A 72,089-nucleotide genomic window follows, 5' to 3' on the forward strand; every position below is an offset into this window, starting at 1 on the left:
CGACTTGACACACGGAACATCAACACAAAAGAATTATGGATCAGTGTATGTACGACGACTTGTTGGTGTAGATGGTCCAGTTGATGAAGAGCTCTGACAGCATGGCTCCGGGCAGCCCAAAAAGCGCACTGGAGGCGCAACTCCACCAAGAACAACACTTGACTGAAATAGCAAGAAATCGTCAGCATCTACCCTCTAGTCTGGTACCACATCCCCAGAAAATCATGAAGGCCAAAGTCACAAGCACGAAAACAGGTTACAACCAAGATCTATGATGATTTTCTACTATGCACTAGTATTGCTGGATAACTCGTCGAGCAAGACAAAATACAGACACAGGATCTAATGATGATACAGCACGAGCGACCACAATGATGAAAGGAGCAACCATTCCTTAGCAGCAAGCATAACTGGAAAAGATATTAAGGATTTTCCAGCAGCAAACATTGATAGATTGCTGCTAGTGCATACTAGTATAATTCACACCAAAGCAACCATCCAATTCGATGAGCACATAAAAGTAATTTAAGTGGGCAAAGATCTCCCCTCCCCCACCCCAAATCTATTGGAATAGAAGAGCTACACTACGTCAACGGACGCAGACGAGCTCACATGCAGTAAGACCAAAGCACAAGCATACATGCATGCCAGCAAGAGGATTGCTCCTGCTAGCTGCTGCTGCCACAAAACGCATGACACATTGGTTGCAGTACAAGCTATGGATATGGATTCTAGACGGAGATCCAACACGATGTACGTACAGTGAAGTGCAGATATGCAACTAGCAGGAAATATACAATACTTAAGATATAGGTATGCAGCAAGAACAGCAGCCAATGCAATGATAGTATGAGAGCACTGTATCTCTGGAAGTAAAAACAACATAATGTAGCGATGTGCAACTCACTGAAGTTCATAGCAATAACCTGCCATAGCTCAGCGCTTATGTACTTCAAGCTGTCAAAAGCATAGATGCAATATTAATCCTTGTACTCTGCAACAATAGGGGGTAAAACTGCATAAGCTTTGAATTTTCACCGAATAAGTTGGACAGAAAGTATAGTAGTGGGTAAGCTCAGGTTACCTGGGTTGTCGACCAGAGGTGCCTTCCACTTTGCCCTTGCTGTTTAGGTTCTTGATATTCTGAATACATAGAAATCTCAGCTCAGAACTTGTAATACACACCGCTGCTTGTCTAAGCAAATAAACTACCTAGTCATATTTCCATGAGAGATTTCATGGTATAACTTTTGTTTCTATGGCCCCTTGAACTGGTTTGGAATGGTTGGAGTTTTCCATTTCCCATCTTATACAATCTGCACCTTCAAATAGAACAAGTATATGCCAAACATAGATGAGTAGAAAATACCAACTACTCAACTGAAAAACTAATGCGCATATAGTACTCAAACAAATCAAAGAGGAAGGAAACAAGACATCTGCTTTTCTAGCAAGGAGTGGGTAAACTGAAACATGAGCATGTTGGCCAAACGTTGTCTTAACAACCGGATGGGATGAAGCATCTTTCTAAATAAAAGGAACGGCGTCAGAGCGGCTAGTGCATCGTCCGATGCGCCTACCTGCCTCGGAGAAGAAGGCAAGACTAGCGGAATTTGGCTGCCATCAATCAGTTGAGCCATAAGATTGGTTAGTCTAGCAAGCATATTAGTGTTTGAACGATTCGGCATTGATAAGGTTTTTACAACAAACATGTTGGCATCATGAGGCTGGCATAGGCCGGATCTGCTTAGATGTGATCCAGACAGAGTCAAGCAACAAGCCCCCCACCCACTACTAAGAAGTAGAGTATCTAATAGAACTACGAGAGATGATGCAAGCAAGCGGAGGTCGGCAATTCAGTTTGCCAGGAGCAGTAACAGGTTGGATAAGAATTGGGAGGCCGACAATTTATTTCGCCAGGAGCAGTAACAGGTTGCATATGAATGCAGTTTGCCAGGAGCAGTAGTAGGCTGAAAATATTTCTTTCCCGCCTGGTTGAAGTGTGGCAGGATACGGGATCATGGGGCAAGGAATCCATCTATCTAGCCACAAGGATCGGCAGATCAGGAGGCAGACGACGGAGATCCCACAGCAGCGGCCGGATCTCGAGGAACGGAACAGAGGGGGAGGACGAGGGGGATACCTTGCCGCCGATGGATAGCCAGTGGTAGTCCTTGGACTGTGCTTGGTGACCTCCTTAAGGGTGAAGAGCTTGCCGGAAGACAATATGGTCTCCTCCTCCTCTCTCCCGGTTTCCCTTGGAGGACCAATGAGGGAGTCCTGGATTAGGGGGTCTCCGGACAGCCGGACTATATCCTTTGGCCGGACTGTTCGACTATGAAGATACGAGACTAAAGACTTCGTCCAGTGTCCGGATGGGACTCTACTTGGCATGGAAGGCAAGCAAGGCAATACGAATATGTATATGTCCTCCTTTGTAACCGACCTTGTGTAACCCTAGCCCCCTTCGGTGCCTATATAAACCGGAGGGTTTTAGTCCGTAGGACAACATACAATCATACCATAGGCTAGCTTTTAGGGTTTAGCCTCTCTGATCTCGTGGTAGATCGACTCTTGTAATACTCATATCATCAAGAACAATCAAGCAGGACGTAGGGTATTACCTCCATCAAGAGGGCCCGAACCTGGGTAAACATCATGCCCCCTGCCTCCTGTTACCATCCGCCTTAGACGCATAGTTCGGGACCCCCTACCCGAGATCCGCCAGTTTCGACACCGACATTGGTGCTTTCATTGAGAGTTCCACTGTGTCGTCACCATAAGGCTTGATGGCTCCTTCGATCATCGCTAGCGATGCGGTCCAGGGTGAGGCTTTCCTCCCCGGACAGATCTTCATATTCGGCGGCTTTGCACTGCGGGCCAATTCGCTTGGCCTTCTAGAGCAGATTGAGAGCTATGCCCCTGGCCATCAGGTCAGATTCGGAAACTTGAACTACACGGCCAAAATCCGCGGAGACTTGATCTTCGACGGATTCGGGCCCATGTCGGACGCGCCGTACAGTCGTGACGAGCATGACATAACTCTGCCGTCGGATAATGTTCTGGAGATCGCATCAGCAATTACTCCGTCCATCAATCCGGAGCAAATCGTGCCATCCGAGAGCAGAGGGATGGACCCTGCCATGGAGATCGCATTCTCAGTGGCGTTAGAGCCGGATACTGACTCCACTCCTGACGAGAGCCGTGTCGCCGAACCACTGGATTCATCTTCGGCCATGGACTCCAAGCCGCTCATATCCATGCCCGTCGAATCCGACTGGGCACCGATCATGGAGTTCACCTCCGCGGATATCTTTTAGCACTCACCTTTCGGAGATGTGCTAAATTGATTAAGGTCTCTCTCCCTATGAGGAGAACCTTGGCCGAACTACTTCCGGCCAGAATGGGATGCGGACGACGAAGAAATTCGCTGCCCACCCACCGCCCACTTAGTAGCCACTGTCGACAACTTAACCGACATGCTCGACTTCGGCTCCGAAGACTTCGACGGTATGGACAACGAAGCCAGAGACGAACAGGATCCACCGCCCTCGGGGCACTGGACCACCACCTCATCATATGATATATACATGGTGGACACCCCCAAAGAAGCGAATGGCGACGAGACAGCGGAGGATGACCCCTCCAAGAAGCAACCCAAGCGCCAACATCAGCGGCGTCGCTCTAAGTCCCGCCACAGCAAGAGCAGTGATACTGGCACAGGAGATAATAACACTCCGGATAGCGCCGAAGACAACAACAATCCCCTCCAGCATGGTGCAGAGCTAGAGGACGAACAAGCTAGCCCTCCAAAGCAGGCAGCAAATGGAGAACCGGAGGAGGACAATTACATGCCTCTCTCCGAAGACGAGGCGAGCCTCGGCGACGACAAGTTTATCGTGCCTGAGGACCCCATCGAGCAAGAGCGCTTCAAGTGCCGGCTTATGGCCACGACAAATAGCCTAAAGAAGAAACAACAACAACTTCAAGCTGATCAACACTTGCTAACAGACAGGTGGACTGAAGTCCTTGCGGCCAAGGAGCATGAACTCGAGCGCCCGTCCAAGAGTTACCCAAAATGCAGGTTACTACCTCACCTCGAGGAGGAAGCATTGAAACCTCATTCACCAGTGTATGATGCGGCTGACCGGCCACTATGCGGCCGAGCCAGGGAGGCGTTTCAGCCTAAAGATCAGACCGCACCCCGTTGCCACTCATTCAAAAATACTAAGGCCCGGGGCAACACAGAGGACCTGCGAGACATCTTGGACAGTAAGGCAAAAATCGCAAGGTCAATATACGGGACACGGGCACGTGCGCCCACACGGGACAATGATCGTCGCGTCAGATACACCAAGAATAAATCCAGCCGGGCCGAATACAGCAGACAAGACTCATACGAACTACGTCAGGATATAGCCCGGCACAGAGGTGGCGCACACCCCCTATGCTTCACTGATGAAGTTATGAATCATGAATTCCCGGAGGGATTCAAACCCGTAAATATCGAATCATATGATGGCACAACAGATCCCGTTGTATGGATTGAAGATTTCCTCCTCCACATCCACATGGCTCGCGGTGATGATCTACATGCCATCAAGTACCTCCCACTAAAACTCAAAGGACCAGCTCGGCATTGGCTGAATAGCTTGCCAGCAGATTCCGTTGGAAGTTGGGAGGATATGGAAGTTGCATTTCTTGACAACTTCCAGGGCACTTATGTGCGGCCGCCGGATGCTGATGACTTGAGCCACATAACCCAGCAGCCAGGGGAATCGGTCAAACAATTCTGGACACGGTTCCTGTCTAAGAAAAATCAAATTGTAGACTATCCGGATGCAGAGGCCCTAGCAGCATTCAAGCATAACATCTGCGATGAGTGGCTCGCCCACCACCTCGGCCAGGAAAAGCCGAAATCTATGGCAGCCCTCACGACACTCATGACCCGCTTTTGCGCGGGCGAGGACAGCTGGCTGGCTCGCAGCAACAACACATCGAGGAATCCGGATACCTCGAATACCAAAGATGCTAACGGTAGGCAGCATCGTATTAGACCAAAGCGTCGCAATAACGACGATAACACCGAAGATACGACAGTTAATGCCGGATTCAGAGGCTCTAGATCCGGTCAGCGGAAAAAGCCATTCAAAAGAAATACTCTGGCTCCGTCCAGTCTAGATCGCATACTAGATCGCTCGTGTCAAATTCACGGCACCCCGACAAGCTCGTGTCAAATTCTCGAGGCATCGATGCTCCTTGCCCTCCGGCGGCCCTCCTTCACCAGCTTCACGGCGTCCAGCTTCGCCCAGTGCTCTTTCGCCCGGGCAAAAGCCTTGCGTGCACCTTCAATGCAGACGGACTGCTTGATGACTTCAAGCCATGGGCAGGCTTCCATAGGCCGCCTCACCAGACTGAAGTAGCTGCCGGACAGGGGCTCATCAGGCCACATCTAGACTATAAGGCCCCTCACGGCCTATTCGACCGCCTTGTGAAGTTCGACCAACTGCTTCAGCCAGTCGCTCAAGGACACGGGGTGTTCGGTCCTATTATACTAAGATCAGAACAACTTCTCCGCTGAGCTCCCTTCCTCAGCCCAGTAAAACTCTGCGGCATCCAGTACACTGCGGGGAAGGTCTGCAAACGCTCCTGGAGAGCTCCAAACTCGGGTAAGAAAAAGGAAAGTCTCCTTCACATGCTTTCTTTGCATAGTGAATGCCTTACCCGCTGCTATCTTCTTCGCCGCGTCAATCTCCTAGAGGGCCTTATGGGCTTCGGCCTTGGCGCTCTGGACGCTTTCAAGCACCTGCGCAAGCTCGGACTCTCACGTCTTGGAGTCAAGCTCCAAGGACTCGTGCTTTTTGGTGAGAGCCTTGAGCTCTTGCTGCACCTCACCTACTCGGGCTTCTTGTTTCTCCCGTTCCAGGCGTTCTTTGGCCGCTTTGTCTTCAGCCTCGGACACCGCCTTCCCTCAGGGTCTCCACCTCGGTCATGGCCCCTGACAAATTCATGATGATCCTATTACTTTATAACCGAACTTCTTTTTAACTATATAGACGGGGGTATATCTTACCTTTGCTCTCTTTGAGCTGCCGCTTGGTGAGGTTGAGCTCGTCCTCGGACTGCTTCAGGGCCTGCTTCAGCGCAGAGACCTCCGCAGTACGTGCGGCAGCGGCCAGCAGTGAAGCCTGCACATACACATAGCCATACTCTAATTAGACTCCTGAGTTATCATTTGATCCTCTATTCGGCTTTTCTTCATGAACGCCTAAGAGAGCATCAGGGGCTACTATCTATGCGGTAATATTTTCTTATATTTTGAATGATTACCTCAAAGCCTGTTAGGAGGCTGGCGCAAGCTTCGGTCAGTCTGTTTTTGGTGGACTGAACCTTCTCGACTACCACACTCATGATAGTGCGGTGCTCTTCTGCGATGGAAGCGCTGCGAAGTGCTTCCAGCAGGGTGTCCGGTGCCTCTGGTTGGACAGAGGACACCGGCACGGATGGTTGGCTCCCCTTAATGGGGGACCGCCTGCCGGAGTCCGGAACCATTGAAGGTTCCGGCGTAGTGTCCGGCTGGGGCCCGAACTCGAAGCCCGTAGGAGCCTCGCTCCCTTGGTACCCAGGGTCCAGGAAGTCGCTGTGAGGCGCCCCCAGGATCACCTCTCCTTGGCTCAGTGCCTTTTGAGATAACACCTCGGCGTTGTCCGTAGGGCTAGGGGTGGAAGCCGTCAGAGGAGAACCGCTGTTCATATCCGACGAGTCCGAAGAGCCGCTCGACGAGGGTACGTCGAGATGAGCTCGGGACGGACTGCATAATCATGTTCGGCATGAGGAAAGGCAGTACAATAAAACATACCATGAAGCACTATGGTGTCCGGACACTTACGACTTCGCCAGGGGCTTGTCCCTGGGTAGCTACTCGTCGCTGCTGTCGGCGACCATCGTGGCACAGTCTGGAGGGAGGGTCTTTCCCTTCTTGGACCCTTCGGCCTCCCCGGATGGGTCGGCCTTCCTTTTCTTGTCTCCCCCGGCTAGGGGGGAGTGCTTTTCTCCTCCTCCTCATTTCCGTGGGAGGAGTGCGCGTCGGAGTCATCGGACGATGAGCCTGATGTAACCTTTCGCCGGAGACCCTTTCGGGTCCCCGTGGCCTTCTTCTTGGCCTTCTTTTCCGGCACCTCGTAAGGTGCCGGAGTCAGCATCTTCGTTAGAAGAGCGTCTACAGGATCTTCGGGCAGGGGGGCTGGGCAATCAAGTTGCTCCGCTGTCTCTATCCAGTCCTGTTAATGACATGAAATCGTAGATCCAGTACATAACTAAACCAGGGTGAATAAATACCCTGAGAGATATAAAAGCCTACCGGATGGGCGCGGCGCTTTGCGCTGAGTTCGCGGTCCTCAGTAAGGGAGGGAGGCATCTCGGCGCCCTTGAACAGCACCCTCCAGACGTCCTCGTGCGTCGTGTCATAGAGCTCTCGCAGCGTCTGGTGCTTGGCCGAGTCGAACTCCCACAAAACAAATGCCTGTCGTTGGCACGGAAGGATCTGGTGGAAGAGCATAACCTGGACCATGTTGACGAGCTTGATTTTCTTGTTCATCATGTTCTGGATGCAGGTCTGGAGTCCGGTTAGCTCTACAGTGGAACCCCAGGACAGGCCCTTCTTTTTCCAGGAGGTGAGCCGTGTGGGGATTCCGGATCAAAATTTGGGGGCCGCCACCCAGTTGGAGTCGCGCGGCTCGATGATGTAGAACCACCCCGATTGCCACCCCTTTATGGTATCTACGTAGGTGCCCTCAAGCCAGGTGACATTAGGCATCTTTCCCACCATGGTGCCTCCGCACTTTGCTTGCTGGCCACCCACCACCTTCGGTTTGACGTTGAAGGTTTTCAGCCATAGGCCGAAGTGGGCCTGATGCGGAGGAATGCCTCGCACACCACGATAAACACCGAAATGTTGAGGATGGAATTGGGGGCCAGATCATGAAAATCCAGCCCGTAGTAGAACATGAGCCCGCGGACAAATGGGTGGAGAGGAAATCCCAGTCCGCGGATGAAATGGGTAAGAAAAACTACCCGCTCATGGGGTCCGGGAGTGGGGACGATCTGCCCCGCATTTGGCAGCCGGTGCGCGATATCCGCGGCCAACTATCCGGCTTCCCGTATCTTTTTGATGTTCTCCTCCATGACTGAGCAGACCATCCACTTGCCTCCTGCTCCGGACATGATTGGAGTGGTTCAAGAAGAAGAACGCGAGCTTGGGCGCTAGAGCTCGAGTGTGCGGGAATGGGTAAGCGAGAAGGAAGAAGGCGTGGGTGAAAAAAGTAAATCCTTGTCGCTTTATAAGGGCGGAGGAGGCGATGAGTCTCCCCACTTGCCTGGCAAAAACCGCTTATTCCCCAGGCGCCGTAATTGATGGCGCGGTTGGGTTACCCACACCCGTATTGATGAGAATCTCATGATAAGGGGAACATGATCTCTGCTTTAACAAGACATATCAAGAAAACCGCCTCGCGATATGTGCGGAGCTGGTTGAGAAAAGCGGTTCGAATATTAACCGGGCCATGGTGTGATGTCATGCTGTCAAAACATGTCAGCAGATTAGATTTGTGGAAATATTGTTCTCTCTATGGTGGCATGTGGAACTTATTTTGCAGGGTCGGACACTATCCTCATATTCAAACTTGTTTTGCAAGGCGGGTTCCTCCTCTCTGATCTCGTCGTAGATTGACTCTTTTAATACTCATATCATCAAGAACAATCAAGCAGGACGTAGGGTATTACCTCCATCAAGAGGGCCCGAACCTGGGTAAACATCATGCTCCTGCATCCTGTTACCATCCGCCTTAGACGCACAGTTCGGGACCCCCTACCCGAGATCCGCCGGTTTTGACATCGACAACCAACATCAGAGGTGGGCGAGGACATCCGGGTCGACGCGGGCGTCGCCACGGAGCCAGTAGTAGTCTTCGATGCCCGCGAGCCTCCGTGGCGCCTTTCTGGCCACCAGCGGCACGACCACCGCGGCGGAGGAGCTAAGGGACGAATCCGCTACGGCCGCCTCGCCTGCTCGAGCTTGACGGAGCCGCAGACGATGCCAACACCGACGGTGGAGACCCTAGCCACCTGCAGAGCAATATCCATCACCAACTCGGTCAGTCAGCCAGATCTGATCCATGAGGTCGCGGACGAATCGTGAATCGGAGGAGAGGGGCGCGTGGGTTTGAGAGGAGGACAGTAGGATTCCCGCCGGAGGTTGCCAGGATCGGGAGCCGGAGGTGGCGGCGGCAACGGAGGAGTGCAGCGCTAGGGTTAGCACGAGAGAGAGGAGGGGTTGTGTGGGGTTCGCGCGAGAGAGGGGTTGGGTGGGGTTCACGGGCGAGAGGGGTTTTTCTGCAGTGGGATGGGATGGATAGACGGACGGATGGATGGACTGATGTTTGCCAGGTCATCGATCCAAGCCACAAGTGATTCCACCAATCAGAATTAATCTTAGGTGGTTTTGTTTTTTTCATTTGTTTCTCTTATAATCTTCACCCTCTAATTCTGGGTAAACATTCAACATATTAACCACTTATAGTTTGCTAAAATGAACCAATAGTGTGCAAATGTGTGTATCTTGGGATGACAAACAATGTTGATTTGGGGGGTTTTCACTTTGATTGCACAAAAGAGCCATTTTTCATTTTTCGAATGCTTAAAATGAGTTTTTTGTGAATGATCTACCATATATTTGTTGTAAAATTGTACCAAATTAATTTTATAAAATAGTAGGCCATATTTGATGCACAATTGACCAAATGGTTGGGTGTCAAAATATTTGATCCACCTCTCGTGAAAAAGACAAATTTCTGCCGATTCAGTAGGAAGCGGGTAAAATTTGAACTGCAGCTGCCTCATAGTTTGCTCTTTATTTTTTCCAAAAATCATTTCTAGGTACATAAGTATCTATTTAATCAGATAAACGCAAAAGGTTTTCCAAGATTCAAGCACTAGCTAGGAACGGTCATGCCCGCTATTTTGACCGCATTTCGAAACGGGCATAAAAAATAAAAAAATTGGAAAACCTTCGGATTGTGTCATCATATGTGACCAAGTTACCAGGAAAAATAATAAACTTGTAATACAATAATTCTTCAAAAAAAGTGTTCTCAAAAATGAGCTATCATGTGTGAAGATTCATGGCTTTCAAGCCAAATGATCAATGTTCTAGCCACATTCATGGCATAGTTTGTTAAAATTATCTCATATTCTGCACAAGGGTGCATCTTGGAATGGAAAACAATGTTGCCTAATGAAGTTTTCATTTTCTTTCAACGAAAAATTCATTTTCCATTTTTTGAATGCCCAAAATGAGTTTTTTTTGTGAAGGACCTACCATATATTTGTTGCAAAATTGGACAAAATCAATTTTCTAAAATATTAGGCCATATTTAATTCACAATTGACAAAATGGTTGGGTCTAAAAATAAAGAGCAAAATATGAATGTTGAACCAAGGCTCAAAATAATGAATGGATTGAGCTGAAACTTGGTAGAGGATGGTTATTTTGGCATAGGAAAGCACTGTTGAAAATCGATACTATTTGGACATGCCAAAGTGGTAATTCCTTCACAATGCGCTTCTCTGGACACAAACTTGGGAAAATTAGCGAGAGAAATTGGATACATGAAATGAGCTCAAATTTGGTGTAGGTAAGTTACATAGGCATGGTCATGCCCTCGTAAATTTTCAGATCATTTGGGTAAGCCTACCTAGTACTTACTTCACAAAGCTTCTCTCGAGATATAAACTTTGGAAATTTCCTGAGAAAGATTTAGCAGGAAAATGGAGCTGAATATTATCATGTGGCAATGATTTGGGTATGGAAGAGTGCCCAAAAAGTTTGAGGGTAATAGGAGGGGTCTAGATAACACCTGCTTTGCAACGTGCCAATCTGGCCATAAAATATAAATTGAACCTGGGCTCACATAGATGATTTGACTGAGCTGCAATTTGGAGGAGGGTGATAATTTGGGCATATGAATGAACTTTACAAATTTCATGGCATTTGGATATATAAAAATGGTACTTCCTTCACAATGCTTCTAGGTGGACAAAAACTTTGGAAATTTGCCAAGGAAGATTTATTGGGCAAATGGAGCTGAATTTTGTCATGAGGTAATGATTTGGATAGTAAAGAGTGCCCAAAAATTTCAAGGGCAATCAATAATATATAAATAGCACTTCCTTCATAAAGTGTTGTTGTGAACAGAATAGGAAAATGAATATTGTTCAATTATTTGTGAACTAGGAAAGGAAGGATTTTACATATTTGACGAAGATATGACCCAAAGAATTTATGAGATTTTTTTGGGCATTTTGGGAATGACATAAATATAGGTTGCTTCACAACCTAGGGTAAAATTTGACACATGGACATGACACATAGGCAAAACTGATGACGTGGCGCCTAGTCATAGAAATCCACCACAATTTACAAGGTTATGACCATCTATATTGGTCGTGATCAGCTAGAAATGAGGCAGCAGACCAATGTTGTCTGCTTTATGACCATTTCATGTAAGGAAATTACGACCTTTCTAACCAAATGGTCGATATAGTTGAGGGTTTGGAGCCACCCGAACAGCTTTTGACCAATTGATCTCAAATGGTCTTAGATATATGACCAATTCTTCTAGGGTCACTGGCAGAAGGTCACTAGTTGACATATTTCTTCTAGTGATAACGTCTGCATCTACTCCTACAACAGGTATGTCACCTAGCTGTGCATCAAGGACATAATTCTTCTATGCAACAATGAGGAGAATCCTCAGATCTCGGATCCAGTCCGCATCATTGCTACTATCTTCTTTCAACTTATTTTTCTCTAGGAACATATCAAAAATAGGGGAGCTATATTGTGAGATATTGATCTACAACATAGACATGCAAAAAAATATTAAGACTAAGTTCATGATAGATTTAAGTTCAATTAAACAAATTACTAATGAACTCCCACTTAATTAACATCCCTCAAGTTAGTTAAGTGATACATGATCCAAATCAACTAACCCATGTCCGATCATCACTTGAGATGCGGTAGTCATCAATGGTGAACAACTCTATGTTGATCATATCTACTATATGACTCATGTTCGACCTTTCGGTCTCCAGTGTTCTGAGACCATGTCTGTACATGCGAGACGCGTCAAGTTTAACCCAAGTATTCTGCATGCGTAAAACTGTCTTACACCCATTGTATGTGAACGTAGAGTCTATCGCACCCGATCATCTCGTGGTGTCTCGAAATGACGAACTGTATCAATGGTGCACACTCAGGAGAACACTTTTATCTTGAAATAAAGTGAAGGGATCATCTTATAATGCTACCACCGTTCTAAGAAAAATAAGATGCATAAAGGATAAACATCACATGCAATTAAAATATGTGAGATGATATGGCCATCATCATCTTGTGATTTTGATCTCCATCTCCAAAGCATCGTCATGATCTCCATCATCACCGGCTTGACACCTTGATCTCCATTGTAGTGTCGTTGCATCGAGGTCGTCACACCAACTATTTCTTCTACAACTATCGCTAACGCATAGTGATAAAGTAAAGAAACTACATGGCGCTTGCACTTCATACTATAAAGAGACAACCCTAAGTCTCCTGCCGGTTGTCGATATTACAAAACATGATCATCTCATACATCAACATATATCATATCATATCTTGACCATATCAAATCACAACATGCCCTGCAAAAACAAGTTAGACGTCCTCTCCTTTGCTATTGCAAGTTTTACGTGGCTGCTATGGTCTTCTAGCAAGAACCGTTCTTACCAATGCATAAAACCACAACGGTGATTCACCAAGTTTTCTGTTTTAACCTTCTTCAAGGACCGGCCGTAGTCGAATTCGATTCAAGTAAAGTAGGGGAAACAGACACCCGCCAGGCACCTTTATGCAAACTAGTTACATGTTAGTCGGTGGAATCGGTCTCATGTGCATGGACATGTAAGGTTGGTCCGGGCCGCTTCATCCCACAATACCACCGAATCAAAATAAGATGTTGGTTGTAAGCAGTATGACTATCACCACCCACAACTCTTTGTGTTCTACTTGTGCATATCATCTACGCATAGTGCTGGCTCATGATGCCACGGTTGGGAAACGTTGCATGGAAAACAAAAAATTTCTACGCACACGCAAGATCTATCCATGGAGATGCGTAGCAATGAGAGGGAGACAATGTGTCTATGTACCCTCGTAGACCGTAAGCATAAGCATTTAACAACGCGGTTGATGTAGTCGAACTTCTTCGCACTCCAATCGATCAAGTACCGAACGACGACACCTTCGCATTCTGCACACGTTCATCTCGGTGATGTCCTCCGCCTTCTTGATCCAGCAAGACGACGAGGTAGTAGATGAGTTCCGATATCATGACGGCGTGGAGACAGTGATGGTGAAGTGATCTCCGCAGGGCTTCGTGTAAGCACTACGAAAATATGACCGAGGGAGTAAACGGTGGACTGGGGCGCCGCACACGGCTAAGCAATTGTCTGTTGTGTGCTAGGCGCCCCCTCCCACATATATATAGGTGGGAGGGAGGGAGTAGCAGCCAAAGGAGGTTCCCAAGTAGGAGGAATCCTACTTGGGGCCCCTCTCAAGCAGTGCCCCTTTCCTTATTTGGAGTGCAGGGAAAGGAAGGGAAGCGTGGCGCCCCACCTTTCCTTTCTCCCATGAGAGGGAAAGGCAGGAGGGGCTAGACCTCCCCCTTATCCTTCCCTAGGGCTGGCAAAACAAAGGAGGGGGCGCACTAGCCCCTTTGTGGGCTGGTCTGTCCCCTCCTTTGGCCCATAAGGCCCATAACTTGCCAGGGGGTGCCCAGAACCCCTTTCGGTGACCTTATTCCTTCCCGGTACGTCCCGAAACTCTTTTAGTGTCCAAATATCATCGTCCTGTATATCAATATTTACCTCTCTAACATTTTGAGACTCCTCCTCATGTCCGTGATCTCACCCGGGACTCCGAACAACATTCGGTCACCAAAACATATAACTCATATAACACTATATCATCAACGAACGTTAAGTGTGCGGACCCTATGGGTTCGAGAACTATGTAGACATGACCTAGACACCTCACCAGTCAATAACCGATATCCAAACCTAGATGCCCATATTGGCTCCTACATATTCTACGAAGATATTTATCGGTCGAACCGTTATGACAACATGCGTAATTCCCTTTGTCCATCGGTATGTTACTTGCCCGATATTCAATCGTCGGTATTTTCGTACCTAGTTCAATCTTGTTACCAGCAAGTCTCTTTGCTCGTTTCATAATACATCACCTTGTGACTAACTCCTTAGTCATTTGCTTGCAAGCTTATGATGTATATTACAGAAAGGGCCCAGAGATACCTCTTCGATACTCGAAGTGACAAATCCTAATCTCGATCTATGCCAACTCAACAAACACCTTTGGAGATACCTATAGAGCATCTTTATGATCACCCAGTTATGTTGTGACATTTGATAGCACACAAGGTACTCCTCTGATATTCAGGAGTTGCATAATCTCATAATCGAAGGAATAAGTATTTGGCATGAAGAAAGCAATAGCAATAAACTGAACTATCATTATGCTAAGCTAACGGATGGGTCGTGTCCATCACTTCATTCTCCTAATGATGTGATCCCATTATCAAATGACAACACATGTCTATGGTTGGGAAATCTTAACCATCTTTGATCAACATGATATTCACACATGTATTTAAGTTTCTGATCAATACAATTCTAGCATGAATAATAAACCTTTATCATGAATAAGGAAATATAATAGAAAATATAACTTTATTATTGCCTCTAGGGCATATTTCCTTCAAGATCAACATGAGTAGCAAAAGATTCACAAAGAAGGCTACTATCTCAGAGTCAAGGCCATATTTAGTGCTAAACTTTTGAAAAGCATTGGTATTCATAAAAGATTTAACAAAATCATACTTAATCTTAATACCTGACTCTTTACCTTTGTAGAGTTCCCAATCTTTAGAGTTGTGTTTAATTCTTTGTAAAACATCCCACCAGAATTCAATAGTCTTCTTCATAAAGGAACCAGTATAAGAAGTATCGAGCATGGATCGAACATAATGAGAAAGTCGAGCATAAAAATTCTGAATGATAATTTCTCTTGAGAGCTCATGATTGGGGCATGAATATAGGATTGACTTAAGCCTCCTCCAAGCTAGAGTGATACTTTCTCCTTCACGAGGCTAAAAATTATATATGTAATTCCGATCATGATGAACTAGATGCATAGGATAATTTTTTTTGGTGGAATTCCAATTCCATGATCCAATATCATCGCATAGCCTATACCATGCCAATGCTTTTCCCTTCAAAGATAAAGGGAAAACCATCTTCTTAGCTTCATCTCTGGGTAAACCTGTAAGCTTAAATAATCCACAATTGCATCCACATATAACAAGTGCATATCAGGATGTTCTGTTCCATCTCCTGCATAAGGATTAGCTAGCAGTTGTTCTATCATACCCGAAGGAATTTCATAACCAATATTTTCAGTAGGTGTAGTAGGTTGAGGGGTGACTAATTGTCGTTCCGGCTGAGGTGAAGATACCCCTAACAAACCCCTCAAAGGATTTTTTTCCATAGTAATAAGTGATAGTAAATTTCAGCACGTAGTAATAATTTTTCCTTACCAAGAGCGTTTCACTCCCCGGCAACGGCGCCAAAAAGAGCCTTGATGATCCACAAGTATAGGGGATCAATCGTAGTCCTTTCGATAAGTAAGAGTTTCAAACCCAACGAGGAGTAGAAGCAAATGACAAGTGGTTTTCAGCACGGTATTGTCTGCAAGCATTGAAACTATGAGTAACGAGTAGTTTGATAGCAAGATAATTTTAATGAGCAAGTAACAATAATAGTAAGAAAAGTGCAGCAAGGTAGCCCAATCCTTTTGAGGAAAAGGATAGGCCAAAACGGTCTCCTATAATAAGAAAAGCATTCTTGAGGGTACATGGGAATTTCATCTAGTCACTTTCATCATCTTGGTTTGATTTGTGTGCCCTACTTTGATAATTTGATATGTGGGTGGATCAGTCCTTAGGTGTTGTTCTTACTTAAACAAACCTCCTACTTATGATTAACCCCCTCGCAAGCATCCGTGACTACGAGAAAAGTATTAAGAATAAATTCTAACCATAACATTAAACTTTTGGATCCAAATAAGTCCTTTATAGAATAGGGCATAAACTAGGGTTTAAGCTTCTGTCACTCTCGCAACCCATCATCTAATAACTACTCCACAATGCATTCCGTTAGGCCCAAATATGGTGAAGTGTCATGTAGTCGACGTACACATGACACCGCTAAGGGAATCACAACATACATACCATCAAAATATCGAACACATATAAAATTCACATGACACCGCTAAGGGAACCAAATAAACCATATAGTAATCAACTGCAAGATGTAATCAACACTACTAGTCACCCACAAGTACCAATCTATAGTTCCGGTACAAAGATTGAACACAAGAGATGAACAAGGGTTTGAGAGTAGATGGTGTTGTTGAGGATGTGTCACACCCTAGCTAGTTCATGCATTAGAGTGTTGCATCATGTCTACTTTTCCAGAAATTTGAAATGGGGATGACAGAATCCCCAGCACCCCCCTCTGAAAACAACTAGGGTTTACTAAAATCATTTTCAATGAACCTGAAATGCCCTTCTAAAAAGTCCACCCTTTTTGTCTTGGGTTAGAACCTCTGAAAAAATGGGTTCACAATTTTCTAGGACACATAAGGTCATTGGATTAAATCATTACCTATATGCATTTGGGCATTTAAATGCTATAAAGTATTTTAAATGCCCAAATAATTCTGGAAATAAGTGTGGGCTATTGGAAATAATCCAAACAGAGCCCTTGATTATTTTCAGGATTTTTGGAAGTGCCTAACTATTTTTAATAAAGCCACATAGTTACAGAAAAATAGAAAACAAAAACAGAATTAAGAGAGGGAGAGAAACTCACCTGGCAGCCCACTGGCCGGCCCAGCACTTTGCTGGCCCGTGCCAGCCAGCTGCTTCCTCTCGCCTGGCAGGCAGAGAGGTGACGCCGGTGAGCGCGAGCTCACCACGGTGCCAGCTGCTTGCCGCATGTGCCCCTGTACACCTGGGCAGGCTCCACGTCGCCGCCCCGACCCCGCAGACACGTCGCCCGCTCCCCTGCCTCTCTCCCTCGCTTTCCCGCACCATGGCCGATGCTGCTGCGCCCGCGCCACCGTGAAGCTCACGTTCTCTGTCGTCCCCGCACCGTGCTGACTTGTCCACGAGCTCTGCCATCATCCGCAACGTCAAGCTAGCCGAGCCCTGAGCGCTCGCACGCTCTCCCTCGTCTCCATCGAGCTCGTCTTCACCGAACGCCGCCACAGATCCCCCTCGCTGTCTCCGCCGCACCAGCTCATCCCCGATCGCGTCGTCCGCACCGTCGTGTTCGCCGTGAGCTGCTATAGCTCTCCATCCCTCCCGTCCTTCCTCTCGTGCCTCGTAGCCACCGCACCAAGCTCGGCCGCACCCGCCGCCGCCACCGCACTTCGCCGTCGTGGCCACAGCCACTTGGGCTTGATTCCGAGCACGTCACCATCTTCACCACACTCACAGGAGCCCAACGCACCACCCCACGCGCCTCGCCGTGCCCGTAACCTCGGGTTCGACCTCGCCCGAACTCCGGTGACCTCCAAGGTTGTCGCCGGCGTCATTTCCGGCGACCCTGAGCCCAACCACTGCCACCACTCGACGCGGCTTGCTCCCAGCTATGCATAGGAGGTCTCCGCCGTCCATTTGGTCGTCGGAGTGCAAAACACGCACTGCCCCGCCGCGTCTGGCCTCGCCGGCGGCTAAACACTGGCGAGTTTGACCCCGTTTGGCCCTGGTTGACTCCATGTGGGCCCAGGTTGACTCCCCCTAAGTCCATGACAGGTTGGGCCCGCCTTGCTAATTAACCCAGGTTTAGCGCTAACTAATTCTAGTTAGTTTAACTAACTACTAACAGACGGGACCCACTGGTCAGGTTTGACCTGGGCCGGCTCCATTGACCGCTGACGTCACCATGACGCACTGCTGATGCAATAACTATTTTCTGGATTTACTTTTATACAGGAAATTCCAGAAAATACTACAAACTTCAAAAATTCATAATAATTAATCTGTAACTCCAAATGCAAAGATTTATATATGAAATTTGATCAGAAAAATTCAATATTTCCATCTGTAGTGGCTTCATGCATGACAGAACACTTTAACCTTGCTGTTTAAGTGAAACAAGCTAATGCATTCATATGACTTAATAACATGGGCTTCCATTTGAATCTTTGATTCAAATAGACTCAAACCGACATGTTTTACAATGCATTAGCCAAGACACATCATATTGCCATGTCATAGCATGCATCATATTGTTGCATATTGCCATGTGATGATTGTGTTCTATGGTTTCTTTCGTGGTAGGTTCTGCCTCCGAGGATACCTTCGAATATCCGATTGAAGGGCAGTACCCTACTACTACTCCATCAGGCAAGCAGCCCCGTTGATCATATTGATACAATCCCATGTTCTCGCTCCTGCTCTCATTTATTGCATTAAGACAACAACGTTTCAAACTGCTGTGTGCTGCGGTAGTTGAACCTTTATCCTCTGCATGACCTGTCATTGCCACAGTAACTAGATGAAACCCACTAGCATGTGTAGGAGTTTATTGAGCCATGTCTGTGTTTCCTACCTTGCTATGCCTGCTATTCTTAGAGTTGTGTCAGGTCTGGTTCATCTGGGTGATGGGCTAGAGTGAAATGATTATGTCAGTAATGTGAGGGATGTGCTGAACATGATTTGGTAAAGGTATCAATGAGTGGCCATGTAGGAGTACATGGTGGGTTGTTTCATTGAGACCGTCCTTAAGAACTGAAATCTATATGTGTGATTTAAGAATCAGTTACTACCATGCATTGGGATCCTTAATTGACCCTCTCGGCTTCTTAACCACCCGAGTCCTCTGTCCAGGAGTTGCAACTAGTTTCTGGTGTTTATAGGTTATGTGTTGGCGGCCGTGCGTAGCGCTGACCCTAGGGGTGGGCTATGATGCGGTAGATACACCGTGGCACAGTGTACCGAGTCGCCCGTTTGGTGTCTTGGGAACCCTATACACATAATTCGGAGCCGTATGTGGCAACCTCGGCCGGACTCCCTGCGGATGGAACTTGGATAGGCGATAGACCTAGACTAGAGACTTGACTGTTTAGGTAGGCCGTGGCCGGCACCTTCGTTGGGCTTCCGCTTGAAGGTTGCCGAGTACATGTCATGTAAACGATGATAACTGGTGAGAGCGTGTATGAAGAAGTACACCCCTGCAGGGTTAACATCATCTATTCGAATAGCCGCGTCTGCGGTAAAGGACTACTTGGTTGCCTGTACATTTCATAGATAAGTTAATGGTTACTACTAAAAGACTCAAGATAAGTGTGAGTACCACGGATGGCCCTCTCGTAGAATGACGAGGGAGGATCCACGGTGGAGTATTGTGATGGTGATTAGTGGACTCGTGTGCGAAAACTATTTTACAAGTGGTGTCTCGTAGGATAGCTTAGCCAAGAGTCAAAGCTGGCTTGCTGCTATAACTCCAGTACCTTCTTGAGAATGAGCATGTATAGTAGGATCAGTTGTAAGACTTGCTGAGTACCTTTGTACTCATGTTTCTTTAATTACTGTTTTCAGACGACAACACCGCCCCCTCCGACGGGTTTTACGTAGACCTGCCACCGAGCCATGGAGGGCCCTATGTAGATAGACAGGCTTCATCAAGCCTTCTTTCTTTCTAGTGTCTGTACTCAGATTAGTTCGCTTCCGCATGTGCCTGTATGTTTGTATGACTTCATTTTCGGGTCATGTGACCCCTACCTGTATGAACATGTTATGTATGGCTCTACGGAGCCTTTAAATAAAGTACTTGAGTTGTAGAGTTTTGTTGTGATGCCATGTTGTATTTACACATATTGAGCATATTGTGTGTATGATTGAAATGCTTGGTATGTGTGGGATCCGACAACCTAGTTGTTTATCCTTGGCAGCCTCTCTTATGGGGAAATGTAGTCTAGTGCTTCCATGAGCCATAGTAGTCCGCTATAGCCCGGTTCACCGGAGTCCTGCTAGCCCAGCACTACTTCTCCGGACACATGACTGGCCGGCATGTGTTTCACTTTGTTCCTATGTCCGTCCCTTCGGGAAATGTCACGCGGTGACATCCGGAGTCCTGCCTAGCCTGCTACAGCCCGGGTTCCCGGAGTCCTATTAGCCCAGTGCTACAGCCCAGATTCACACGCTGCTGACCGACATGCTCGATGTTGATTCATGTATGCCTGTCCCCGTAAGTTTGTGCCGCTTTGGGTTCATGACTAGCCATGTCGCCCTGGGTTCTCTGTCATTTGGATGCTAGCGACACTATCATATACGTGATCCAAAAGGCGCAAACGGTCCCGGGCCATGGTAAGGCGACACCCGTGGGAATATTGTGCTTGAGGCCGCAAAGTGATATGAAGTGTTATAGGCTAGATCATTGTGACTTGGAATCGGGGTCCTGACAGCGTTGGCATCAGAGCCGGACTGCCTGTAGGTTCGTTGAGCCAAACTGGTCGATGTCGAGTCTAGAAATGCTTCAGTTATATGTAGGGGAATTGATTGTGGGAGGGGACGTAAGGCTCTTTTACTCCTTTACCTTATGCCCTCTGATCTGAGTCATTCTCTTCTCATTCTATGTGGGTTAAGGACTAGGCTCTCTTCTCTCTATTAGGTTCACGTGTTACTAATCCGTAGTAACTTATAGGATTGTTGGTTATAAGGCTCAGTTCAGTTTCTACTACTTTTTGTATGTTGTCAGTTGGACCAGAACCTTGATATGATGTTGTTGAGTGGGTTTGTCGACTGTTGTGAATGTCTCAATTCTTTTTCTGACCATTTAAATCTGTTATGCTGTCTGATTCCTCCTAGAAAATACTAATGCCTTTGCATTATTTCGTGCTTTCAGATGGCCACCCGTTCACAGAATCAAGTGGTTCGTCTGACTCGGTGCCTCGATGTACCTGGTCACACGGCCATGCTGGTCCGAGTGATGGTCGAGATAGGCTATCGATGGTATCCCGAGTATACCGTCGAGGAGCAGTTTCAAGACTTCAATTAGAGCCAATACCTTTGTACCATCAGGATATACCCCTCTTATCCAGGAGCTACTTAACCCCTTCATTGCTCTTATGGACTTGGGGTTACTATCGCGATGTCCATGCAGGACGCAACATACTCAATGATGACTATCATACGAACCAGAACCGCCTTGCTTCGGAACACCGATTTCCGCTACATGCTAGCATCACTCCCTGGGGCACAGGGGTACTATCAGGCCATGTACTGTGACTCTACACATGAGGATTCACTACTCCGCACCACTGCCGAGATGCTTGAGGACAAGGACTGTGAAAATCATGCCTTGCGAATGGAGCTCTTCAACTCTTGTTCTGACCACTTGGCCACTCTGACACGGTTTGCACCTACTGTGCAGGCTGGATACATGGACATCAGGGACCTGTACCCCATGCGGTCTGGTTTGCCAGATTGGATGGACTGGCGTGATGTAGGAGGCATCACCCCTCCCCGTGGACCCCACCTGCCACCGTTTGTTGGACCAAGGCCACATCCGAGTCCCTATGGACCGCAAGCTCCACATGACCAACTGTTTCCAGATGATCATGTTCAACTCCCAGGACATGGTGGTGATCCCTATGAAGATTACTACAGAAACGTCTGAGTTGGTACTAACTTCACTAGTATTGTAATAGTTGTATCCTCCATAGTCCTACGTGACTCGTGGAATACGACTTGGTGTGTATCACGTTCTGGAGGTGTAGAAAAATAATGTATAGGAGCTTGGAATGCCTCCGATGAGATGTAATGTCTTTCACCGTAGTTGTACTCTAGCCTGGGCTTGTACTAAACTATGTACGGTGTGTATGACCGATGGTATATATATGGCAGTTTCTATATTACCATTTTGTGTAAATGAACATCTCATCATTCCGTGTTATCCATTACATTCCGCACTTCCTTGCCAAGTTTGTGCCATCCTTGTCTAAACCGTTGTCTTGTTTTTCCTAGGATGGTCAACACCCGCAGCAACCCTGCTGCCCCGGAGCAGGGTGAAGCCAGTGCAGCTAGGGATGAGAATCTGCCTCACCTGCCTTCTCTGGCCGAAGTTATGCTGGAGGCAGAAAGAAACAAGCGTGAGACTAACCGCTTGCTGGAGCGGATTGAGCAGAATACTGCACGTCAACAAAGGAACGACTTGGTGTCAATCAATGACTTTGTCAAGTTGTACCCACCGAAGTTTAATCATTTCGTCGAGCCCCTCGATGCGGATGATTGGCTTCGCAGAATCACCCATAAGCTACGTTCTGCCAATGTAGCCGAATCTGATAAGGTTACCTACGCTGCCTATCACCTCGAAGGCCCTGCTAGCCTTTGGTGGGAAAACTTTGAGGCTATGCGCCCGGCTGGCCAAATCACTACTTGGGCTGAATTCAGTGAGGCTTTCTGTGAGCATCACATTCCGGAGGGTCTCATGGATCGTAAGCGGGAAGAATTCTGTAATTTCACCCAAGGCAGACTGACCGTGGATGCATATAGCCGTGAGTTTGGAAATCTGGCATGTTATGCTCTTGAAGAGGTATCCACCGACGCCAAGAAGCAGGCAAGGTTCCGCAAGGGACTTAGCCCCGAGCTTCGCCGTGACCTCCGTTTGCACGAGTGCACCTTGAGGGAGTCCTAGATTAGGGGGTCTCCGGATAGTCGGACTATATCCTTTGGCCGGACTGTTAGACTATGAAGATACAAGATTGAAGACTTCATCTCATGTCCGGATGGGACTCTACTTGGCGTAGAAGGCAAGCTAGGCAATACGGATATGGATATCTCCTCCTTTGTAACCGACCTTGTGTAACCCTAACCCTCCCCGGTGTCTATATAAACCGAAGGGTTATAGTCTGTAGGACAACAACCATAACATACAATCATACCATAGGCTAGCTTCTAGGGTTTAACCTCCTCGATCTCGTGGTAGATCTACTCTTGTACTACCTGTATCATCAATATTAATCAAGCACGACGTAGGGTTTTACCTCCATCAAGAGGGCATGAACCTGGGTAAAACATCGTGTCCCCTGCCTCCTGTTACCATCCGGCCTAGACACACAGTTCCAGACCCCCTACCCGAGATCCGCCGGTTTTGACACCGACACACCTCCTTCCAGAAGCTGGTCAATAAGGCCCTCAGTGCTGAGACAGGTCAGACTGACTATGACGGCTCACGCAAGCACTCCCGTGACTTTGGTTCTTCATCCGGCTCTAGATCTCAAAAGCGCCGGGAGTGGATCCCAAACACAGCTCTGCCACCCAAGTTCACTCCGAGGTCACCTTTTGAGGCGCCTCGCCCCAACCAGCAGTTTGCACCGCCTAAGACCTATGGTGGCCCCGCTGCTAATGCTGCTCCACGCCCCAATGTTGTGACATGTTTCAAGTGTGGAGAGCCAGGTCACTACAGTCGAGAGTGTCCCCAGAACAACAACCCCAACCAGTCTAGAAAGTCCGTTGGCCGTGGTAAGCCAGCGGGAAAGACATCCTATGCCAAGCCAGCCACCACTGCACATGGCCCTGTCAACTATGTCTCAGCTGAGGAGACTCATGATGATCCTAACGTTGTCCTTGGTACGCTCCTTGTTACCTGCCATCCGGCATCTGTTCTTTTCGATACTGGAGCATCTCATTCATTCATATATGAGAGGTATGCTCGACTGCATAACACGACATTCTGTGACATGCCCACTTCCATGGTAATTCAAACTCCGGGTTCCAAATGGCAAACTTCTAGAGTAAGCCCTGGGAATGAAATCCTTGTCGATAGACTTGTCTTCCTTGCATCACTAATAGCTCTCAAGTCCTCGGACATAAATATCATCTTGGGTATGGACTGGATGTCAGCCCATTATGCTAAGATTGATTGCTCTACTAGAACTGTTCAACTTACTCATCCATCGGGCAAGACAGTCAATGTCTTAACTCGAGTGGCCAAGCGCCAGCTTTACTCCCTAAATGCCAACCCCCTTCCAGACCTTGAAGATATTCCGGTAGTCTGTGACTTCCCGTATGTCTTTCCAGAAGAATTGCCAGGTGTTCCACCTGACAGGGATGTCGAGTTCGTGATAGACCTTGTTCCAGGAACCGTCCTGATCTCTAGAAGACCCTATAAGATGGCACCCCTAGAACTAGTCGAGCTTAAGAAACAACTCAATGAGTCCTTGAAAAAGGGTTTCATCCATCCTAGTTCTTCTCCGTGGGCTTGGCCCATCCTCTTCATCAAGAAGGATGGAACGGATCCGATGGTTGTAGATTACCGACCTGTCAACTTGGTCACTATTAAGAACAAGTATTCGCTCCCCAAGATCAAGGATCTGTATGATCAGCTCTCTGGATCCTCAGTATTTTCCAAAATGGATTTGAGGTTGGGCTACCATCAAATTAAAATTAAAAACGGGGACATTCCCAAAACGTCCTTTGTTACTCGTTATGGCCAATACGAGTACACCGTCATGTCTTTCGGGTTAACCAATGCCCTAGCCACCTTCTCTCGGTTAATGAACTCGATCTTCATGGAGTATTTGGATAAATTTGTCGTGGTATACCTTGACAACATACTCATCTACTCCAAGAATGAGGAAGAACATGCCGAACATCTAAGCCTGGTATTGACGAAACTTCGAGAGCATCGCCTTTATGCCAAATTCTCCAAATGTGAATTTTGGTTGCCAGAAGTGACCTACCTAGGTCATGTAATCTCTGGTAAGGGTATTGCTGTCAATCCCGAGCAAGTTCAAGCCGTCCTTGATTGGACTGCACCTGAAACGGTCAAGCAAGTTCGGAGCTTCCTTGGCTTAGCGAGCTATTGTCGCCGCTTCATCAAGAATTTCTCCAAGGTTGCTAAACCTCTAACTGAACTCCTCAAGAAAGATAAAAAGTTCAAGTGGACCCCACAATGCGAGTTCAGCTTTCAGGAACTGAAAAGACGCCTGACATCTGCTCCCGTACTGGTGCCACCAGATTTCTCCAAGGACTTTATTATCTATTGCGACGCCTCGCGACAAGGACTAGGTTGCGTATTCATGAAAGATCGTCAGGTAATTGCCTATGCTTCACGACAATTACACCCACACGAGGAAAACTATCCCACACATGATCTAGAGCTTGCAGCTGTAGTCCATGCACTTAAAACTTGGCGACATTACCTTCTCGGTAATCGTTGCGAGATCTTCACTGATCACCAAAGTCTGAAATATATCTTCACCCAACCGGATTTGCATCTCAGGCAAAGACGTTGGGTCGAGTTGATCTCAGATTACGACTTAGGGATAACTTACACCCCGGGAAAAGCCAATGTTATGGCTAATGCACTAAGTCGTAAATCCTATTGTAACAACCTGATGTTACAACAAGGTCAACCACTTCTCCATGAGGAATTTTGGAAGCTTAATCTTCACATTGTTCCTCAGGAAGTCCTATCTACCTTGGTGGTGAAACCGACCCTTATGGATCAGATCATAAGCGCCCAACGGTATGACAAGGGGATATCTCGGATCAAGCGGAACATTGCTAGCGAAGTTGCTAAATGTTTCTCTATGAATGATCAAGGTGTTGTATTCTTTGAGGAACGCCTAGTGGTTCCCAAGAAACAGCAACTACGGCAACTCATCCTTAAGGAATCTCATGAATCCCCCCTCACCATTCATCCCGGTAGTACTAAAATGTATCAAGACCTATGCCAGAGGTTTTGGTGGACTAGAATGAAGAGAGAAATTTCTCAATACATTGCTAATTGCGACGTCTGTCGTCGTGTTAAAGCAGAGCATCAACGGCCTGCTCGCACCCTTCAACCTTTGGCTATTCCTGAATGGAAATGGGATAAAATCAGTATGGATTTCATTACCGGGTTTCCTAGGACCAAGAGAGGGTATAATGCTATCTTCGTCATTGTCGATCGTCTTTCCAAAGTAGCCCACTTCCTACCTGTTCATGAGAGTATAACCGCTAGCCAGCTAGCTGACTTGTACATCTCCCGAATAGTGTCTCTTCATGGTGTTCCATTGGAAATTAACTCAGACCGTGGGAGTCTCTTCACCTCTCGATTTTGGGAAACTTTCCAAAATGCTATGGGAACTCGTCTCTCCTTTAGCACCGCCTTCCACCCCCAATCAAGTGGTCATGTAGAATGAGTCAATCAAATTCTAGAGGATATGCTCCGAGCTTCTGTCATCTCATTCGAAATGGATTGGGAGAAATGCCTTCCATTCGCCGAGTTCGCTTATAACAACAGTTATCAAGCTAGCTTGGGCAAAGCTCCTTTCGAAGTTCTCTATGGACGAAAATGTCGAACGCCTCTTAACTGGTCAGAAACCGGGGAAAGACAACTCTTTGGCCCGGATATGATTCAGGAAGCAGAAGAGCAGGTTCACGTTATCCGTGAGAAATTGAAAACAGCCCAATCTCATCAAAAGAGCCAATATGACCGCAAAGATAAGCTCATGACTTATGAACTCCGCGAGAAGGCTTACCTTCGGGTTAATCCTTTGAAGGGAACCCATTGTTTTGGTATCAAAGGCAAATTGGCTCCTCATTACATTGGACCCTTTCGCATTCTTGCCAAACGAGGAGAAGTTGCCTACCAATTGGAACTACCTCCGCATCTTTCCAAAGTTCACGATGTCTTCCACGTTTCTCAACTCAGGTGTTGCTTCGCGGATCCTATCCTTGGAGTGGACCATGAAACGATTGATCTCCAAGATAATCTCAAATATCGGGAATATCCTGTTCGTATCCTTGATCAAGCAAGCGTACCACTCGACGCCATAACATCAAGTTTCTCAAGGTTCAATGGTCACACCACTCTGAGAAAGAAGCCACTTGGGAAAGGGAGGATCGTCTTCGACTTGAGTACCCCACCTTCTTCCCAACGGATCCTAAATCTCGGGATGAGATTCTTTTGAGTGGGGGTGAGTTATCACACCCTAGCTAGTTCATGCATTAGAGTGTTGCATCATGTCTACTTTTCCAGAAATTTGAAATGGGGATGACAGAACCCCCAGCACCCCCCTCTGAAAACAACTAGGGTTTACTAAAATCATTTTCAATGAACCTGAAATGCCCTTCTAAAAAGTCCACCCTTTTTTTCTTGGGTTAGAACCTCTAAAAAAATGGGTTCACAATTTTCTAGGACACATAAGGTCATTGGATTAAATCATTACCTATATGCATTTGGGCATTTAAATGCTATAAAATATTTTAAATGCCCAAATAATTCTGGAAATAAGTGTGGGCTATTGGAAATAATCCAAACAGAGCCCTTGATTATTTTCAGGATTTTTGGAAGTGCCTAACTATTTTTAATAAAGCCACATAGTTACAGAAAAATAGGAAAACAAAAACAGAATTAAGAGAGGGAGAGAAACTCACCTGGCAGCCCACTGGCCGGCCCAGCACTTTGCTGGCCCGTGCCAGCCAGCTGCTTCCTCTCGCCTGGCAGGCAGAGAGGTGACGCCGGTGAGCGCGAGCTCACCACGGTGCCAGCTGCTTGCCGCCTGTGCCCCTGTACACCTGGGAAGGCTCCACGTCGCCGCCCCGACCCCGCAGACACGTCGCCCGCTCCCCTGCCTCTCTCCCTCTCTTTCCCGCACCATGGCCGATGCTGCTGCGCCCACGCCACCGTGAAGCTCACGTTCTCCGTCGTCCCCGCACCGCGCTGACTTGTCCACGAGCTCCGCCGACGTCCGCAACGTCAAGCTAGCCGAGCCCTGAGCGCTCGCACGCTCTCCCTCGTCTCCATCGAGCTCGTCTTCACCGAACGCCGCCACATATCCCCCTCGCTGTCTCCGCCGCACCAGCTCGTCCCCGATCGCGCCGTCCGCACCGTCGTGTTCGCCGTGAGCTGCTACAGCTCTCCATCCCTCCCGTCCTTCCTCTCGTGCCTCGTAGCCACCGCACCGAGCTCGGCCGCACCCGCCGCTGCCACCGCACGTCGCCGTCGTGGCCACAGCCACTTGGGCTTGATTCCGAGCACGTCACCATCTTCACCGCACTCATAGGAGCCCAACGCACCACCCCACATGCCTCGCCGTGCCCGTAACCTCGGGTTCGACCTCGCCCGAACTCCGGTGACCTCCAAGGTCGTCGCCGGTGTCATTTCCGGCGACCCTGAGCCCAACCACTGCCACCACTCGACGCGGCTTGCTCCCAGCTACGCATAGGAGGTCTCCGCCGTCCATTTGGTCGTCGGAGTGCAAAACACGCACTGCCCCGCCGCGTCTGGCCTCGCCGGCGGCTAAACACCGGCGAGTTTGACCCCGTTTAACCCTGGTTGACTCCATGTGGGCCCAGGTTGACTCCCCCTGAGTCCATGACAGGTTGGGCCCGCCTTGCTAATTAACCCAGGTTTAGCGCTAACTAATTCTGGTTAGTTTAACTAACTACTGACAGACGGGACCCACTGGTCAGGTTTGACCAGGGCCGGCTCCGTTGACCGCTGACGTCACCATGACGCACTGCTGATGCAATAACTATTTTCTGGAATTACTTTTATACAGGAAATTCCAGAAAATACTACAAACTTCAAAAATTCATAATAATTAATCCGTAACTCCAAATGCAAAGATTTATATAAGAAATTTGATCAGAAAAATTCAATCTTTCCATCTGTAGTGGCTTCATGCATGACAGAACACTTTAACCTTGTTGTTTAAGTGAAATAAGCTAATGCATTCATATGACTTAATAACATGGGCTTCCATTTGAATCTTTGATTCAAATAGACTCAAACCGACATGTTTTACAATGCATTAGCCAAGACACATCATATTGCCATGTCATAGCATGCATCATATTGTTGCATATTGCCATGTGATGATTGTGTTCTATGGTTTCTTTCGTGGTAGGTTCTGCCTCCGAGGATACCTTCGAATATCCGACTGAAGGGCAGTACCCTACTACTACTCCATCAGGCAAGCAGCCCCATTGATCATATCGATACAATCCCATGTTCTCGCTCCTGCTCTCATTTATTGCATTAAGACAACAACGTTTCAAACTGCTGTGTGCTGCGGTAGTTGAACCCTTATCCTCTGCATGACCTGTCATTGCCACAGTAACTAGATGAAACCCACTAGCATGTGTAGGAGTTGATTGAGCCATGTCTGTGTTTCCTACCTTGCTATGCCTGCTATTCTTAGAGTTGTGTCAGGTCTGGTTCATCTGGGTGATGGGCTAGAGTGAAATGATTATGTCAGTAATGTGAGGGATGTGCTGAACATGATTTGGTAAAGGTATCAATGAGTGGCCATGTAGGAGTACATGGTGGGTTGTTTCATTGAGGCCGTCCTTAAGAACTGAAATCTGTATGTGTGATTTAAGAATCAGTTACTACCATGCATTGGGATCCTTAATTGACCCTCTCGGCTTCTTAACCACCCGAGTCCTCTGTCCAGGAGTTGCAACTAGTTTCTGGTGTTTATAGGTTATGTGTTGGCGGCCATGCATAGCACTGACCCTAGGGGTGGGCTATGATGCGGTAGATACACCGTGGCACAGTGTACCGAGTCGCCCGTTTGGTGTCTCGGGAACCCTATCCACATAATTCGGAGCCGTATGTGGCAACCTCGGCCGGACTCCCTGCGGATGGAACTTGGATAGGCGATAGACCTAGACTAGAGACTTGACTGTTTAGGTAGGCCGTGGCCGGCACCTTCGTTGGGCTTCCGCTTGAAGGTTGCCGAGTACATGTCATGTAAACGATGATAAGTGGTGAGAGCGTGTATGAAGAAGTACACCCCTGCAGGGTTAACATCATCTATTCTAATAGCTGCGTCCGCGGTAAAGGACTACTTGGTTGCCTATACATTTCATAGATAAGTTAATGGTTAATACTAAAAGACTCAAGATAAGTGTGAGTACCGCAGATGGCCCTCTCGTAGGATGACGAGGGAGGATCCACGGTGGAGTATTGTGATGGTGATTAGTTGACTCGTGTGCAAAAACTATTTTACAAGTCGTGTCTCATAGGATAGCTTAGCCAAGAGTCAAAGCTGGCTTGCTACTATAACTCCACTACCTTCTTGAGAATGAGCATGTATAGTAGGATCTGTAGTAAGACTTGCTGAGTACCATTATACTCATGTTGCTTTAATGACTGTTTTCAGACGACAACACCGCCCCCTCCGACGGGTTTTAGGTAGACCTCGACGTCGAGGAGTGATTTGCCACCCAGGTGGTGATTCTGAGCCATGGAAGGACCCTATGTAGATAGACAGGCTTCGTCGAGCCTTCTTTCTCTCTAGTGTCTGTACTCAGACTAGTTCGCTTCCACATGTGCTTGTATGTTTGTATGACTTGAGTGTCGGGTCATGTGACCCCTACCTGTATGAACATGTTATGTATGGCTCTATGGAGCCTTTAAATAAAGTATTTGAGTTGTAGAGTTTTGTTGTGATGCCATGTTGTATTTACACATGTCGAGCATATTGTGTGTATGATTGAAATGCTTGGTATGTGTGGGATCCGACAACCTAGTTGTTTATCCTTGGCAACATCTCTTATGGGGAAATATAGTCTAGTGCTTCCATGAGCCATAGTAGGCCGCTACAGCCCGGTTCACCGGAGTCCTGCTAGCCTAGCACTACTGCTCCGGACACTTGACTGGCCGGCATGTGTTTCACTTTGTTCCTATGTCTGTCCCTTTGGGGAAATGTCACGTGGTGACATCCGGAGTCTTGCCTAGCCTGCTACAGCCCGGGTTCCCGGAGTCCTGTTAGCCCAGTGCTACAGCCCGGATTCACACGCTGCTGACCGACATGCTCGATGTTGATTCATGTATGCCTGTCCCCGTAAGTTTGTGCCGCTTTGGGTTCATGACTAGCCATGTCGGCCCGGGTTCTCTGTCATTCGGATGCTAGCGACACTATCATATACATGAGCCAAAATGCGCAAACGGTCCCGGGCCATGGTAAGGCAACACCCGTGGGAATATTGTGCTTGAGGCCGCAAAGTGATATGAAGTGTTACAGGCTAGATCATTGTGACTTGGAATTGGGGTCCTGACATCGTTGGCATCAGAGCCGGACTGCCCGTAGGTTCGTTGAGCCAAACTGGTCGATGTCGAGTCTAGAAATGCTTCAGTTATATGTAGGGGAATTGATTGTGGGAGGGGACATAAGGCTCTTTTACTCCTTTACCTTATGCCCTCTGATCTGAGTCATTCTCTTCTCATTCTATGTGGGTTAAGGACTAGGCTCTCTTCTCTCTATTAGGTTCACGTGTTACTAATCCGTAGTAACTTATAGGATTGTTGGTTATAAGCCTCAGTTCAGTTTCTACTACTTTTGGTATGTTGTCAGTTGGACCAGAACCTTGATATGATGTTGTTGAGTGGTTTTGTCGACTGTTGTGAATGTCTCAAATCTTTTTCTGACCATTTACATCTGTTAAGCTGTCTGATTCCTCCTAGAAAATACTAATGCCTTTGCATTATTTCGTGCTTTCAGATGGCCACCCGTTCACAGAATCAAGTGGTTCGTCTGACTCGGTGCCTCGATGTACCTGGTCACACGGACATGCTGGTCCGAGTGATGGTCGAGACAGGCTATCGATGGTATCCCGAGTATACCGTCGAGGAGCAGTTTCGAGACTTCAATTAGAGCCAATACCTTTGTACCGTCAGGATATACCCCTCTTATCCTGGAGCTACTTAACCCCTTCATTGCTCTTATGGACTTGGGGTTACTATCGCGATGTCCATGCAGGACACAACATACTCAATGATGACTATCATACGAACCAGAACTTCCTTGCTTCGGAACACCGATTTCCGCTACATGCCAGCATCACTCCCTGGGGCACAGGGGTACTATCAGGCTATGTACTGTGACTCTACACATGAGGATTCACTACTCCACACCACTGCCGACATGCTTGAGGACAAGGACTGTGAAAATCATGCCTTGCGAATGGAGCTCTTCAACTCTCATTCTGACCACTGGGCCACTCTGACACGGTTTGCACCTACTGTGCAGGCTGGATACATGGACATGAGGGACCTGTACCCCATGCGGTCTGGTTTGCCAGATTGGATGGACTGGCGTGATGTAGGAGGCATCACCCCTCCCCGTGGACACCACCTGCCACCGTTTGTTGCACCAAGGCCACATCCGAGTCCCTATGGACCACAAGCTCCACATGACCAACTGTTTCCAGATGATCATGTTCAGGTCCCAGGACATGGTGGTGATCCCTATGAAGATTACTACAGAAACGTCTGAGTTGGTAGTAACTTCACTAGTATTGTAATAGTTGTATCCTCCATAGTCCTGCGTGACTCGTGGAATACGACTTGGTGTGTATCACGTTCTGGAGGTGTAGAAAAATAATGTATAGGAGCTTGGAATGCCTCCGATGAGATGTAATGTCTTTCACCGTAGTTGTACTCTAGCCTGGGCTTGTACTAAACTATGTACGGTGTGTATGACCGATGGTATATATATGGCAGTTTCTATATTACCATTTTGTGTAAATGAACATCTCATCATTCCGTGTTATCCATTACATTCCGCACTACCTTGCCAAGTTTGTGCCATCCTTTTCTAAATCGTTGTCTTGTTTTTCCTAGGATGGTCAACACCCGCAGCAACCCTGCTGCCCTGGAGCAGGGTGAAGCCAGTGCAGCTAGGGATGAGAATCTGCCTCACCTGCCTTCTCTGGCCGAAGTTATGCTGGAGGCAGAAAGAAACAAGCGTGAGACTAACCGCTTGCTGGAGCGGATTGAGCAGAATACTGCACGTCAACAAAGGAACGACTTGGTGTCAATCAATGACTTTGTCAAGTTGTACCCACCGAAGTTTAATCATTTCGTTGAGCCCCTCGATGCGGATGATTGGCTTCGCAGCATCACCCATAAGCTACGTTCTGCCAATGTAGCCGAATCTGATAAGGTTACCTACGCTGCCTATCACCTCGAAGGCCCTGCTAGCCTTTGGTGGGAAAACTTTGAGGCTATGCGCCCGGCTGGCCAAATCACTACTTGGGCTGAATTCAGTGAGGCTTTCTATGAGCATCACATTCTGGAGGGTCTCATGGATCGTAAGCGGGAAGAACCCCCAGCACCCCCCTCTGAAAACAACTAGGGTTTACTAAAACATTTTCAATGAACCTGAAATGCCCTTCTAAAAAGTCCACCTTTTTTGTCTTGGGTTAGAACCTTTGACAAAATGGGTTCACAAATTTCTAGGACACATAAGGTAAATCATTACCTATTTGCATTTGGGCATTTAAATGCTATAAAATATTTTAAATGCCCAAATAATTCTGGAAATAAGTGTGGGCTGTTGGAAATAATCCAAACCGAGCCCCTGATTATTTTCAGGAATTTTGGAAGTGCCTAACTATTTTTAATAAAGCCACACAGTTACTAAAAAATAGAAAAACAAAAACAGAATTAAGAAAGGGAGAGAAACTCACCTGGCAGCCCACTGGCCGGCCCATCACTGTGCTGGCCCGTGCCAGCCAGCTGCTTCCTCTCGCCAGGCAGGCAGAGAGGTGACGCCGGTGAGCGCGAGCTCGCCATGGTGCCAGCTGCTTGCCGCCCGCACCCCTGAGCACCTGGGAAGGATCCACGTCGCCGCCCCGACCCCGCAGACACGTCGCCCGCTCCCCTGCCTCTCTCCCTCGCCCGCACTGTGGCCGACGCTGCTGCGCCCGCGCCACCGTGAAGCTCGCATTCTCCGCCGTCTCCGCATCGTGCTGACTTGTCCAAGAGCTCTGCCGTCATCTGCAACGTCGAGCTAACCGAGCCCCGAGCGCTCGCACGCTCCCCCTCGTCTCCATCGAGCTCGTCTTCACCGAACGCCACCGCAGATCCCCCTCGCCGTCTCCGCCACACCAGCCCATCCCCGACCGCGTCGTCTGCACCGTTGTGTTCGCCGTGAGCTGCTACACCTCTCCATCCCTCCCGTCCTTGCTCTCGTGCCTCGTAGCCACCGCACCAAACTCGGCCGCACCCGCCGCCACCACCGCACGTCGCCGTCGTGGCCACAACCGCTTGGGCTTGATTCTGAGCACATCACCATCTTCACCGCACTCGCAGGAGCCCAACGCACCACCCCACGCGCCTCGCCGTGCCACGTAACCTCAGGTTCGACCTCGCCCGAACTCCGGCGACTGCCAAGGTCGTCACCGACGTCGTTTCTGGCGACCCTGAGCCCAACCACTCCCACCACTCGACGCGGCTTGCTCCTAGCTACGCGTAGGAGGTCTCCACTGTCCATTTGGTCATCGGAGTGCAAAACCCGCACTGCCCCGCCGCGTCTGGCCTCGCCGGCAAGTTTGACCCTGGTTGACTCCATGTGGGCCCAAGTTGACTCCCCCTGAGTCCATGATAGGTGGGGCCCGCCCTGCTAATTAACCCAGGTTTAGTGCCAACTAATTCTAGTTAGTTTAATTAACTACTGACAGACGGGACCCACTGATCAGGTTTGACCTGGGCCGGCTCTGTTGACTGCGGACGTCACCATGACGCACTGATGACGCAATAACTATTTTCTAGATTTACTTTTATATAAGAAATTCCAGAAAATACTACTAACTTCAAAATTTCATAATAATTAATCTGTATCTCCAAATGCAAAGAATTATATATGAAATTTGATCAAAAAATTCAATCTTTCCATCTGTAATGGTTTCGTGCATGACAGAACACTTTAACCTTGCTGTTTATGTGAAACAAGCTAATGCATTCATATGACTTAATAACATGAGCTTCCATTTGAATCTTTGATTCAATAGACTCTAACCAACATGTTTTACAATGCATTAGCCAAGACACATCATATTGCCCTGTCATAGCATGCATCATATTGTAGCATATTGCCATGTTATGATTTTGTTCTGTGGTGTCTTTCATGGTAGGTTCTGCCTCCGAGGATACCTTCGAATATCCGACTGAAGGGCAGTACCCTACTACTACTCCATCAGGCAAGCAGCCCCATTGATCATATCGATACAATCCCATGTTCTCGCTCCTGCTCTCATTTACCGCATTAAGACAACAACGTTTCAAACTGCTGTGTGCTGCGGTAGTTGAACCCTTATCCTATGCATGACCTGTCGTTGCCACAGTAACTAGATGAAACCTACTAGCATGTGTAGGAGTTGATTGAGCCATGTCTGTGTTTCCTACCTTTCTATGCCTGCTATGCTTAGAGTTGTGTCAGGTCTGGTTCATCTGGGTGATGGGCTAGAGTGAAATGATTACATCGGTAATGTGAGGGATGTGTTGAACATGATTTGGTAAAGGTATCGATGAGAGGCCATGTAGGAGTACATGGTGGGTTGTTTCATTGAGGCCATCCTTAAGAACTGAGATCTGTATGTGTGATTTAAGAATCAGTTACTACTATGCATTGGGATCCTTAATTACCCTCTCGGCTTCTTAACCACCCAAGTCCTCTGTCCAGGAGTTGCAACTAGTTTCTGGTGTTTATAGGTTATGTGTTGGCGGCCGTGCGTAGCGCTGACCCTAGGGGTGGGCTATGATGCGGTTGATACACCGTGGCACGGTGTACCGAGTCGCCCGTTTGGTGTCTCGGGAACCCTATACACATCGTTCGGGGCCGTATGTGGAAACCTCGGTCGGACTCCCTGCAGATGGAACCTGGATAGGCGACATAATTGGACTAGAGACTTGACTGTTTAGGTAGGCCGTGGTCGACACCCTCGTTGGGCTTCCGCTTGAAGGTTGCCGAGTACATGTCATGTAAACGATGATAACTGGTGAGAGCGTGTATGAAGAAGTACACCCCTGCAGGGTTAACATCATCTATTCGAATAGCCGCGTCTGCGGTAAAGGACTACTTGGTTGCCTGTACATTTCATAGATAAGTTAATGGTTACTACTAAAAGACTCAAGATAAGTGTGAGTACCACGGATGGCCCTCTCGTAGAATGACGAGGGAGGATCCACGGTGGAGTATTGTGATGGTGATTAGTGGACTCATGTGCGAAAACTATTTTACAAGTGGTGTCTCGTAGGATAGCTTAGCCAAGAGTCAAAGCTGGCTTGCTGCTATGACTCCAGTACCTTCTTGAGAATGAGCATGTATAGTAGGATCAGTTGTAAGACTTGCTGAGTACCTTTGTACTCATGTTTCTTTAATTACTGTTTTCAGACGACAACACCGCCCCCTCCGACGGGTTTTACGTAGACCTGCCACCGAGCCATGGAGGGCCCTATGTAGATAGACAGGCTTCATCAAGCCTTCTTTCTTTCTAGTGTCTGTACTCAGATTAGTTCGCTTCCGCATGTGCCTGTATGTTTGTATGACTTCATTTTCGGGTCATGTGACCCCTACCTGTATGAACATGTTATGTATGGCTCTACGGAGCCTTTAAATAAAGTACTTGAGTTGTAGAGTTTTGTTGTGATGCCATGTTGTATTTACACATATTGAGCATATTGTGTGTATGATTGAAATGCTTGGTATGTGTGGGATCCGACAACCTAGTTGTTTATCCTTGGCAGCCTCTCTTATGGGGAAATGTAGTCTAGTGCTTCCATGAGCCATAGTAGTCCGCTATAGCCCGGTTCACCGGAGTCCTGCTAGCCCAGCACTACTTCTCCGGACACATGACTGGCCGGCATGTGTTTCACTTTGTTCCTATGTCCGTCCCTTCGGGAAATGTCACGCGGTGACATCCGGAGTCCTGCCTAGCCTGCTACAGCCCGGGTTCCCGGAGTCCTATTAGCCCAGTGCTACAGCCCAGATTCACACGCTGCTGACCGACATGCTCGATGTTGATTCATGTATGCCTGTCCCCGTAAGTTTGTGCCGCTTTGGGTTCATGACTAGCCATGTCGCCCTGGGTTCTCTGTCATTTGGATGCTAGCGACACTATCATATACGTGATCCAAAAGGCGCAAATGGTCCCGGGCCATGGTAAGGCGACACCCGTGGGAATACCGTGCGTGAGGCCCCAAAGTGATATGAAGTGTTACAGGCTAGATCAGTGTGACTTGGAATCAGGGTCCTGACAAGATGTTGATGGAGATTGTCCTCCCCAAGATGGAAGAGTTGTTGGTGATGATGATGACGATGATTTCCCCCTCTGGGAGGGAAGTTCCCCCGGCAGAATTGCTCCGTCGGAGGGAAAAACTGCTCCTGCCCAAGTTCCGCTCGATACGGCGGCGCTTCATCCCCAAAGTCCTCTCCTCATTTTTTCTAGGTCAAAATGACTTATATACCAGAAGAAGGGCACCAGAGGTGGGCCGTGGAGGGCACAACCCACCAGGGCGCCTGGGCTCCCTGGCGTGCCCAGGTGGGTTGTGCCCACATGGTGGGCCCCCTCAGGTATTTGTTGGCTCCAATATTTATTATATATTCCATAAAAATTCCCCGTAAAGTTTTAGCTCATTTGGAGTTGTGCGGAATAGGTAGCCTGATGTAGCTTTTTCAGGTCTAGATTTCCAGCTATCGGAATTCTCCCTCTTTGTGTGTACCTTGCATATTATGTGAGAAAAGGCATTAGAATTACTCCAAAAACAAATATTATACATAAAAACAATATAAATAACAGTAGGTAAACATGATGCAAAATGGACGTATCATATAGTTCTGATGTAAGTCTTGCGAGTACTTTGGATGAGTACTCATAGTTGCTTTGCTACCTCTTTTCCCCTATAGCCAGTTGCTGGTGGTGGATCCGAGGAGCCATATGCCACGTTGTCGTCTACTGCTACATGGAGATCGCCGACGACCACGAGTAGTTAGGAGGTCCCAGGCAGGAGGCCTTGCCTCTTCGATCGTTGATGTTTGTGCTAGCCTTCTTAAGGAAAAACTTGTTTAACTTATGTCTGTACTCAGATATTGTTGCTTCTGCTGACTTGCTTATGTATCAAGCTATGTATTAGAGCCCTCGAGGCCCCTGGCTTGTAATATGAAGGTTGTATGACTTTTATTTGTGTTTATAGTTGTGTTGTGATATCTTCCCGTGAGTATGATCTTGATCATACACGTTTGTGTGTATGATTAGTGTACGATTGAATCCGGGGTGTGATACATATTCACATAGAAGTTATATTGTCATGGATCCTTCAACATGTGGTGCTTGGCCAATATCTTTGCTAGCCAAAATCCGCAATAAGTAGAGATACTACTTGTGCACCCAAAACCCTTAAACCCGAATTCATGTTTTAAGAGTCCACCATACCTACCTATGGATTGAGTAAGATCCGTCAAGTAAGTTGTCATCGGTGCAAAAAGGCAATAAAAATTGCTCCTAAATGTGTTTGATATTTTAGTGAAAGGGAAAATAAGTGTTGTACAAACTTGTGATGGAAAAGTAATAAAAATGACGGACTGCATAATAAAGGTTGCTATCATAAGGGGCAATATAACATTACGTTCTTTTGCATTAAGAGATTGTGCATACAAAACCAAAAATGGCATGACAACCTCTGCTTCTCTCTACGAATGGCCTACCTTTTACTTTTATGCAAAGCGTCAAAGTATTTTCTTCCATTCCTTTTTATTTTCTATTTGGTAAGCATCATGTGGTGGGGAAAGATCTAGGCACATATACCAAGTTGGATATGAGTGAGCATGAGTTATTATTGTTGACACCACCCTTGAGGTGAATAAGCTGGGAGGAAAAACTATAAGCCCCTATATTTCTATGTGTCTGGTTGAAACTTTTTGTTCAAATATATGCTGTGAGTGTTAGCAATCACAAAAGATTAAATGATGGTTGAGTATCTAGACTTGCCAAAAGGCTTCGATACGAGACCCTTCTTGAAAATATGATGAATTGTAGTTGCAAAGTTGACTGAGAACATAGTTTGCTGGTTTTTAATAAAGTTTATGATTTTTATTTTGATGTTGTGATGAATTGTTACTTGTTCATGCGAAGTTATATGATAAAGTTTTATAATAAAGTTTGTTGTTGTTATAATAATATGCATGATGCTAATATGTTTGTATTTTGTTTTTATCGACACCTCTCTCCCAAAACATGTGGACATGATTTTCGATATCGGCTTTCACTTGAGGACAAGCGAGGTGTAAGCTTGGGGGAATTGATACGTCCATTTTGCATCATGGTTTCTTACTGTTACTTATAGTGTTTTTATGCTTTATAACACTTTATGGAGTAATTCTAATACCTTTTCTCTGATAATATGCTAGGTTTACATAAAGAGGGAGAATGTCAGCAGCTGGAATTCTGGGCTTGAAAAATCTATGTCAGAGATACCTATTATGCACATCTCCAAATGAGCTGAAATTTTACGGAGAATTATTTTGGAATAAATAAAAAATACTGGAGAAAAGAACTACCAGGGGGCAACCAGGTGGCCACAAGACACAAGGGCGCGCCACCCCCTCAGGCGCGCCCTGGTGGATAGTGGGCACCCTGGCCCACCTCTCGTGCCCATATTCTAGTATATAAGGTATTTTTACCTAGAAAAAAATAAGGTGAGGACTTTCGGGATGGAGCGCCGCCGTCTTGAGGCGGAACATAGGCAAGAGCACTTTTTCCCTCCAGCAGGGTGATTCCATCGTGGGAACTTCCCTCCCAGAGGGGGAAATCAAAGCCATCGTCATCACCAACAAGCCTCTTATATTTGGGAGGCCAATCTTAATCAACATCTTCAATATCACCATCTCATCTCAAAACCCTAGTTCATCTCTTGTGTTCAATCTTTGTGCCGGAACCTCAGATTGGTAGTTGTGGGTGACAAGTAGTGTTGATTACATCATGTAGTTGATGCTACATTGTTTATTTAGTGAAAGGTTATATGTTCAGATCCATTATGCTATTTAATATCCCTCTGATCTTGAGCATTAATATTATTTGTGAGTAGATTTCCTTGTTCTTGAGGCCACGGGAGAAGTCATGTTCCAAGTAATCATGTGAGTTTGGTATTCGTTCGATATTTTGATGATATGTATGTTGTGATTCCCTTAGTGTTGTTATGTGAACGTCGACTACATGACACTTCACCATATTTAGGGCTAATGGAATGCATTGTGGAGTAGTTATTAGATGATGGGTTGCTAGAGTGACACAAGCTTAAACCATAGTTTATGCGCTATTCCGTAAGGGGCTGATTTGGATCCATATGTTTAATGCTATGGTTAGATCATTATCTTAATTCTTTTGTCGTAGTTGCAGATGCTTGTGAGGGGGTTAATCATTAGTGGGAGGCTTGTTCAAGTAAGAGAAGCACCCAAGCATCGGTCCACCTACACATCAAATTATCAAAGTAGCGAATGTTAATCAAACCAACATGATAAAGTGACTACATGAAATTCCCGTGTGACCTCAAGAACACTTTGCTTATTATAAGAGATCATTTTGGCCTGTCCTTTGATAAAAAATGATTGGGCTACCTTGCTGAACTTTTTTTACCATTACTGTTACTTTCTCGTTACAAATTATCTTGCTATCAAACTACTTGTTACCGAAAATTTCAGTGCTTCACAAATTACCTTGGTGAAAACCGCTTGTCATTTCCTTCTGCTCCTCATTGGGTTCAACACTATTACCTATCGAAAGGACTATGATTGATCCCCTATACTTGTGGGTCATCAAGACTCTTTTCTGGTGCCATTGCCGGGGAGTGAAGCACTCTTGGTAAGTGGATATCGGTAAGGAAAAATTTATATTACGTGCTGAAATTTATAGTCACTTATTACTATGGAAGACAATCCTTTGAGGGGTTTGTTCGGGGTATCTTCACCTCGGCCAGAAGCACAAAGAGTTCCCCTCAACCTACTACACCTACTAAAAATATTAGTTATGAGATTCCTTTAGGTATGATAGAGCAACTGCTAGCTAATCCTTATGCATGAGACGGAACAGTGCATCCCGATATGCATTTGATACATGTGGATGAAATTTGTGGATTATTTAAACTTGCAAGTTTACCCGGAGATGAAGTCAATAAGAAGGTTTTCCCTTTATCTTTGGGGGGAAAAGCATTTACATGGTATAGGCTATGCGATGATATTGGATCTTGGAATTGGAATAGATTGAAATTGGAATCTCACCAAAAGTTTTATCCTATGCATCTAGTTCATCGTAATTGGAATTATATATATAATTTTTGGCCTTGTGAAGGCTAAAGTGTCGCTCTATCTTGGGGGATTCTTAAGTCAATGTTATATTCATGCACTGATCATGAGCTCTCAAGAGAAATTATCATTTAGAATTTTTATGCTCGGCTTTCTCACAATGATCAATGCATGCTCAATACTTGTTATGCTGGTTCTTTTATGAAGAAGACTATTGAATTCAGGTGGGATCTTTTAGAAAGAGTTAAACACAACTCTGAAGATTGGTAACCCGACAAAGGTCAAGAGTCAGGTATTAAGCTTGAGTTTGATTGTGTTAAATCTTTTATGAATACCGGTGCTTTTCACAAGTTTAGCACTAAATATGGACTCGACTCTCAGATAGTAGCCTCTTTTTGTGAATCATTTGCTACTCATGTTGATCTCCCTAAATAGAAGTGGTTTAAATATCATCTCCTATTAAAGAAGAAATTAAAGAACCAGTCATAGTTAAATATGGAACCATCATTTACAATGTTGATCCAGTTGTGCCTAATGCATATATTGAAAAACCACATTTCCCTGTTAGGATAAAGGAACATCCTAAGGTGTCAATAGTGGTTCGCAAAAGTAATATTAAAGCACCTAAACCCTCATTGGGTTCGACAGTCTTACTTATCGAGAGGACTATGATTGATCCCCTATACTTGTGGGGCATCACATAACTTCTGCATAACCTAGTCCACCATACACTTCTGCCACCCCAACTTAACCCAATTTTTTTGAGTTGTTGGTTGTGTCTCCTAAGGTGTTTTAGCTACAGAGGGATGGTGACTTCAACTCTGACTTTCATAACACATCATTGCACTTCCGCAATCCCATTGAGCTTTGGAAACCACCACTGCATTTCGCTACCAATATTTGACATTTGACGTTTGAGATTTTGAGTTCGTGGTTTTTCCATTTCCTAAGGTGTTTCGGCTAATTAGGAACGGTTCTACATCAAGAGCACGGCCTCTCATCATCGCCACGGACTCAACATCAACAACGACCACTTCATCATTTTAACACCCTAACCATAAGCAAAGACAGTAACCTCTATATCATCTTGGTATCGCGGCATCCCATCATTGTACATTCATTCTTGCCATTGCATTGTTAACCCCGAGCCCATTTTGTGTCACTTTCCTATCAAGACTTACCATTGAGTATTGCCGGCAACGTTACTTGTGCACATTAGTGATCATCGATTCCTTTGCATACATACCTCATCTTGGTATCATCATATCATCTCTTGTGTCACAAGATTGTTCCTGCATATACAATATTCCTATCTTGGTTCAATTTTTTTGCATAGTGGCCATATAAAAAAAAGAATACACTTTTAAGCAAAGAGAAAAACAAAGAGCTTGTAAGAAATAGACATAGCATCGACACATTGCATATCATATACCATCATTGATCATCTTGGATCATGTGTGCGAAACACCGAGAATCATATATACATAGCATAGTTGGGATAGCAGTCATTGCATTGTTGTCTCTTATAGGTCGTGCACAAGTGTCATATCCTCCTATTGAGCAATCGTGCTAGCGTATCTCTAGAGTTGTGCAACAAGAGCATTTTTCGTGGATTCCTCATTTTGAGCTCATTCCTTGGTTGCACGACCCCATTTATCTATCTCTCTGTGTGTGTGTTTCCGTGTGCTATTCATTGCTATTGGTCTACTTGTTTCAATTGCATATTTGTTAATCTCTTTCAACATTATTGACTCTTGCTAACAATTGCATCAATTTTTTGTGCCACTTGTCCTAACCAAGCCACTCGATAAGCTTTATTTTGTAGGTGTGAGTGAACAAGTCCGGTACCAATTCCACTATTCTTTAACTTCACATTGAGTGAAACGGGATATATCCTCATATTTGGGAAAAGGTAGCTTGGTATTGTTTATCTCATTTCCTACTCACATTTGCTTGGGTATTGTGATGGATAGGCAAAGCACACCTCCTTCGGTCTACAACAACAACGACGAGTTTGATGCCACGAAAAACCTCATCGACGCTGTCGTGGTTTTGTCACGGCAGATGTCCTAGAGAAAGGACTTAGTCGTGGAGCCATCGCTACGGGTTAGCTTGAAGGGGTTAAAGCGGACACAAGGACGCAAGAGAGTTTATACTAGTTCGGCCCCTTCAATGAAGGTAAAAGCCTACGTCTAGTTGTGATGGAATTGATGGGTGTTTCGATGACTAGGGAGCAAATAAGCTTCGCCTATGTCTCGAGTTGTTGTCTGTCCTTGAACCGCCGCCTGGTCGTCCCCTTATATACATGGGGACGCCCGTCGGTTTACAGAGTCCCGATACCGGCTCATAGATGCGTCCGGTTCGGTCTCCACTATTCCTAACTTATAACACAAGTTACATACCGACGCCGGTTTATAGCTATAGGCCTTAAACCGATTATGGGCCTTTAGCCCTCATCTACCCTCATGGGCTTTTATCACACTCAACTACTGATGAAGTTAACCCGGCTTGTCCTGGCCGGTTTACGCCCAGTAGTAATATCCCCAACATTAGGCCCCAAATTGATTTGAACAGGTTCATGTCAATCCTTAGCAAAAATCTTCATCTTCAACATCTTCTTGTATTTTGTTGAACCGCCGTGATGTCATCTTCTCTGCTCGCGGTAGACCGGTGTGACGTCACTGGTTATAAAGAACCTTATCCTGTTAACAAGCCTGTGACAATTAAGGCCGCAACTTTGTTTCCAAACTCGCGGCTCCTTGATTCTCGCGCCTGACATATCCCTTTCTTTATAAATAGGACCGAAGGGTCATTTCGTTTCTCTTTCCCTCCGACCCCTTCTGCTTCATATTCCTCGCGTCGCCCAGCTTCGGAGCTCCGGCGCCACCGTCGACCTCTGCATCAACCTTGGCCGCTGCATCAACCTGAGCACACCAGAGCATCGCGGCGACCTTCCACTTCTTCCTCAGCTCCGGTAAATCTTCTTTCCTTTCCCCCGCAGATCTGTTCTAGGGTTTCCTCGTTCGTCGAAGTTCATCGAGACTCTGGCGTTGTTCTTCGTTTGTTTCTTCTTTAGCCCATGAATAAAACTTCAAACCTGATGTATTCTCCATAATGGCTTATCTTCTATTACCAAAGCAAACCTTTATGCGCATAAAACACTGATCTGGTCCCTTGTGAATTGCTTTGAGATCAACCTTTTAGGTCTAAATCCTTTTATTTTCCTATCTTACGGTAGATCCAAAATTTCACTGCGACCTTATGAAATCTTTTTTTACCTTCCTTAGTCATTCTTGCCTTAGATCTGTATCCTCTTTACCACATAGGCGGTTCACCTTTGAAAAAGCAATCTATCATATATCATTAGTCCCCTTGTTGAACCGTCGGGATGCTGTTGCTTCATAAACTCCGGTTTAGATAGATCTGCTTCCGGTTTAACATTGCACATATCAATGTACTTTGTAGATTTCATCATGGCCAAGCAAGTGTATGAGTGCAATTGGGTCCCTTCTCGCGTCACAGAGGATCAACTGGATGATTTAGTCCTGATTGGCGCCTTGGGCAGCAAAGACACCGTCCATTGGAGGGCTCCTGGCAAAGAATGCCCCCCACACCTCGAGAAGGAGAGGTTGTTGTTTTCATAGACCACTTAGCCCAGGGTTTTAAACCGCCCGGTTCTAAATTCTACCGGGATATTCTAGCTGATTTCCAACTCCATCCGCAAGACACTGGCCCCAACTCTGTTACAAATATGTGCCACTTCCAAGTGCTCTGTGAGGTGTTCTTTCAAGAGGAGCCCACAGTGGAATTATTCAGAGATGTTTTCCATCTAAACTGCCGTACTGAGTTTACTGATGGCTCTAATACGGAGTTGGGCGGCATGGCGATTCAAAAAAGGAAATAGGTCACATACCCTCACGCCAAGCTGCACAGTCACCCCAAGGAGTGGAATCAGACATGGTTCTACTGCAAAGACACCTCCCCTGCTAGTGAGAATCCCTTGCCTGGCTTTCGTCCGGAGCGGCTTAGTAATACCCATCCTTTTCCTCAACGATTGACTACCCAGGAGAGAAGCAAATATGCTCCTCAGCTGTCAAAACTCAGGGCCTTTATGGCCAACGGTTTAACAAGGGTTGACCTTGCTCGCTGTTGGATATCATGGAGCATACTGCCCCTTAGTCAGCGCTCCAGTTTGACGTGCGAATATACTGATAGTGTGGATGACCCACTGCGACATTCAAGACTCCAGCTCTCCGGTGAAGAGATCACAGAGGCTGTGCGTAAGATACTGAATGAACTGGAGCACATCTGCGCTAGAACCGGCCTGCTTCCCTTCTGTGCCACCAACAAACCGCCAGCTGTAAGACTTTGATTTTTCTCTTTGCTGAATCTGTTATTGATATGTCTGGTCATTGTTTTTAATATCAGTGTCTGCATAACCAGGGCGATGATCCGTTTTGGAGCAAAAAGCTGCCGCAGGAGAAACCAGAGAAAACAGATAAACCGGAAAGAGCAACCCGGCAAAAAACTAAAGCTGTGAAGAAGACTGCCCACCGGAAAAGAACCACTGCATCTTCTAATCCGGCCCCTGATGACGAGGTGGATAATCCGGACTTTGAGGTAGAGCTTGACTCACTTGGTTTATTTTTCATGCATCTTATTGATGATGATATTTGTCAGGATGATGCCGAAGCTAGCCATGCGGATGTTGCAGAGGTAATTATTCTCTCTTCCGATTCAGAAACTTTGCCTTCACAAAAAATCCGTCAGGCAAACCGGAAAGTTTAATTTTCTCATCCTCTTGCTTATTTGGATCCTAAACTTCTTATGAAGACTCAACAACACGAAGCTCGCCACACCACCCGGCACAGCGGCCAGGTAGTTACCTCCGCCGGTTTACCGAACAATCTGGTTCGGAAATGTAATTCCGAGGTCTCTAATTCGCTTGTCAGTGCTTGTCCTAAAGCGGGCTGCTTTCGTCAACCTCTTAATCCGTCTGACTCCAATTATCAGGTTATTTCCCACTCATCTTCTGGCGAGTCGTCGGCTACTCAGCTCCCACCGCTCAAAACGGTGCTTGGGTAAGCTATATTTATTGTGATGTTTGTAGTATATTGCCTTAGAACATATGCTGTATTTAATTTTGTTATTCTTCTCAGGGCCAAACCTAGGCCGAGCAAGAAGGCCCGCCTGGATAAAGCGGCCGAAGAAGATGTCATTCTTGAACCAGGCACCACACCCAATCTTGAAGCGGCTATTCCTGAGGATATTCCCAATGATCCACCGCAGCCAGATGATGATCTTACTACTGAGGAAATACCTACTGATACCTCAGGTCCTATCCATCAGCCCATAGGTTCCCTCCGGGTTGAAAGCTCCACTGGCCCCGCAAAACCTACTGACAAGCCAATAGCTCCAGTGCAAACCGGCGGTACCAATGATGATGAAGTTGTCATTATTGGCACTGGCCATACTAAGCCAAGCAATCCTGTCGCTTTATCCAAACATTTTTCCAGGGAAGAATTAGCTGCTTTTGGCAAAGGCAAGTGGAATGCTGATCTGACGGGTTACGCTGCTCTGAATGCCCAAGATATCCATTCCGGCTATCTGAACCGGCTGTATACCAGCCGTGACTATGAAGCCGGTCTGGTTAACATGATGAAGGATAAATATGAGGTAACTTCCATATGCTCCTTCCTGCTTGTATGCTTTCATTCTTGCTGACTCTCCTAGCCCCTAAGGGCCGATTTAAAATATTCTTTCAAACCGGGACTTAATAATATGAATCTTGATGCTTTGAAATTTGCTGATGTAGTCCCCAAGGGCCAGTTCAACTTAGCGTAGTTAAACCGGTAATTTAAGTAATTGAAACTGCCGCATCAGAATACATATGATCAAATAGCCATTAGCCCCCAAGTGCCAAGTTGAATACTTGTATTGAGCTTGGGACTTTGTAAACAATTGAAAGATGAAGATCGAATATGCATTAGCCCCCAAGTGCCAAGTTGAATACTTGTATTGAACTTGGGACTTTGTAAACAATTGAAAGATGAAGATTGAATATGCATTAGCCCCCAAGTGCTAAGCGCATAACTTGTTATGTGGTTGGTACTGGAATCCTTCTACCAATTTGTTGAAACATATATCTGTATGGCTACAGGCGGAGATGAAGGCGAAAGAAAGCCAAGTCATCGATCTGCGAGAAAACCTGAAAACCCAACAGGCTGAAACCTCCGAGGAAAAAGAGGAATTGGCTAGTGCCTTAAGCGCCATGGAACAACTTAAGGAGAACTTCAAGAAGAAACGGGCGGATTGGGCCACTGAAAAGTCCGCTTTGATCAAACGAGCAGAGGATGCCGAGGCTGCACTGAAACCAGTGACGGATGAACTGACCAGCATAAAGCGGCACGTTCATGCCATGAGCACTGCTATCTTTGGTAAGCCAGCTTGCCTTCTGAATTGGTTCTGCCTTCTTACAGAGTCACCGGTTTATTAACCTTTTATGGTATTTTAGGGACACGCATTGGTCACTTGGGGTCAGATGTGCGGAAGAAATTGAAAGCCTCCTATACCTTGGTTGAACAATTGTATACTAGTGCCCAGCGGATCATTTGTACCGCATCTCATAACAAACTGGCGCCCACTTTGATTCAAGATACTTTGATGAAACTGTCAGTGCTTCCTGCCCGGGTTGAAGAGCTGAAGAAATCTGCTGCTCGAACCGGTGCAATCAATGCTTTAATCCGGGCAAAAGCCTGGGTGCCGGATTTTGATCCTATTGAAGCGGCTCAGGGTTATCCCAGTTTGAAGGAAGACGGGTCAGAATTTGGTGAAGCGGATCTGCGAGCCATAAACCGGAAGGTACGTCCGCTAGCTTGTCAACTGGCTGAGGAAGCAGATTTGTCTCATTATCAAGCCCAATATGACAGCCAGAACAAGCGAATAGCTGCACCAATCCATGAATCGGAAAACCTGATCCCTCCAATTCGTAAGCATACTTACGCTCCCGATATTGACCCATCTTCACTAATCCATGATGAAGCTGTTTTTCAAGCATTGATGGGAATCGACTGGACGACTGTGGATTTCCAGCCACTGGGTAGAGAAACGGAAGCTGAAGCGGCGCAGGATGACCCACAACCATCAGGCCAGGCTGGTGGCCAAGCTTAAACCGGAAGCCGGTTTTAAAACTGTCTCTCCTTTGTGAAAAACAATTATGTTATTATGGGCACCATGTTGCCTTGTAATAGGCTAGCTGATACCTTTGATGTTGATATGCCTTCGCGCATAACTTGTTCTTCCTGTGGTAATGAACTTTCCAAAATACTTTCTGAAATAAGAAATTCGTTAAGTGCCACCGTGGTTGTACCGTCAGGCGGAATATGATGTTTGTATATATAAAGTCAAAACATCCAAAACAAAATTTTAAGTATATGATAAAAAAAATTGAGATACATAATACCTGCCACCATTGAGTGTGAAGTTGGCTTGGCCAACCTTGAAGCGGAGCTTTTGCAAACCCACACTGTTGGAGGAAATAACAACTCCTGTATATGTATATGACACTGGTTACCATGTAAACCGTGCCGGGTTATAATGAACACCGTGCTACTCCATAAGAGGATGTTAACAACAAGGATCAAACCGGACAAATAGTCTCCGGATTGACGTGAACTGTGTTCCGTCAATTGATTGGTTAAAAAACTTTGTCGGTTTAAAGAACACAATAAAAAGCAAAAAAAACCCCTTCAAAGAAAAGTATGAAGCAAAAGCAACGACAAAAATGTTTGCTAAAAAAGATTTATTTAAGCTGATCAAATGGCGTAACCATGGCCAAACACGACCAAGCTCCCGTTAGGTGTAACTATGGTTCTAGTTAGCCAGGTCCCCATGTGATTCTTGTGGCATTTATGCCGACCAAATGGCGTGGTCATGGTTCGGGTTCGACCAAGCCCCCAAGTGATTCTGTGGCCTTAGGCCGATCAAGAGGCATGACTGGTTCAGACATGACCAAGTCCCCAAGTGATCTGGTGGCTTTCGCCTATCAAGAGGCATGGTATTGGTTCGGACACGACCAATCCTCCAAGTGATATAACACGATGCTTTTAGCAAAGCGAACTCAAGGGGTAAACCGGAGGCCGCTTTAGAGCAAGTCCGTGTAACCTCACATGATGTAAAAGAACAGATACCCCGCTTTAGCTGAGGTTCCGGTTTATTATACTTAATCATAATATATACATTGTATGTACATAAGTATAGCCAATGGCTCAGGTATAGTAAGGCCGAAGATGAGCTATATTCCACGGCCTGTTAGTCCCTTCCTCTGATGTACGTGAGTCCTTATGCTCTCGAATATCGATCAGATAGTACGACCCGTTGTGCAGATTCTTGCTGACCACAAAAGGCCCCTCCCAAGGTGGGGATAGCTTATGCATATCAGTCTGATCTTGGATGAGCCGAAGCACCAAATCTCCTTGCTGGAAGGCTCTGGTTCTGACTCGGCGACTGTGATAACGACGAAGATCCTGCTGGTAAATCGCCGACCAGGCGGCTGCGATGTCACGCTCTTCATCCAACCGGTCCAAAGCATCTTGCCATGCTGTCTCGTTGTCCGCTTCAACATAAGCCGTGACACGAGGTGAGTCATGACGGATATCGCTGGGGAGAACCACCTCCGCTCCATAAACCATGAAGAACAGTGTGTATCCTGTTGATCTGTTGGGTGTTGTATTGATGCTCCATAACACAGATGGTAATTCTTCTAGCCAACAACCCGGCGTTCTCTGCAAAGGAACCATGAGCCGGGGCTTGATGCCTCTCAAGATCTCTTGGTTAGCTCTTTCTGCTTGACCATTGGACTGTGGATGTGCCACTGATGAAACGTCGAGCCGGATGTGCTCCCGTTCGCAGAACTCCTTCATAGCACCTTTGGATAAATTGGTACCATTATCTGTGATAATACTATGCGAAGGCCAAACCGGAAAATCACCTTTTTGATGAACTGAACCGCCGTGGCCACATCACACTTGCTAACAGGTTCTGCCTCCACCCACTTTGTAAACTTGTCCACCACCACCAGGAGGTGGGTCTTCTTATCTTTGGACCTTTTGAAAGGCCCAACCATATCCAGCCCCCAAGTCGCAAACGGCCAAGTAATTGGAATCATCCTCAATTCTTGACCCGGTACATGAGCATGTCTTGAAAACCTTTGGCAACCATCACATCGTCTAACCAGATCCTTCGCCTCAGCATGAGCAGTTAACCAATAGAAACCATGGCGAAACGCTTTAGCCACCAGAGACTTTGAACCGGTGTGGTGACCACAATCTCCTTCGTGGATCTCCCGCAAAATTTCATGGCCTTCTTCAGGAGACACGCAACGTTGAAAAGCTCCTGATACACTGCAATGATGCAACTCACCGTTGATGACAGCCATGGACTTGGATCGCCGGATTATCTGCCGGGCCAGAATCTCATCTTCTGGCAACTCGCCGCGGTTCTTGTACGCCAGATAAGGAAGCGTCCAATCCGGAATAACATGAAGAACTGCCACCAATTGAGCCTCCAGATCAGGAATGGCCAAATCCTCTTCACCAGGGATCTTCACTGACGGGTTGTGCAGCACATCCAGAAAAACATTGGGTGGGACTGGTTTGCGCTGAGAGCCCAGCCGGCTTAAAGCGTCCGCCGCTTCATTTTTCCGCCGGTCCACGTGGTCCACCTAATAGCCTCTGAAATAACCTGCAACAATATCCACCTCACGACGATATGCTGCCATGAGTGGGTCCTTGGAGTCCCAAGTGCCAGACACTTGCTGAGCCACAAGGTCCGAATCCCCGAAGCACTTAACTCGACTTAGATTCATCTCCTTAGCCATTCGAAGACCATGGAGCAAGGCTTCATACTCAGCTGCATTGTTAGTACAAGGGAACATTAAACGGAGAACATAACAAAACTTATCACCTCGTGGGGAAGTTAATATGACTCCAGCCCCCGAGCCTTCCAACTGCCTGGATCCGTCAAAATGGATGGTCCAATACGTATGATCCGGCTTTTCTTCAGGTGCTTGCATTTCCGTCCAATCATTGATGAAATCAACAAGTGCTTGAGACTTAATCGCTGTCCGAGGCACATATTTCAAACCGTACAACCCCAGCTCTATAGCCCACTTTGCAATCCGGCCAGTTGCTTCCCGGTTCTGGATGAGATCTCCCAAAGGAGCAGAACTGACCACCGTAATTGGGTGCCCTTGGAAGTATTGCTTAAGCTTCCGGCTTGCCATAAAAACTAGGTACACCAGCTTCTGCCAATGCGGATACCTTTGCTTGGACTCAATGAGTACCTCGCTGATATAATAGACCAGACGTTGAACCGGATGCTCCTTACCTGCCTCCTTTCATTCCACCACAATAGCCACGCTGACCGCACAAGCATTAGCAGCAACATATAGCAGTAATGGCTCCTTGTCAATGGGAGAGGCGAGCACAGGCGGATTGGCCAATTGCCTCTTTAAGTCCTCAAATGCTTCATCAGCAGCAGAACTCCAGACGAACTGATCCGTCTTCTTCAACATCTGATACAAAGGGATCACCTTCTCACCAAGGCGGCTGATAAAGCGGCTTAACACGGCAATCCGGCCTGCCAGGCGTTGAACATCATTGATACACTTCGGTTTAGCCAGGGAGGTGATGGCTGTGATCTTCTCCGGATTAGCCTCAATTCCCCTGTTGGACACCAGAAAACCCAATAACTTGCCCGCCAGTACACCAAAGACACACTTGTCCGGATTAAGCATCATCTTGTACGTCCTTAGGTTATCAAAGGTTTCCTTCAAATCATCAACCAGAGTCTCCTTCTCCCTGGATTTAACCATGATATCATCCACGTAAGCATGTACATTACGGCCAATCTGCTTGTGAAGACAATTTTGTACACACCGTTGATAGGTTGCCTGGGCACTTTTGAGCCCAAAGGGCATAGACACATAGCAGAAGGCTCCAAAGGGAGTTATGAATGCCGTCTTCTCCTGGTCCTTAACTGCCATTTTGATCTGATGATAGCCAGAATATGCATCCAAAAAACTTAAACGCTCACAACCCGCCGTAGCATCAATGATTTGATCAATACAGGGGAGGGCAAAAGGATCTGCTGGACAAGCTTTATTAAGATCTGTGTAATCCACACACATACACCAGGTGCCGTTTTTCTTAAGGACTAGCACCGGATTGGCAAGCCACTCAGGGTGAAAAACTTCAACAATAAAACCAGCTGCTAAGAGCCTAGCTACCTCTTATCCAATCGCCTTGCGTCTTTCTTCGTTAAACCGGCGGAGGAACTGTTTCACCGGTTTGTATTTAGGATCCACATTAAGTGTCTGCTCAGCGAGTTGCCTCAGTACACCTGGCATGTCAAAGGGCTTCCATGCAAAAATGTCCCGATTCTCACGGATGAACTTGATGAGCGCGCTTTCCTATTTCGGATCCAAGTTGGCACTAATGCTGAACTGCTTGGACGAATCACCAGGTACGAAGTCAACAAGCTTAGTTTCTGCTGCCAATTTGAACTTCAGGGCCGGATCATGCTCCGTAGTTGGCTTCTTCAACGGAGTCATGTCCGTCGGATCAACATTGCCTTTATAGTACTTCAACTCCTCGGTGGCACAAACCGACTATGCATAAGCCGCATCTCCTTCCTCGCATTCCAAAGCGATTTTGCGGCTTCCGTGAACCGTTATTGTCCCCTTGTGACCCGGCATCTTGAGCTGTAAATACACATAAAAGGGCCAAGCCATAAACTTGGCGTATGCCGGACGCCCAAACAGGGCATGATATGGACTTTCGATTTTCACCACTTCAAACGTTAATGTCTCCGACCTGGAATCATGATCATCCCCAAAGGCCACTTCAATAGCTATCTTACCAACGGGATATGCTGATCTGCCAGGCACTACACCGTGGAATACTGTATTGGACGGTTTGAGATTCTTATCTGTAAGTCCCATACGACGGAAGGTCTCATAGTATAGGATGTTAATGCTGCTCCCTCCATCCATGAGCACCTTGGTGAACTTATAACCTCCCACCTGAGGTGCCACCACCAAAGCCAACTGACCCGGATTATCGACCTCGAGTGGGTGATCCTCTCTGCTCCATATGATTGGCTGTTCAGACCAACATAGATAACGGGGTGTGGCCGGTTCAACAGAGTTGACTGCCAGCCTCTGAACCTTCCGGTCTCGCTTGTCCAAGCTAGTGGTAAAGACATGGTACTGCCCATTACTCAACTGCTTTGGGTTGCTTTGGTAACCTGACTGTTGCTGCTGTTGGTTGTAACCACCCTGGTTGTTCTGACTATTTTGACCATTATGTCCGCCCGGATTACCATTAAATCCTAAACCGGAACTTCCTCCACCGTAACCCGGCCTGGACCCTGAGCCACCGCTAGATCCGTGATCATAACGGAAATTATTAGAATTCTTGAACTCCTGCATAATAAAGTAATCCTTCCAAAGGTGGTTTGCTAGCTCCTCCTTCGTCCCATGTCTTGGACAGGGCTGGCTTAGCAGATAGTTCAGGCGGTTTGGGTTGGGGTTGGGTGCTCCACTACGATTTTTAGGCCTACCCTTGCGCCGTTGGCCATTGTCCTGTACATTGGTATTAGCCACAGAATCCATGTTGCCATCCGCTTTATGCTTGCCTCCTCCGCCATTACCTACCTAGTGATGTTGCCGACCTTTGGAGCTGCTGTTCTTCTTCCCCTTCCCTGTCTTGTCATCATCAGATTCGGGATCCTTGGTACTATCAGAATCAGCATATATTACCAAAGCGGCCATGAGGGTCCCCATGTCGGTGCAATGACGCTTCATCCGTCCCAATTTCAACTTCAGGGGCCCAAACCGGCAGTTGCCTTCTAGGGTTAATACTGTGGTGTCAGCGTTGATGCGGTCTGAGGAGTGCAACACTTATGAAACCCGGCGTACCCAATGAGTCATTGACTCTCCTTCCTCCTGGACGCATGCAGCTAAGTCCACTATCGACATAGGCTGTTTACAGGTATCCTTGAAATTGTTGACAAACCGGGCTCGTAATTGGGCCCATGAACTGATAGAATTAGCGGGCAAGCTTTTTAACCAAGTACGGGCCATTCTTTCAAGCATCATGGTGAAGTATTTCGCACACGCCGTGTCATCCACATCAAGCATCTCCATGGCCATCTCATAGCTCTCTACCCATGTCTCTGGTGGTTGATCCGCCGTATAATTTGGTACCTTGCGTGGGCCTTTGAAATCCTTGGGCAAACACACGTTGCGTAAAGCGGGGACGAGGCAAGGCACCCCCAAAGAACTAGAAGTGACACCAGGTTCGATCGAAATGGTTGGATGAACCAGCGTGAGCTGCCGAGCCTGATGCTGTGCGGCTAACTCGGCCTCCCTACGCGCTCGGGCCCGGTTCACCACTTCCTGAGCATCATCAGCACCACCCGTCGGGTTGTTACCACGGGGTGCTCCACGTCATTCATTACTCGACACTGCTGGTTCATCCATATGTCTGCTATAGCTCCGGCTTGGACGGGGGGTCGAGTGGATTCGGTCGCGACTGTACGAGTACGCCTCCTGTTGGGCCAAAGCTGTCCTTAGAAGTTCCTTGACCCGTCGCGTCTCTACTGCTTGCGGCGAGTCACCTTCAACTGGAATGGCCTCCAGTCGTGCAGTAGCGGCAACAAGATTGTCCATTGGGTTGGAGTAGTGACCCGGAGGTGTTAAAGCATCCCGATGTATAACGGTGTTTTGACGAGGCGGGTCCATCTGACGGGGCTGAACCGGTGCACCGGTCCCAGGGGCTTCTGCCCGGTTCCCCTCCAGCGGATTACTGGCTCTTGGTCCTGGAGTGTTGAAAAGGTCTCTGGCCTCGAAAACCGGAGGTACGCGGGACCGGTGCTTCCTCCTCATGACTTCATGCGACGCGCTCTGATCCAACATAAGCCTGTAGGCCTGTGCGTCTAAAGCGGCCCGCTCTGCGGCCATCCTAGTGTCCTCAGCCGCCAGATCCGTTTTGGCCTGGGTGATTCGTTCCTTTACCTTTGCAATCTCCATGTTGTGAGCGTCCTGATCTGGCGGATTAACTTCTGCCATAAGCACAGCCAACACATCAAATAGTTCTGATAGAACCTGAGCCAGTGGGCACACAGGGCCTCCCGCCCCGGCAACCGTTGCCGCTGCTGAACCGGAGATCATTGCCGCGGCTATCGAAGAGTGAAGCGCTGCTTGTGTTCCGGTCATGAATATTCCAACCCAGTTAGGCAGATCAGAGGGGTCCGGAATACTGTCGCCATCGGAACAGCTCTCAATCCGGCCATCTTGTAGCTGATAAAGAGATTCGGTTTCTCCGGTCGAAGATTCGTCACCGGAATGAACGGCAGTCGCCCCGCAAAGCTCCGATCCATCTTCATAACTCCCTCCATGGATCATTCCCATGAAGGCACGCTTCATGGCCGGTTTAACTCGGGCGGATCGCGTACGCTGAGCCGTCTCGACGAGGTCGGTGCAGATGTCCGGCTCAGGGCCCGGTTCACCGATCTTGCCAATAAAACGTGAATGCTACCAAAGGGTACCCTGTACCCGTACTCAATTGAGCCGGCCTCGGGGCCCCAGCCTGCGCCATCGATGTAGAGTTTTCCGCGACGACTCTTAGTCATCCGGCCTACAGCGTAGCCCTCGAGTCCTTCAAAGCGGCTCTCCAAGAACCGGAAACCATCGTGCGATAGCCCCACGGTGGGCGCCAACTGTCGTGGTTTTGTCACGGCAGATGTCCTAGAGAAAGGACTTAGTCATGGAGCCATCGCTACGGGTTAGCTTGAAGGGGTTAAAGCGGACACAAGGACGCAAGAGAGTTTATACTAGTTCAGCCCCTTCAATGAAGGTAAAAGCCTACGTCTAGTTGTGATGGAATTGATGGGTGTTTCGATGACTAGGGAGCAAATAAGCTTCGCCTATTTCTCGAGTTGTTGTCTGTCCTTGAACCGCTGCCAGGTCGTCCCCTTATATACACGGGGACGCCCGTCGGTTTACAAAGTCCCGATACCGGCTCATAGATGCGTCCGGTTCGGTCTCCACTATTCCTAACTTATAACACAAGTTACATACCGACGCCGGTTTATAGCTATAGGCCTTAAACCGATTATGAGCCTTTAGCCCTCATCTGCCCTCATGGGCTTTTATCACACTCAACTACTGATGAAGTTAACCCGGCTTGTCCTGGCCGGTTTACGCCCAGTAGTAATATCCCCAACAGATGCTAAGATGGATTCTCTAAAGGAGGAGCATAAAGTCCTCATCACGAACCACAAGAGGTCTTCATCATCTTCAAGAAGACGCTCAACTGCACATGCTTCCGAGCTACCATCTCTGGCAAGGTCACATCGTCATCGACACCATCACCTACATGAACGTGCTAGTCAAGAGCTCAACACCAAACACCGCTCGATGACTTCACCATCTACTGTAATGAGCAAACCTCGAAGGATTTGAGTCTCTATGCTTACCGTGCTAGTACCTGGATCAAACTCGCTAGCACACATAGTATAGATGAATACCAGAATAGAAAGTGCATCATTTATTACAACGTATGATCCAGAATGTATAAAATAAAACAATCCTCATAGCACTTGGCTAGCTTTATTCAATCAAACAGTGGAAAGTAGCAGAAAATAACGATGAGTCCCATCATAGCCCACTAGCGATGCCGAATGCAGACTCGCGACCCTAATGGTACCTTACTCCTTGTCTGAATATCCTGCAACACGAGACATTGGAACCGTATAGGTCAATACATTGAATGTATTGGCAAGTTACACAGGAGCAATAATAAAACAGACCTACATGTATATGCATAGTACAACAAAAGGATGGCTTGGGGTTTATTTTGCAGAAAGATAATTTTGTCCTCATAACTACCTAATAGTCAAATATTGATTTAGTTCATTTATTACTACAATTAAATACACAAGGTTGAGTTGGCAAATCCAACTCCAACCTACCCATTATTAAGTTTCCCACAAATATTATTAAGTGTCACATCTGTCAAGATCATCCAACAACTGTAATGGCATAGTTTCTCAAATTTGTCCATAACCGGGGACATGGCCAATCATTATTAGTTTTTAATACTCTATAGAGTTTTGCACACTTTACCTAGTAGACTCAACCCAAATATTGAGACGAAGTCTTTCAGAAGTAGTCACCTCCACCCACCGTCTACCGGTACACCTACACATATCTACATCTGCTAGCATACCTGGGCAAGGATCCCACAACCTATTGACCTAAGCCAGAGCCCATTTAGCTGGCGGTTGCGCATGGAATCTACTAGTCACTAAGTTTATCTAATCTTTTTGAGCCTGGGCGGCCGTTAACTTACATAATTTTACTGTAAACTGTAGGGAACCCCCCAACACACAACACTCAAACATTCTTGCCGGAAGAGTTACAAATTACATGGATTACAAGAGGTAATGAAAGTGAAAACTAAACAACTAGATATGTAAAAAACTAGTAAACTATAAGACAATACCTCAAGTTGGCAGAAAAGTAATCCATCTCAATAGCTCATCTCTAAAGACCCGTCAACTTACATTCAGAGGGTATAAACCATGATGTTCTTGAAACCACCCATCAATACCAATTCCGCCCAGAGGTGAATAAAGTCCTTAATTACTACTGAATTTAATTATGTTTATAATCCTCACATAAACTGAATGTATACACGAACTAACCCCGTCTACAAGCATAGCAAAACTATAACTACCATGATCTGCATTGATGGGAGATAGCTCAACAACATAGCACAATAATATAATAATCCTATGCATGCATAAATTTATAGTGTGATATATTCTACATGCATAGAAACATAATATGTAAAGGATGATCAACATGTAACTTGCCTTGGTTCTAGTTCAGAAAGTCACACTCCTGACAATAGCTCACGTCGCACTCCGGACAATCTACACGTTTCACACAATCAACAAATCAATCTCCGAAACTCCAATAAAATCAAACTAAAACCAACAACAAGAAATCATTTTAAAACTAAAATAATAGTAGAATAAAATCCTGTACAAATCAACTACAATGCACCAGAAACGCAACACAAAAAGAAACACTCAATTTCGCTAAACGGTTTGAAAGTTATGGGCTCCAGAAGATTTGATTCAAATTTGAAAAGTGCAAAACATGTGCAAAGTTGGTATTGTGATAAGGTACTAGTTTTTGTGAGTTCATAGGAAAAAGAATGACCTAATTTGGATATATATATATATATATGTATATATATACTAAAATATATAACTGAGAGAAGTTTAGAGGAAAATCTGAAAAAAAACAAAAAGAAAAGTATTGTTCTCGAACTACTGTTGCCACACCATAGCTTTTCCTGTAGCTACGGCCAAGTGGAGGCACGAGATTGGCTCTAAAAATTCTCCTATGTGCGCGATCACCAGGGAAGAGAGGAATGGTAGTGGTGGGGCGGACGTGGATGGCAGCGTCTCTTCGGCGATCCTTCGGCGAGGGTGAAGGCGCGAGCGGATGCGGCATTCAACGGCGGTGACAAGGGTGGCTGAAACAGAGACGAGTGCGTACTCTACTGGTGGCGGTGAAGACGCAAACTCCGGTGACGTCAGGTGTGCTCCGGCGGCTCGCTCCGGTGGCTTTCTGCCAATGAAAACATGTTAGAGGAGTGTAGCTATGAGCAGAGGGTCGAGGGAAGTGAACGGTGTGGCCATAGGTGTTCTTACGGCAATGAAAACGATCGGCAAACGGTGGCGGTTCTCGGTGAGATTCGTTTCACTCAACCGACGCACGCGGTCGACAGAAAGTGTGGAAGGGCTTCTGTAGGGTTGCCAAGGGTTTGTCTCGCATGTGGCGTCCCTGGGGATCACGGGGCCAATCAGGGGTGCGGGGCTCGACTCGAGCTCGCGCTCAGGTGTGCGCGGTGCGGCATAGCCGTGTCCGGCTCGACGAAGGGGACGGGTGTGGTCGCGGGGCCCGCAGTCAGTTGATGAGGCAAAGGGCGATGGGTTTCGGGCGTGGTGCTGCTAGCTGTAGCGTACCGCTTCGCGGGAGGTGGGCTGCTGGGAGTTTGTTGGGCCGCAGCGCTCTACTGGGCCGGCTGGCTGACTTGCCTACTGATTTCTCTCTTTTTTAAACAAAACTGCTACAGCAAAAACAACTAACTACAATAAAATAAAAACACAAAAAATCAGAAAATTAAATAGCACACACTAAAAATATATACAATAACACAATCTACAAGAACACTAATTCCTACTCTAATGCATTTAAAAAATATGCAATGGGCCACACAAACATCAATAAAACACTAACATAAAATTATTTGGATTTTATTAAAAATACCAAAACATAACAGATGAACTGGAAATAATATTCTGGACATTATGAACATTTTAAAATAGGGGAGAAGTCATGTTATCTCCACTCCAATAAATTTGCCTTAGTTGCCTAATGATCCGAATATTCCAAAAAAGCAAACAATGCAAATAAAAATATGAGATGCGTATGAATGACCTATTAACATCCTAATTGGGAAAATTGGGATCTTACATCTACATTGGCATCTTCGCCAAGCAACTTCAAGGCATCTTCGACTTTGAACATGCGCCATCTTCGCCCACAAGCACCTCAAGAGAAGCTCCCCAAGCTCAAGTCCACGACTTCCATGAGCTACTATGACCTCGACATGGACCACACGATTCCTTTTTATGGGACTCGAGACCCCGAGGAGTATCTCGAGTGGGAGCGCAACATGGACACCTACCTCAAGCTACTTCAAGTCCCTTTCAAAGATCAAGTGAAGTGCGCCACAAGTAACTTTCACGACTACGCGTCGACATGGTGGCTTCATACACCTTTGAAGAGCTTCGACATGAGATGGCCCAAGCTGAAGAGCGCTATGCGGCAAGAGTTTTTTCCTTCCACCTACATGGAACATCTTCAACACTAATTGGAGAACACCATCCAAGGATACAAGTCCATCGACGAGTACTTCAAGGAGATGAAGAAAGCCTTGCGATGAGCCAGCGTGGACGACCCCATTCAGACGAAGTTCCACTTCAGGATGGGATTGACCAACAACATCTCCAATACTGTCTTGCTCGAGAACTAAAAGTCCCTCCAAGACAACTACATTGGTGCTCTCAAGGCACAACAAGAACTCATGAAGGCCAAGGCTTCTCCACCCTAAGCACACTTCACGATAACCAAGATCCAGGGCAACGAGCATGAGGATAGTACCACCAAGATGTACAAGCCTGGTGAGCTCCAAGATGATGCTCCCAAGTTTGAATTCATCACCATCCCTCTTTGTGGCATTGATGATAGAGAGCCTACCACTACTATTTTTAAAGACGGCGCAGCGACGACTACGACTACGGAGCCTCTCAAGGAACATGCTTTGGAGGAGAGCAACATGGTGACGAGCAAGGATGATGCTTCCATGATGATGTGTTCAGAGACTTGTGCCACCATATTGAGAGTGAGAGTGACTTCACCACTAGCCCCATATATGATGAGTTGCAACAATTTCCATGTGAGGAGAGCCACAACCCGCACCACTTGAGTGAAATGAGTGACTCCACCATATGTGACTTTGAGTGCACCTATTTTGAGGGAGTGAGTGAGCCACCACATAGTGAGAGTGAGATAGTTGATAGGTCTTGTGAGTCCATTTGCATTTCTAACAACTTGAACTCTACCTCTATTGTGTCTTCTCATTTGGTGCTAGGTCCCATATATGATGATGCACCGATACTCGACGACTTCGTCCTTCATATGGACAAGACGATGGCCATTGGTGGAATATGATGCTCCTGCCACATGGTTCCATCAAGATGATGATGTTGACCACAATTTGGTCTTTACCACCTCACCTACACCACATGAGTGGAATGACAGAGGTAACATAGGTGAAGGTGATGCTCTTGTCCCACTAGTAGACTATCTTGACGTCGATTGCTTGCATGAGGTTGATCCACCTACTACCATGCTTCATGCTAGTATGAGTTCCCCATGCGATGATTTACCAATTTATGATGAGTTTGATGATTGCCATGTGGAGTCTATTAGTTGTTATCCATGTTGCATAGGATTTTGTGTGATAATTCTCTTGGTCACATCATATTTGACAATTCGCTTTACTTGTCATATTCTATGCATGAGATCAACCATATGTCATAGTTGCAATTTCATCGTAGTGACTATGCATATGCCATTAAAATAAACCCAGTTTGCACATATGACATAGTTGACAAGCCCAAGGTTATTGGTATTTTTTTCTCTTGTGGTGATATTGATATGCTCCCTTTGCATCATTTCAATCATATGCCATGCCATGACCACCTAGATTCGGATATGCATTTTTTTGGATGTTGTCCATTTTCTCCATATGATGTTTCCGATATTTCTCATGAGACACCAATAGCTTCCTCATACATGTTAGTAGATTTTAATCCATCCAATCCATTGCATGATCGCAATAATTGTGTGCATAATATGCCCCCAATGAATGAAACAAATATTGATGTGCCATATACTTGAATGCTCAATTTGCGTCCCCATACTGTTATGCATAACAACTATTCTTTCAAAATGGATGACATGTTCATATACCATGCTTCAATTTTTTTGAGTATTGCTTATCTTGTGCTAACTCACACATGCAGATACACATCATGATGGATGATGTGTACATTTACCATGCACACACATTGTTTCGTTTGCCTATTTGTTGTGTAGGTACCAATGCTTACTTCTCAACCTCACAATCCCATGAGTTGACAAAACGAGCTCTAAAGAGCAATGATGATTTGGGATCTAGTGGATTGTCCTTTCCACCGTTCCCTTCATGCAAAGACTTCACACATTTCTTCTACATGGCCCTCACATGGTTATGGGTTATTGTCCATTATGTATCATTCTCCCATATTGCCATGTTCACTTTGCATGATATGCCCATTCCTATGCCTTTGCCATGCATTTGTGGCCCATGCTTTGCATTACACATGATGATTTATTCTCATACTTCTATGTGTATTTGCAAGCTTGTAGGAGATATCTCTTGTTCTCGTGAAGTTTCATTTATGACCCATTCCTATGATGATACTATGATCTTGCTTTGTGTTCATGCTTGCGATATGACATGTGCATTGCCTATATCCACTATTTGCTCACGTGACATGATTCCCATGATTTCCCCTAGTGTGTTGCATCTTTGCTCCACTAGTTTGCATGATATGATTGATATGCTTGCTTATGTTTCATCACCATTGATTTATACTTAATCATTTCATGCGGTTCATGACAACCATTGCCATGCTTTGCACATGATTCTATTGCTTCTTGTCATATATATCCATATGTTGCCTCTCTCATGCTAGATGAATTGCATTGTATTGAGTGCAACAATGCCTTTAGTATTAATAATGAGATTTCCCCCAGAGCATTCTCACATACATTTGGAGATTTTGACATATTACTTGTGAAGCATGCTTGTGTTACTTCTTTGCACCATATACCTAGTGTCATGAATATCGCCATTGTTGCACAATATTATTCATGCACTTGTGCTTCTAATGGTTATGTGCAAGAGAAGAGAACGATCACGATGGATTGTGTGTTTATCTACCATGTACATACGTTCTTTCTTTAGTTGTATGCATGTGTAGGATACTTGGACTTTGTGTCGACTTCCACTTCATGTGAGTTGACCATTCGAGCTCTTGAGAACGAGCCTCATACATTCTACCCTGACTCGCTTCTACATCGCACTTACTTGTGTTTCCTCATTGTGAAGGACGCACGAGGACATGCTTTCAAGGTGATATCCTTCTATTTTGAGAACCCCCAGACCATGAGCATGAATATTGTGGATCATACTTCATGTGTTGCTTGCAGCATCACACACTACAAAAAATACACTTCCGTGATGATATGTGTTTGTCACAATAGGTCATGCTTTCTGTCATGCATGTACATCCATGAAGATTTTATGACAGAATGAAGATAGTCATGCATGTGCTGTCGTAGAAGTGTTCCATGACATTACCAAAATTATCATCACAGAAGTGCCCACCTCCATGACGTTAAATCACGCGTCATAGAATTGCTTTCGTCAAGGGTAACCAACACGTGGCATCCACCGTAACGGGTCACTGTTTAGCTATCGGGTTCCAGTTTGGATTCGATAACCCGTTAATACCCCGGAGCAATGGGGATTTTTCACGTGTAAAATTCTCAATGGCTAGAGGAACCACGTGTTGGCTCACCGTTGGGACAATGTCATCCACTCATTGGACAGAAGGCGCCTATGATACGTCGACACGTGGCACGGCCAAACAGAGGCCCATTCCTATGAAAAGGCCAGCCCGTTTGACTTGGTCAAAAGGTAGCGAGTCGGGCCACGGAGAGCCTTTTAATGGCATGTTCGCATATTGCCCATTTACAGCCCGCTAACTCACAGCCTGCTACGGCCTATCTAAATTAGGACCTGTAGCTTCATCTGGGCCGTCCAATATGATTCCAGCCCGTTGTAACTTCCGGCCCATTTATGGCCCATGACGTCTTTCGACCCATATGAGGCCCTTTGTAACTCTTGGCCCATTAACGGCCCGTGGTGAAACTGGCCCGTAATGAATAGTGTATTGCTTTATACCCATTAACGGCCCATTATTCCATTGGGCCGTTTCCAGCCCATGTTATCTTCCGGCCTTCTCAGGCACCATTTATTCTTGGGCTCATTTCCAGCATTCGGTTACTTACGGCCTGTTACTGGCCTTTTCTGCTTATGGGCCAAATTTAGCCCGTGGTTATAGTCGGCCCGTTTATGTCTCGTTAATCGGTAGGGCCATTTTCATAACATCATCAAATACGGCCGATTAACGACGGCCCATTATGGTCGGCCCATGAACAGACGATTCCAACTCTAGCCCATTTATGGCCCATAATGTGGTCCGGTATTGGCCCATGTTTGGCCAATCGATCATACAGCCTATAGAAGGCCCATTGATGCTATGCCCCGTAGAAGACCCGTAGTGCAAATATAAGGAACAAAGCAGCATATCACATACACTGGTTGTCAAAGTGGGCGACCAGTGCAAATAAACGCCGCAGCAAAACAAGTCCAGAACTGAAACCATTTTAGAAGAGCTCAAGAAACAATATCCTCGGTACCCATAATGCTGGCAAGATGCTTAGCAAGCTTGTTAACTTTCTCTTGTTTGGCGCTTAAAGCCTCTAGTGCTTGCTTTTGCACCAGAAAGTATGCATCTGAATTCTACAGGGACTTCCTCAGTCCTTTAGCTTCCTGCCGCAGCACAGCTGACTGATGCCTTTCAGCTTGTAGTTGAGACTGAAGAAGTCGAAGTGATTCAGGCAGCGAGTTCGAAGAGCTTGTGCCAGTGGTACTAGCGAGTAACTCGAACACTACATCAATGGAGCACTTTGGGTTGTCTGAGTGTCTACAAGATTGTTTTAACACCTTTCTTGGAGACCAACATGGTTGTCTCACTATCTTGAACCTTATCTGCATTACTTTCTCTACCATTGCATAGTGGGGTGCTCTTCTCCAATATTCTTTTTGCATTCTACAAGAGAAACAAGCACACACATCGCAGGTTTAGCATGTAGTATACGAAACTCATTTTGGTAAACTAGTTCAGTAGTAAGGGTGGACAGGATAACAACATGAAACAAACATATATCCATGTATTATGGTCACTATATTGTCCATATCATTCTAGTTTATGTTGCCAAATCAAGATAGAGACGTAGTTCTAATCATATATTTTTAAGACACAGCAGCATAGACAGAATATATGTGTGAGAAACTACATAGCACTGGCAACACATGTAATCTGCACCACATGAGGACATATCTGTTTATACAATTGAAACTGAAATCAACATAGGGCAAGAAGTTAGAAGAGCAATCCAGTTAAATAAATAGGTTTAAAACATACCTGTTGCGCCATTGGAGTTCCAATTGGATCCTTCAAATTCGAAGGTAGTTGGTATGAGTAAATACAGCGATGCAACAACAAAGGAGTATGGACCATAGCTACAGAATCTGACCTTAGAACAGTTGCTCTTCCGCTTCAAACGTGGAGTTTGGGTTTGGTGTGGTGGTCTTCATGCTTTGGGCACTGCGGTTGCTTTACAAACTTCCCGTGCGGGGTACTCTATGGTGGACATGGGGTTGTGTCAACTAGAAGTGGGTTACTCTCTGCTGGGTTTGATGTTAGATGGGTTGTAGCTGGTTCTCTGTCCAACGGTATAAGTGTGCAATCTGGAAGAGTCTCGATTATGTGTGGTGGGGCTAGTTCATGGGCCAGTACAACCATGATTCTATTTGCATCGACGGGTAGCACCGTCTTTTGTGAAGAACATGTTTTTGCTCCCTTAGATACTGCCATCACCCCCTCCAATTCAAATGGATGATAAACAAGAAAAGAAATTGAACGTACAGACATTGGATGATAGGCAGATGTGGTAATTCTCATATATGTGGTCTAACCAAACAAGACAACATGACATAATTTCACAGATATGATGGCTAACTAAACAGGACAACATGACATAGTTTCAGATATATGATGGATAACTTAACATGATATAATGGCATAATTCAACATATGATGAGTATCTATACATGATGACATGACAAAACTATATAATGTCTTTCTGAAATAGGTTGGGATGAAATTATTCACATACATTTTGTCTAACTATACAAGTATACAACATGGCATGATATGATTGACATAATTGATTCATATACTAAGCAGCCGACACTCGCTTGTATGATCTCTAAACTAAGCAGACGGAATTGAATATTGTGCATATGATGTCTAAACTAAGCAATGCAAGACACCATATGCATGTATGAGAAATATAAACATTGAAAATTAGATCATACACCTTAGGTGGGATATAAGACTGGTCATCTGTCTCTGAATCCTCCTCTGAGGAGCTAGCTATAACCATCGAAATATATGCTTCAACAGGTACCATTGCCTGCTCTGAAGACCTTGTTTCCACGTCTGATTTTTCCATAACCGGCCAAATGTCTGATACCCATGAAGAGTAGTTAAATATACACATATTGTCGACAGATGGAATACGTAATGAAAAAAAGGATGTCATGAGATAATTCACATATATGATGCCTGGCTACAAGGTGGTGCATAATTCACATATATGATAACTAGCTGAAAAACATGGCATTGCATAATTCACATATCTGATATAGAAAGCAAACAAGAGGCATTCACACAAAGCATGTCTAATCTAAGCAGATGGCTTGGCAATGCAAGACACCATATGCATGATATAAGCAATATAACCCTACCAAGTTAGACCATGCACCTCGGGGGGAGGGGATATGACTCGTCATCTTTCTCTGAATCCTCCTCTGAGGAGCTATCTGTAACCAGCAAGAAATCTACATCGACAGGAAGCACCGATTGCTCAGAAGACCTTGTTTGATTTTACAATGAATGACTCAAATGGCTAATGCACAGGAAGAGTAGATGAATGTATAAACATTGTTGACAAATGGAATACATTATGAAAAAATATGGCACGATACAATTCACATATACGATGACTGGCTAAACAGGATGGCATTGCATGATTCACGTATATGATGCCTGGCTAAAGAAGATGGCATTGCATAATTCCCATATACTCACTCCATTCATAAATATTTGTCTTTTTAGAGATTTCAAATGGACTACAACATACGGATGTATATAGACATAGTTTAGAGTGTAGATTCACTCATTTTGCTCTGTATGTAGTCTCTTGTCGAAATCTCTAAAAATACAAATATTTAGGAACAGTGGGAGTATGTATAGAAACCAAACAGGTGGCATTCACACAAAGCAAATCTAAACTAAGCTGATGACATATAAGATGTATAATGTAAGCAATGCGAGGTGCCATATGCATGATATGATGAACATCAGCATGCCAGGTTGGAGCAAACACCTCAGGGGGTAAATAGGAGTGGTTGGCTCCCTCCAAATCCCCCTCTGAACAGTTATCTTCCTCTGGAATACAATCTGGAATGGCGGGAGGGGGGCACTTCGCCCACCATGGAGCGGCGTCTGCATGACATTATATTCCCATGCAACGGTCTTGTCTTTTTTTCTACATGTTCAGTATGATTGTGTACAATAACCGACATGCATAATAAAAAACATAGTTATATAATGTAAGGCCTAATGGGTGCATGCAGAAATTAAGACTGATGGTAGCAATGGATAGATCCAAAACTAATGATAGAGGGTAGATTATAGCTTCAGTTTAAAAAGATATACGATGGATCATCTACTGTTTGTTGCCCACCCAACATGAACCACATAGAAGACCCCAAATGAACTAGATAGTAGACAGATACTATTCGTTGCTGCCTCGATATGTGCTCCACAGGCATTTTAAAACTCAAGTTTGAACATTAGTTTGGACCTAACTCGGTGTCTAAGAGGTGAACAGGACGATAAAGTAGCAGGTAATAAAAACCAATGTATAACGTAAGCAGACATGAAAGAGTGCGACCTCTCTTCCGGAACTTTGTAGTCCTCGGGTTCATCTGCTCAGTAAATGATGTTAATGTAGTAGGCGTGGCTGCGAGCAATGGGGAAGATGATCTGAGGTGGCGAAAGAAAGTCTACAGGGGGAATCTCTGCTGCAGTGAACGCTTCCGTCGATGGTGCACCTCATGTGTGGTGGATGACGGCATGGCATCAGCAGGACGTAAGACACAAAGTTTTCTTTGACACCTATCTGAAAATGAAGTAAATCTTTAAGGGCTCCTTAGAATTGGAGGATTTTATAAACGCAGGGATAGGAAAAACACGGGAATAGGATAGGAATGCACGTGCAAAACAGAGCATTTGCAAACATAGGATTTCTGTCAACCTGGGTGTTTGGTTCACATGAATTGGAAGAACACAGGAATGCAGAAACATGGTCAAATTAAAGTCAAACCACGTGAAAATGAAAAAAAATAAGAATCTTATTATGCCAGTAATGCAATTAGTCCTGTCCTTCATGCATATTAATTTGAAAAGGACGTCCAAGTGGATATTAAAATTCCTATGTTTTTTTTGAAAGAGACACCAAAGGAAAAAAATCCTCCAATTTTTCTTTGCTCCATTCCTTCTAACCAAATGCACGAATAGTAGTACCATAGTGAAGTTTCCAATTCCTATGTTTTCCTTCACTTTTTCTTTGAACCAGCGGCAGCAGTTTTCAACATGCTGAAGCCTGCCCTCGAAATATTTTGTCAGCTTAGATTTGGTCCACATTAGTATCATATAATGGCTATCTTGCTAAACCAATTAAAATTGTGGTTCAAAAGAGCATTTAGTTTTCTCCTAGTTAACTTTGTGACCACAATTCATTTATTTCTAGATTTGCAACTGCTTTGAACCAAAAAATCCCTGAGGGTTTTACCAGAATGCAGAGTAACAAAAATGATGTGATGAGTGTACAACCTCTTTGGCATAGCCTTGTTGACCTCAGCATCATTGGGTTGGACGTGGAGAATGGTGATGCTGGTGTGACTGTTAGAGGTGGGGAAGAAGATCTGAGGCCTCTAGAAACGGCGCCTAGGGTACTGCTCCACTATGATGGCCGGTTCCATCGTTGGAGCAGCTCTAGTGAGGTGTACGGCGGTGAGGCATAAGCAGGACAAGACAGACAACGTTAATATGAAGTTTAGGGTGCAACTAAATTTTACTATCGAAACTGATTGAACTAGTAGTAGAGCATTGCAATAGAAGTTTAGGACGTTCGAGCACTAGTAGCAGAGAAGCAGTGATCTAAATCAGCAGCCGCTCGAGCAGGGAATGCACTAGCAGAGAGCAACTCATGCAACAACACGGCAAGCGAGTGCTAAAGCAGCAACTCTTGTAGCTGTTGGAGGTCATGCAGTAGCAACAGTAGCAGTGCGAGCGAGAGAAAGAGTAGAGAAGAAGCATGAACGAGAGCAAGAGCGGAGCAGCAGTGCGACCGACATCAATAGCAGAGCAGAGCAGCAGCACGAATGAAAGCAAGAGCAGTGCAGTAGCGTGAGTGACAGCAAGAACAGAGCCGCAGCGCAAGCGAGAGCGAGAGCAGCAGTAGTAGTAGCGCGAGCGAGAGCCGGAGCAGCAGCAGCTAGTGCCAGTGTGGAAGTCACCACCGAGGAAGCAATGGCACAGGGGAGAGACGCCATGGATGAAGTGGCCGGTGACGGTGCCATCGATGGAGACCCGCCATGGCTGCTCGGTATCGAGCACCGGCAGCCCCGTGAGATCGAATAAAAGATAAAATGCAGCGGTGAGTGCAGAACCTCCTTGGTGGCGCCGAGTCAGCCTCGACTTCATCATAGGAATTGGTGAGGGTGCTGCGGTGGGGATGGAGGTGGCGCGATAGATGAGGCGAACGTCAGCGTAGCTGATCCGGCGGGACAACGAGATCGATGATGGATCCTCATCCTGTGCGGTGGATGAGGGATGACGAGCTGTTGTTGCGGACGATGTCGTCGGGGAAGAGTCTCCGGCTGGGCGGCGGTCGGGAGGCCAACGGAGGAGCGTGGGGTTTAGCTGGTTTTGGCAGCCTCGGTGTACGAATGGGGGCGATGGGGAAGGTAGGGGGAGCCATGGCTTAGGGACGCGCTTGTCCGAAATGTAGGGTAAGTTACTAGAGTACCCCCATAGGTTTTGACCACGCGACATCGAGTCGGCATTTCTGGCTGAGGGGTAGAAGGGGGATTTCACATGTCCTAGTTGCGAGACCAATTTCGGATGAGGAGGGAGATTTCACGCGCGTCGAAATTTTGGGATAACAAGGCGCGCCATGGGTTGAAGAGGCGGGAGCTTCACAATAGAAGAGACAAAAGATACTCGAGCTTGAAAATTTTGGGATAACAAGGCGCGGATTCCATGTTCAGCAGAACAAACTTACCGTGTACAAGAAAACAATTCATACAAGACGCAAGAGATTCATGTCCCCTTTTACTATATTTCTATAAATGCGATTGAAAAAACTACAAGAAAAATGTAAAAAAAATTGGGAGAACAAGATTACCCTGTACAGTACCAAATCAATTCGTACTTCCCTCAACAACAACAAAAAACAAATCAATTCCCACCACAAGAAAAAGTCATGTTCCTTTTTATATGATTTCGAATACCAGGATCTCGAATTTCAATTTTTGAATCCACGTTATGTTGAATTCGAATATATCGTTAGGTGACCTTGCGGTTTATAATGGATGTAGTCCTACATTTTGATCTTCCATCTTATATGAACATTTTACTCCACCCTATAAACCTATATATTGTCGTCTACCATATAGATTAAATTTGAATCAATTTTCCTTATTTGAATACGATTATTGTCAAGTTATACTATCATTTAAATATTATCTTGATAACAGAAAACATGCATACAACAGTAATCATATTTCACTATGAAGCACATGTACCATACGATCTCAAATTCAAATATTTGTATCCATTTTATGTTGAATTCAAATCATAGTACATTGGTCTAGGTAGCAAGATGTTCGGGATAATCTAAACCCTGTTTTCATTTGTATAATTTTTGGCTGAATTGGGACAAGTTTTGGTACAAGATTCTTGCAAACCGGAGATTCTCTCAACAAGCCTCGTGGTTCCGAGAGGGAATTTTTCACCTTTGTGTGTGGAACGATATACGCTGCCTCTCCCCTAATTTTCTTTACAGAGGCAACATAGAACTATGAGTGCCCTGTTAAATTTTGGAATTATTTTGGGTTCTTTAGGCCTTTTTTATACACTAGCAAAACATGTCTGTGCATTGCAACGGGTGGGGGAAAAAGCATCTTTCATATGCACATCTGAGAACATCAGCAAACAATATTCTTAAAAAAAATCTTTATTGACACAATTTCAAACAATATGAAAATCAACTTTAAGCCACTGGTTTACACAAAACTAGTTTCAACAGTTTGATGTGCATCATCATATAGGGGTTGGTAGCGCACTGTGCAAAACAGAGAAGATGATTATGTACCTATTTTAACCTTTAGGATATGGTAGTTGATAGGAATCAACATCCCCTATAGTGCCAATAATAGATTATGTGAGAGCATCAAACTGTCATATCTACTAAATTTGAATAGGGTAGAAAACTTATATAATAGACATTTATTAAATGCCCCACATAGAGAAGATATTAATTAAGTTTACATTTTGTTAAAATTTGGAATTATTCTAGGTTCGTTTGGACTTTTTTATATATTAATTGAGTTTGTGGATATTTAATGTGCATAATTCAAATTTGAACTACAAGCACATGCTTTGGTGCACAAAAGTTGGTTGAAAAATCACACATGTGTCCTTGGGGTGAATTTCTAGGTCCCATACAAGAAATAGGAATGAAATTCAAACATCTGGGCCTCGCGACTCAGCTAAGAAAATTAAGAAACTTTGTTTTTAAATTCCTGTAAATCCAAAACTCTCCTGGAAATCATGAAACTTGGCATGGTGTCATGTCATGGCACTAACATGTTGTGGTAAAAAACTTGGCTGAATTGGAAAAAGTTTTGGTATAAGCTTCTTGCAAACCGGAGCTTCTCTTAAGAAGGCTCATGGTTCTGAGAGGGAACGTGTCACCTTTGTGTGCGAAGCGATATACGCTGCCCCCCCCCCTTGATTTTCTTTACAGAGGAAACATAGAACTATATGAGTGTCGTGTTAAATTTTGGGATTAGTCCGGGTTTGT

At 45.9% G+C, this 72,089-nt stretch overlaps 1 pseudogene; it reads left to right on the plus strand.

Moving 5' to 3' along the window:
• Positions 1-21,465: 21,465 nt before the first annotated feature.
• LOC147975421 (uncharacterized) lies at positions 21,466-31,843 on the plus strand (annotated as a pseudogene).
• Positions 31,844-72,089: the final 40,246 nt, after the last annotated feature.

This window comes from Triticum urartu, chromosome 4A (genome assembly GCF_056163025.1).
Source record: "Triticum urartu cultivar PI428250 chromosome 4A, HENAU_Tu73, whole genome shotgun sequence".
NCBI classification, from domain to species: Eukaryota; Viridiplantae; Streptophyta; class Magnoliopsida; order Poales; family Poaceae; genus Triticum; species Triticum urartu.